The 68,624-nt window shown below is 42.9% G+C and overlaps 11 non-coding genes and 42 pseudogenes across 11 annotated transcripts; all 53 read right to left on the minus strand.

The window, feature by feature from the left end:
- Window positions 1-17,609: 17,609 nt before the first annotated feature.
- LOC136733986 (U5 spliceosomal RNA) lies at window positions 17,610-17,724 on the minus strand. Its single transcript, XR_010810366.1, has one exon. It is a non-coding gene; the product is annotated as a U5 spliceosomal RNA (small nuclear RNA).
- A 7,744-nt stretch (window positions 17,725-25,468) lies between these two features.
- Window positions 25,469-25,587, minus strand: LOC136734234 (uncharacterized; annotated as a pseudogene).
- Window positions 25,588-25,808: 221 nt separating this feature from the next.
- Window positions 25,809-25,927, minus strand: LOC136734428 (uncharacterized; annotated as a pseudogene).
- Window positions 25,928-26,135: 208 nt separating this feature from the next.
- Window positions 26,136-26,254, minus strand: LOC136734281 (uncharacterized; annotated as a pseudogene).
- A 216-nt stretch (window positions 26,255-26,470) lies between these two features.
- Window positions 26,471-26,589, minus strand: LOC136733927 (uncharacterized; annotated as a pseudogene).
- A 205-nt stretch (window positions 26,590-26,794) lies between these two features.
- LOC136734306 (uncharacterized) lies at window positions 26,795-26,913 on the minus strand (annotated as a pseudogene).
- Window positions 26,914-27,129: 216 nt separating this feature from the next.
- LOC136733862 (uncharacterized) lies at window positions 27,130-27,248 on the minus strand (annotated as a pseudogene).
- A 212-nt stretch (window positions 27,249-27,460) lies between these two features.
- On the minus strand, window positions 27,461-27,579 carry LOC136733911 (uncharacterized; annotated as a pseudogene).
- A 215-nt stretch (window positions 27,580-27,794) lies between these two features.
- LOC136734323 (uncharacterized) lies at window positions 27,795-27,913 on the minus strand (annotated as a pseudogene).
- Window positions 27,914-28,131: 218 nt separating this feature from the next.
- Window positions 28,132-28,250, minus strand: LOC136734147 (uncharacterized; annotated as a pseudogene).
- A 219-nt stretch (window positions 28,251-28,469) lies between these two features.
- Window positions 28,470-28,588, minus strand: LOC136734302 (uncharacterized; annotated as a pseudogene).
- A 214-nt stretch (window positions 28,589-28,802) lies between these two features.
- LOC136734240 (uncharacterized) lies at window positions 28,803-28,921 on the minus strand (annotated as a pseudogene).
- A 205-nt stretch (window positions 28,922-29,126) lies between these two features.
- LOC136734084 (5S ribosomal RNA) lies at window positions 29,127-29,245 on the minus strand. The gene has a single exon (XR_010810462.1). It is a non-coding gene; the product is annotated as a 5S ribosomal RNA (ribosomal RNA).
- A 216-nt stretch (window positions 29,246-29,461) lies between these two features.
- LOC136734229 (uncharacterized) lies at window positions 29,462-29,580 on the minus strand (annotated as a pseudogene).
- Window positions 29,581-29,803: 223 nt separating this feature from the next.
- LOC136733930 (uncharacterized) lies at window positions 29,804-29,922 on the minus strand (annotated as a pseudogene).
- A 223-nt stretch (window positions 29,923-30,145) lies between these two features.
- On the minus strand, window positions 30,146-30,264 carry LOC136734301 (uncharacterized; annotated as a pseudogene).
- A 218-nt stretch (window positions 30,265-30,482) lies between these two features.
- LOC136734159 (uncharacterized) lies at window positions 30,483-30,601 on the minus strand (annotated as a pseudogene).
- A 224-nt stretch (window positions 30,602-30,825) lies between these two features.
- On the minus strand, window positions 30,826-30,944 carry LOC136734108 (uncharacterized; annotated as a pseudogene).
- A 210-nt stretch (window positions 30,945-31,154) lies between these two features.
- Window positions 31,155-31,273, minus strand: LOC136734078 (5S ribosomal RNA). The gene has a single exon (XR_010810456.1). It is a non-coding gene; the product is annotated as a 5S ribosomal RNA (ribosomal RNA).
- A 223-nt stretch (window positions 31,274-31,496) lies between these two features.
- On the minus strand, window positions 31,497-31,615 carry LOC136733900 (uncharacterized; annotated as a pseudogene).
- Window positions 31,616-31,838: 223 nt separating this feature from the next.
- On the minus strand, window positions 31,839-31,957 carry LOC136734359 (uncharacterized; annotated as a pseudogene).
- A 208-nt stretch (window positions 31,958-32,165) lies between these two features.
- LOC136734379 (uncharacterized) lies at window positions 32,166-32,284 on the minus strand (annotated as a pseudogene).
- A 217-nt stretch (window positions 32,285-32,501) lies between these two features.
- Window positions 32,502-32,620, minus strand: LOC136734252 (uncharacterized; annotated as a pseudogene).
- Window positions 32,621-32,840: 220 nt separating this feature from the next.
- Window positions 32,841-32,959, minus strand: LOC136734464 (uncharacterized; annotated as a pseudogene).
- A 215-nt stretch (window positions 32,960-33,174) lies between these two features.
- Window positions 33,175-33,293, minus strand: LOC136734186 (uncharacterized; annotated as a pseudogene).
- A 209-nt stretch (window positions 33,294-33,502) lies between these two features.
- LOC136734256 (uncharacterized) lies at window positions 33,503-33,621 on the minus strand (annotated as a pseudogene).
- A 214-nt stretch (window positions 33,622-33,835) lies between these two features.
- Window positions 33,836-33,954, minus strand: LOC136734321 (uncharacterized; annotated as a pseudogene).
- Window positions 33,955-34,170: 216 nt separating this feature from the next.
- On the minus strand, window positions 34,171-34,289 carry LOC136734187 (uncharacterized; annotated as a pseudogene).
- Window positions 34,290-34,499: 210 nt separating this feature from the next.
- On the minus strand, window positions 34,500-34,618 carry LOC136734101 (uncharacterized; annotated as a pseudogene).
- Window positions 34,619-34,838: 220 nt separating this feature from the next.
- LOC136734089 (uncharacterized) lies at window positions 34,839-34,957 on the minus strand (annotated as a pseudogene).
- A 208-nt stretch (window positions 34,958-35,165) lies between these two features.
- LOC136734381 (uncharacterized) lies at window positions 35,166-35,284 on the minus strand (annotated as a pseudogene).
- A 217-nt stretch (window positions 35,285-35,501) lies between these two features.
- LOC136734257 (uncharacterized) lies at window positions 35,502-35,620 on the minus strand (annotated as a pseudogene).
- A 220-nt stretch (window positions 35,621-35,840) lies between these two features.
- On the minus strand, window positions 35,841-35,959 carry LOC136733901 (uncharacterized; annotated as a pseudogene).
- A 219-nt stretch (window positions 35,960-36,178) lies between these two features.
- On the minus strand, window positions 36,179-36,297 carry LOC136734103 (uncharacterized; annotated as a pseudogene).
- A 220-nt stretch (window positions 36,298-36,517) lies between these two features.
- Window positions 36,518-36,636, minus strand: LOC136734091 (uncharacterized; annotated as a pseudogene).
- A 207-nt stretch (window positions 36,637-36,843) lies between these two features.
- On the minus strand, window positions 36,844-36,962 carry LOC136734382 (uncharacterized; annotated as a pseudogene).
- Window positions 36,963-37,179: 217 nt separating this feature from the next.
- LOC136734212 (uncharacterized) lies at window positions 37,180-37,298 on the minus strand (annotated as a pseudogene).
- A 220-nt stretch (window positions 37,299-37,518) lies between these two features.
- On the minus strand, window positions 37,519-37,637 carry LOC136733902 (uncharacterized; annotated as a pseudogene).
- Window positions 37,638-37,855: 218 nt separating this feature from the next.
- Window positions 37,856-37,974, minus strand: LOC136733863 (uncharacterized; annotated as a pseudogene).
- Window positions 37,975-38,189: 215 nt separating this feature from the next.
- On the minus strand, window positions 38,190-38,308 carry LOC136734072 (5S ribosomal RNA). Its single transcript, XR_010810450.1, has one exon. It is a non-coding gene; the product is annotated as a 5S ribosomal RNA (ribosomal RNA).
- A 216-nt stretch (window positions 38,309-38,524) lies between these two features.
- LOC136734124 (uncharacterized) lies at window positions 38,525-38,643 on the minus strand (annotated as a pseudogene).
- Window positions 38,644-38,859: 216 nt separating this feature from the next.
- Window positions 38,860-38,977, minus strand: LOC136734126 (uncharacterized; annotated as a pseudogene).
- A 210-nt stretch (window positions 38,978-39,187) lies between these two features.
- On the minus strand, window positions 39,188-39,306 carry LOC136733918 (5S ribosomal RNA). The gene has a single exon (XR_010810339.1). It is a non-coding gene; the product is annotated as a 5S ribosomal RNA (ribosomal RNA).
- A 224-nt stretch (window positions 39,307-39,530) lies between these two features.
- On the minus strand, window positions 39,531-39,649 carry LOC136733897 (uncharacterized; annotated as a pseudogene).
- A 210-nt stretch (window positions 39,650-39,859) lies between these two features.
- Window positions 39,860-39,978, minus strand: LOC136734115 (uncharacterized; annotated as a pseudogene).
- Window positions 39,979-40,187: 209 nt separating this feature from the next.
- On the minus strand, window positions 40,188-40,306 carry LOC136734073 (5S ribosomal RNA). The gene has a single exon (XR_010810451.1). It is a non-coding gene; the product is annotated as a 5S ribosomal RNA (ribosomal RNA).
- Window positions 40,307-40,861: 555 nt separating this feature from the next.
- Window positions 40,862-40,980, minus strand: LOC136734066 (5S ribosomal RNA). The gene has a single exon (XR_010810445.1). It is a non-coding gene; the product is annotated as a 5S ribosomal RNA (ribosomal RNA).
- A 215-nt stretch (window positions 40,981-41,195) lies between these two features.
- On the minus strand, window positions 41,196-41,314 carry LOC136734482 (uncharacterized; annotated as a pseudogene).
- Window positions 41,315-41,533: 219 nt separating this feature from the next.
- On the minus strand, window positions 41,534-41,652 carry LOC136734231 (5S ribosomal RNA). Its single transcript, XR_010810478.1, has one exon. It is a non-coding gene; the product is annotated as a 5S ribosomal RNA (ribosomal RNA).
- A 207-nt stretch (window positions 41,653-41,859) lies between these two features.
- On the minus strand, window positions 41,860-41,978 carry LOC136734242 (5S ribosomal RNA). The gene has a single exon (XR_010810479.1). It is a non-coding gene; the product is annotated as a 5S ribosomal RNA (ribosomal RNA).
- A 216-nt stretch (window positions 41,979-42,194) lies between these two features.
- Window positions 42,195-42,312, minus strand: LOC136734087 (uncharacterized; annotated as a pseudogene).
- A 210-nt stretch (window positions 42,313-42,522) lies between these two features.
- LOC136734029 (5S ribosomal RNA) lies at window positions 42,523-42,641 on the minus strand. The gene has a single exon (XR_010810408.1). It is a non-coding gene; the product is annotated as a 5S ribosomal RNA (ribosomal RNA).
- Window positions 42,642-42,856: 215 nt separating this feature from the next.
- On the minus strand, window positions 42,857-42,975 carry LOC136734264 (5S ribosomal RNA). The gene has a single exon (XR_010810481.1). It is a non-coding gene; the product is annotated as a 5S ribosomal RNA (ribosomal RNA).
- Window positions 42,976-68,624: the final 25,649 nt, after the last annotated feature.

The following is a 68,624-nucleotide window of genomic DNA, read 5'->3' on the forward strand; positions in this document are numbered from 1 at the left end:
GGTGTATTTGGATAAGAGTATTTGGGCTCTGAGCTGAAGCACGGATCTAAAGAAGACCTCTCCCCCCCAAAGTTATCAGATTTCCTTTGCTCATCAGCTTGGAACTGGTTTGCATCAAAGTGACAGTTTTGGGGAGGATGGCACCGAGAAGAGGCCAAATAGTTTGTTATTCTGCTATGAGATGTCTGGAGAAAGGGGCCTGTGGGTGATAAAAACTCTTTGAAGTGGATGAGAACCGAAATCCCGACATAGAGCTACGAACCCAGGCCAACCGGCATTTCCAAAAGATGGCATGGATTGACATCAGTCATAAATCAAGCCCCCCTCCAATAGGACACTGGGGGCTGAAACCGAAATCCAATCTCAAGAACGCAGGAACCAATCACCTATTGATCTGACAGACTATAAAGGACAAACACGGCCTTTCTTTCTCTCTCTCTCTCACCTGAACCAGTAACTCGCTGCCACAGCTCAACCTGTAGCTCTGTTGCCCGAACCGGAACCAGAAACCAACCAAGTCTTTGCCGGCAACAGAAGAGTTAAACTGGGAGAAGGAGATTGAGCGAAGAATTCTTTTAAAGGACTTTATTAAATAAATAACTTTACAGACCCACCTGATCAGTGGAGTTTTACAGCTGGACAATTGACTAAGTCGACTGAATACGAAAGTGTCAGTCATTTAAATAGCTATTTGAGTTTTAAGAAACTTGACCCTTGGAACGAACAGGGCCCTGCTTTCCTCAAAGACTTTGTCTTCAAGTAACTACGGTGGAACCCTGCTTACAAAGAAGATTTTGTGCACAACCTTGGAGCCTTCAAACCAGTGGAAAATCTGTTTGGAAACGACTCTACTTTCGCGAAACCCCAACTTCCAGGTGCATCGACTGAGTGGAAGTTCTTGGACAAAGCCGAACCGGACTGCCTTTGTTCCAAACCACACGGACCTCGTGCCGTGTGCTGTTATCTGAGCCCGAAGGCAGAGAGGCCTCTCTGCTACGAAGTTCACATAAGTTTAACAGTTTGGAGTTCATGATTCATGACATTTGAGAAATCAATAAGAAATGTTAATCTGTGATTCATAACTCTAGAATGTGTAATATCATTTAGTTTTCTTAAATATAAATGTGTGTTGCATTAAACTGTTTTGTTGATAATTTTAGAAATAAAATCTGTCAACGCCGAGAAATATCTTCTCATTCCTGTTTAACTGTTTAGTCTGAAATTGACACAAGTTAATAGACACCAGATTATAGGTGGCCTGCCTGCCTATCCTTAATCATTGAATAATAATCAGTTAAGGGAAATTGTGGTAACAAGTAATGATAGGATCTTTCTCTCCACCTAAACGTTAATGAGACTGATATATATATAACGAGAAGTTACCTGACATAAATACTAACCTGCGTAGTTATTTAATGTCTGACTAATAATACTAACAAGAGACTCACCTTCATGTTACTAACTGGTATTGTAGTCAATGTGTTTATAACCTCTTTTGTTTAACGATTTGTGTTATCATATGCGATCCCATGGTCTTTGATTTGGTCACGGAAGTGATTTGTCTTTGATTTGTTGATATAGAGTTGAATTTTAATTAGTTTTTCCCTTTTGTATAATTAGTGTAGTGCTACATTTAGTCTTTGTTTTGAATAAATTTGACAATTTATATCTTTGGAATTGGTGTCTGCGTCCAATTATTACAGAAATTGAGTTCTACAAGATTCCAGGATTCGTGATAAGGTGATACTATAAATTCACTTCTTTAATTGAAATTTATAAGAGTACCTTACGCTACAGGTGGAACGGGAGCTTCGTGCCCTGGATGTGCATCCCACAAATCTCCATCAACTGCAAGATGCTATCCTATCAATATGGGCCAACATTTCTAAAGAATGCTTTCAGCACCTTGTTGAATCAATGCCACGTAGAATTAAGGCAGTTCTGAAGGCGAAAGGGGGTCAAACACAGTATTAGTATGGTGTTCCTAATAATCCTTTAGGTGAGTGTATATGGAAAAGGAACAATATGTGTACATCTCTGCATATGGTGCCCTAACAGATGTGCAAGTTACATGACAGACAGACACTCACACACACTTTCAAAGACAGACAGGCAGACAGACACTCACACACACTTTCACACACTCACTTTCACAGACAGACAGACACAGACACAGACACACATACTTTGACAGACAGACAGACAGACAGACACATGCATATTATGGGTCTTTGTTGGGTAGTGAAATGGGTAGCATCAGTCGCAGTGTGGGTAATGTCAGGGAGCCAATCATAGTCCCCGTTATTTGCATATCGTGGCGCAAAGCATTCTGGGAAAAGCAACTAAACACGTTTAGTCATGTATTTGTCCATAGTTTACACATGAGATGAAAGAGACAGTATGACGTATTGAGCACTTGGGATTCCTCATGTGTATGTGAGGGGCAGAGGAACCGGATCCCAAGTGTGCATCCCAGGTGCTATAGGTTTCAAAGCATGCAGGGGAATAGGCACCCCACCCTGACATGTATAGAAGACTGGATAGGGAGATATAAATAGCAATGGGGAGACTCTTGTACTTGGTGTGGCTCTATCCATATAGTGGGGCCAGCAGCCACTTAGCAGGTGCAGCAATAGAAGCTCAGCCTGGGGAGACTGGATTTAGCATTTCCTCTCCATTTTGATAACTATCCATAATCATTTCTGCAAAATACTTCTATGATACCTATGTATGTTTTTTACTTGTACTATATTATACTATCAAGTATCAGTGTACACATACAATGTGACCTGTTACATTAATACAGAGGCCACGGAAGGCCAGATCACTAATAGCCACTGTCCCCTGATATTACACTTTTTTACAATCACTTTGGCACTCATTTCAGAACCTTGATGTCATTTTTCAAAACTCTAGACACTAAACTCACACCCGATGATCAAAATGCACATTTTTCAAAACTCTAACACTTTTTTACAATTGCTTGGATACAATACACATCAACCTCAGATCATTTGTTCATTGAACTAAAATGACACAACTTAACATCAAAGTATTACCATTTCAAAATGCAATTCACACATTACATCTGAGATCACTGTCTATTCATTTCATTACAAAGATCTAACTATCAATTGATACAGCTGCTCAAAATGATAAGTGACTGTTGCATTACTCTTAATGCATAGTTTTATGGAAACTGACAAACAGTATTCCATGTTTCGATCATGAAAGTTTCAGGATAATGAGATCCATTGACACCAATAACCGAGGAGCATGGTTTCTTAGGGTTACCATAGACTTGACTGTGTCTTCTTGTTTGTGAAGGAACAGGACTGTGTTTTCCTGTCTGGGTTCCCGCAGGCTTAAGTGGGTTTGACCTACTATTAGAAAAAAAAAAAAAAAGGAGCGCTAATTAATTGTTCAATATCTGATACGCCGGTGATAATATAAAATAACATGTTTATAGTTTATAGAAGTTTATAGTGTTTATGGTAAATGAAGAAAAGTCATTAAGTTATATACAAGTTCTATAAATGCAAACATTGAAAAGCATGTTTGTTGTTATTCCTATATAGGATTTAGTATTATTTGTGTTTTCTTGTTTTTTGCTATGTTTTCTCCCCTGTCGTTTATTGTTATTTTGCGGGCTTGCACGCCTTGGTTGTTGTGTACAAAACGATACATAGAAAATGGGAAAACGTGTTACTGTGTGGGAACAGCTCTAGTAAGATGGGCGACCCGCCACTTAAAGGTACACATGTAAGGTACATGTATGATAACTATGGAGTGAAGCGGTGCGTTTGACTGGACAATAGGTGACAGAAAATTAAGGTTTCCAGAAGATGGGACTTTTGATTCAGATAGACTTGAGCACCTAAAAACGGTTTTGCAAAATAGGAATACAAAGCATTAAGAAATGAGAAACCAAAGCTAGCTATCTTAAAACATTTGTTAGAGAAAAGAAAGAAAAGACAACAGGCATAATTCAATCTGAATGCCCCGAAGACAAATTAAAAATATATATATATATATGTTTTTCAGTATAAATGACAGTCCTCAAGATACTGAAGGAAAATTACTAGATAAGTAATAAATAAGGGTAGTTTGAGACACTGCAGGTCAATATAACATGCCAACCAAAACCATGGTATCTGAATTTACTATGGATATAAATTAATATGTGTCTCTTTGTATGTTTGTACGTTTTCAGTTTGCGCAAGGTAAATGTCCATATTTTGACTTTTTCATGTACTGTATAGTCCAGAATATGACTAAGAGAGTCATAAGTCACAAATAGTTACAGAATGATAGCTAAAAAACGCCAGTTAAATATGTTGTAATAACAGACCTACAAGAAAGTCAGCATTTAACTGTACACAGAATGCTATTGCAAACAGAAATAATAATACAAAATTAAGTTATTTAAATAGGTCTTACGAATACAGAAGTTAAAAGTAACATGTTAGAAATGGAATTAGAGCCAAATTTAGAAATAGGAATCCGAGGCAACCACAAACATTCGGTGAAGGTTTCTTACATATTGATAAATAGATAACCAGATACTCCAGGAAATTAACGATGTGCTCATTTGGAAGCTATGAGTTCCACAATGAAGAGTTTTTAAATCCCTAGTAATAGATCCCTAAATACAATGTGTAGGTAAGAAATTAACTATTGATCAGTTCAATCTGGATTCGGGAACAGTTCTTCTGAACCTGTACTGGTGTAGATTGGACTTCAATAGGAGGAAGTGACACAATAAAGACATGAGCCGCGCAGGAGGACAGTCTTAGTGCCCACGCAGGTTCTTAGTTGGGGAAATCATTGACTGGACACATTTTTTGAAAATGTGCTTTCCTGAAGTACCTGGACATCATTATTGAGATCAATGAAAAGGCTTATTTTCCAAAGATTAAATACATTCATTAACTACAATAATGTAGTGAAATGTATATAAATAGTAATAATACAAATCGATCAAATATAACTTGCATTTTCTTGTAAGAAATTAGGAATAGGAGAAAGAACAGCTGTTGGGATGCAGTGCGATGTTATCCAAAATTGAAAGCGGTTGAGAAAGGAGAGTTTGTTCTGTGTGAGACAAATGTACTGCCACGAGAGACTCTGATGGTGATTGACTGGAATATGAGGGAAAATAATGAAGTTACTACAGGTATAACTAAAGGTGTAACATAACTAATTTAATGAAACATAGTCATGGCAAGTTATAAAACTGTTTGGAAATAGTCCTTTCACAAACAGAAATACCCTATCAATTAGGAAGAGGGGGGCAGGGGGCAAGGGCCGTATGTGCTCCTCTGCTCCCCCTGTTCGCCTGAGCAGACAAGCAGCCTGAGATGAGAGAGAGAGACAGAGAGAGAGAGAGAGAGAGAGAGAGAGAGAGAGAAGTCAGAGACAAGGCAGAGACTGTAAGTACGTGTAAGGGTTCATAACTTATTACAAACAGAGCAAGAGTGTAATGAATGGTAATTTACACTGCTTGTATTAATAATGATAATAATATTGATGTTGATACAGACGAATACGTCACATACTAGATGACAACCGCATAAAACTAATAATAATGAAAATAGGAATAATAGGAGTATGGAAATAATTTCAAATTATGGTTTATTGGTAAAAAATGAATTGAGAAACAAAGATTAATAACTGCCATCATTTACCCAACTACTATTAACTATGGTGTTGAAGGAGCTGCTGTAATAGTTATTGTAATGGTCTCAGGTATTTAAGTTAGATAAAAGGACAAAGATAAGCACATTGTTTTGAAACTTTGACAACTCCACACAAAAAGAGTATCTACACTAGGAAGTAAAGCTGATTCAATAAACACAGGAGATATGATGCTGCTGACGACAGCTGAGTGCTGTACTGAAATAATTTGATAAATGAGATAAATTGGAATCAAGATTATTATTATTTTGAATTGTCCCTTTACTAGAAACCTTATAGATTGTGCGAATGTCAACTAATGTGATAGAGATGCCTTTTATAAGGACGATCTCTGATGTTGTGTGAACCACACATTGTGTCTTCAGACTGATTTATTCCACATGGCAGATATGCATATTATGAATCGTGTCCTGAAGGAACCGATGTCTGACCCATATGGAGAAGATGCTGGTGTTCTTGTTGAGACACAGTAGGCCAAGGGCGCGGCTTTAAAGACAGCCTCACAGCAACTTGAACAGACCAATGCTGAGGTCCACTACGCTGAAGTGATGCTTGACTCAGTGGAGAAATAAGTTAAAATACTATAATTAAAGGTTTTCCAGATTATAGGAATCTACAATATATTGTGAAACTGCTCAGATGACGTCCGCAGTAGCACATATTCTTCTATTGATAGTTTAATTTATAATGTACTATTAGTGGAGATGTCACATTATTCAAATGAATAGAATGACAGCCATGAAGTCAGAATCAGTCCATTGCCCTTCACTTAAGATTTGTACAATGTATAATGTTTATAAATCAAAACGCAACAAATATATGTACAATACAGTTTACAAACTGAATTTGTAAAAAAGAATGTTTTGCTGACTTTTGTATTCTCTTTGAAGCAACAAAATGTATGTGTTATGTATGTCGTAACTAGGGTTTGACTTTTATGACCTGGGGCTGGATGAAATTTAATTTGAGATGCACTGTAAAAGCTCCAGGAAATTGCAACTGGCCACTGCACCTTCCATAAGAGAGCTCAAACATTTGCTAATGCATTGGTTGCCTCACAGGCACTCTTTCCCTGGTTTGCCCATGTGGCGCATGGTGTTGGCCACACGGGCAAAGGGGGGATGTGTGCATCAGTCTTTTAAATTGGTTTGCCCCAGGTTTTATAGTAACAGCTTAGCAATATTGTAGAACTTGCCACATTTGTCAAGCTCATAATCCTGCAATATGCAAATAGATTGTGTTCAAAAGCTTAAATGTTGTGGATATGAATATATACTTGTAATAATATATAGGTGTTCTAAATGGGTTGAAGCCTATCCCGTAGGAAGGCTGAAGTAGTAAAAGTAGCAAAAATACAGTTAAGGGATGTTATATGTAGATTTCGCATTCCAGGGAAATTTCCAGTGATAGGAACACTCACTTCACTGGGACAATAGTGCAGGAACTATGCAAAGCCCTGCGAGGTAAACAACATTTTCACTGCCCCATCAGGCTCAGTCAGCTGGAGCAGTGGAGAAACAAAATGGGATATTAAAGAATAAGCTGTCTAATATATGCAAACAAACAGGACTCAAACGTCCAGATCCCCTTCCTATAGTCCTAATGACAATGAAATCGTCAGCAAATTGAGAAAAACAGGTCTTTCTCCGTGTGAGATTATTATGGGATGACTTATGAGACTCTCCATCACTCCTCCATTGTCTGTAAGGGAAATGGACATCCACTTGATGGATGATGCTATGTTGTCTTTTTGTATGGGACTAACACGTGCTTTCGAAGCTGTCCATTCACAGATGAAAGCCGCCCAGACTGAACCATCCCAGCAGGTTTACCACCCCTTCCAGCAAGATGACTGTGTATATCAAAGCACACAAGAGAAAGTCCTCCCAACAGCCCAGGTGGACAGGGCCCTACCAGGTGCTCCTGACCACCCACACAGCTGTGAAGTGCCTAGGAACGACGACATGGATCCACTCCTCACACTGCAAACTTGCCAATCGAGGCGATCAGCACAACCCTGGTGGAGAACAGAGGGATAAAGGAATTGTTCTTCCACATCAGATTTGACATTACTGTATGTATGCAGGCCCTTGTAATTGCTTTTCCAATACTGCCAACTGGTTATTGATGATTGATTTCACATTGTGGTACGAGTATCGAGTGAAATGCGTGCTATCCACCTCAACAACACAGCGATAACATGGAGCCGGCAGGTGATCCAGGTCACAATAGAGGTCAAGCAGTGGGAGGAGGAAGACGTGGTGGTCAAAGGTGTAGCGTAAGGTACACTTATAAAATTCAATTAAAGAAGTGAATTTATAGTATCACCTTATCACGAATCCTGGAATCTTGTAGAACTCATTTTCTGTAATAATTGGATGCAGACACCAATTCCAAAGATATAAATTGTCAAATTTATTCAAAAACAAAGACTAAATGTAGCACTACACTAATTATACAAAAGGGAAAAACTAATTAAAATTCAACTCTAGATCAACAAATCAAAGACAAATCACTTCCGTGACCAAATCAAAGACCATGGGATCGCATATGATAACACACAAATCATTAAACAAAAAAGGTTATAAACACATTGACTACAATACCGGTTAGTAAGACGAAGGTGAGTCTCTCATTAGTATTGTTAGTCAGACATTCAATAACTATGCAGGTTAGTATTTATGTCAGGTAACTTCTCGTTATATATATATCAGTCTCATTAACGTTTAGGTGGAGAGAAAGATCCTATCATTACTTGTTACCACAATTTCCCTTAACTGATTATTATTCAATGATTAAGGATAGGCAGGGCCACCTATAATCTGGTGTCTATTAACTTGTGTCAATTTCAGACTAAACAGTTAAACAGGAATGAGAAGATATTTCTCGGCGTTGACAGATTTTATTTCTAAAATTATCAACAAAACAGTTGAATGCAACACACATTTATATTTAAGAAAACTAAATGATATTACACATTCTAGAGTTATGAATCACAGATTAACATTTCTAATTGATTTCTCAAATGTCATGAATCACAAACTCCAAACTGTTAAACTTATGTGAACTTCGTCGCAGAGAGGCCTCTCTGGCTTCGGGCTCAGATAACAGCACACGGCACGAGGTCCGTGTGGTTTGGAACAAAGGCAGTCCGGTTCGGCTTTGTCCAAGAACTTCCACTCAGTCGATGCACCTGGAAGTTGGGGTTTCGCGAATGTAGAGTCTTTTCCAAACAGATTTTCCACTGGTTTGAAGGCTCCAAGGTTGTGCACAAAATCTTCTTTGTAAGCAGGGTTCCACCGTAGTTACTTGAAGACAAAGTCTTTGAGGAAAGCAGGGCCCTGTTCGTTCCAAGGGTCAAGTTTCTTAAGACTCAAATAGCTATTTAAATGACTTTCGTATTCAGTCGACTTAGTCAATTGTCCAGCTGGATGGCTGGGCACAGGCGGGCAGCGCAGTCTGTAAAGTTCTTTATTTAATAAAGTCCTTTAAAAGAATTCTTCGTACGGCTCAATCTCCTTCTCCCAGTTTAACCCTTCTGTTGCTGGTAAAGACTTAGTTGGTTTCTGGTTCCGGTTCTGGCAACAGAGATACAAGTTGAGCTGTGGCAGCGAGTTACTGGTTTAGGTGAGAGAGAGAGAGAGATGCCGTGCGTTACCCTTTATACGCCTGTCAGATCAATAGGTGATTGGTTCTTTAGTTTGTGAGATTGGATTTCGGCTTCAGCCCCCAGTGTCCTATTGGAGGGGGGCTTGATTTATGACTGATGTCAATCCATGCCATCTTTTGGAAATGCCGGTTGGCACGGGTTCGTAGCTCTGTGTTGGGATTTCGGCTCTCGTCCATTTCAAAGAGTTTTTATTTCCTACAGGCCCCCTTCCCCAGACATCTCACAGCAGGGATTCCAAGCTATTTGGCCCATTCTCGGTGCCATCCTCCCAAGACTGTCACTTTGATGTAAACCAGTTCACATGCTGATGAGTTAAGGAAATCTGATAAATTTGGGGGGGAGAGGTCTTCTTTAGATCAGTGCTTCAGCTCAGAGCTAAAATGCTCTTATCAGAATACACCCAACATAACGCTACACTGGTTAATTCTGTTCTGGGAAAACCACAATCCTGCAGGTTTAATAAGTCTCTCTACACATCAGTCCCTGAGTACCTTCAACCAATGGTCATTTTGACCAATTAAGCCCAAGAATTGAGTCAATTAAGTTGTCATGGACTACCCAGTGAAGACGTGAACTCACGACTAGGTCACACTGTGAGCTCACCAGAGCAGACATTACACTGAGCTCACTGTGAGCTCACTTAGCGCTTTTCCAGCGACATGGTGCCGGTGCTGGAGCCGGAGCTGCTGCTCGGCCTGGGATCCAGCTGATCTTTTTTGAACCGGCCCGCTTTTCCACCGGTTTTGACGTCACTGGATGTGGGCGTTCCCAAGCATGGAGTAGAAGTGGAGAAACACAGCAATAGTAATCAGCACCGAGGCGACTGCGTCTTTAAACCCCATTTAACATCACAATCAAACTCATTCCGCGTCTATGGCAAATCGTAACCCTAATGTTACAAATGTTCCCTAAACACTTATTTTGCAGGATCAATAAAAAATTATTAGGATTTTTTAAACTTTTACTGACACACATAGTTAATAGCAATGTGTTATAACTTTACCGAAAATAATAATCTGTATATCTTTAATTGTTTAGACGTTATTAAGATATAATGCATCTTTCACATAGGGAACATTTGTAACATGTTAGGAAAAACAAACAAATGATTTGAAAATATTCATAATCATACAATTTGTCAGGCTTCATAAGAATGGTATTTATAACATACTCTGTAAAAATCAAGCAAATAGCATTTGTGGTTCACGAGAAAATATATATATATAATCAAAGCTATCAGACTATAGCAGCCGGTGTATGAAGACACATACGATTATACAGCATTATTTGGCAGCTTCGCAAGACCTAATTTGAAACGTTGTTGGTAAGTTAGATAATTAGTGGGGACCCGCTATCTGCAGTTCTTCCCCTCCATAATTGCTAAAATAAAGTTTTACTGACATTTTATTGACCCTACCACTGCATAGGGCACATCTGTAACATGAACGCTACTGAATGGCACATACATTGAAAACTACGGAGAACTGAGACAAATCCACTTTACACTTCATAAATAATCTTAAAACGTTTCCAACCAAGGCAACACCCACTTGAAATACGTTCATTCTCATTTTTGGTAAACAAAAAGAGAGATTGTTACATATGTTCCCTATGATGCATCTACAGAGAGAGAGAGACAGACAGACACTAACTCTCTCTCTCTCTCTCTCTCTCTCTCTCTCTCAGCTGGGAGTGTGTGGGAGGGGTCTGCAGTGAGCGGGAGTGCTGCTGAGAGCTCTGTCCTTTGGCTGCGTTTTTTTGTTGCTTTACTTTTTTCAGTTTGTTTATTTTGTCTTCTGTTTCCAGTGCTTTTCTTATTGTGGGGGAACAGGGGAGGGGAGGGGGGAGTACCGGTAGTTCTTCCCGGGTCGGGGGGTCGGACCCCCTGAATGCGTCTTTTGAAAAACTGACCCGACGCCATGGAGTCAAGATCGCTCCGGTGCAGTTCTGCCCCCTAGAGCAGTGTGTGTTAGCGGTTGGGGAGGTAGCAGGGTGTGAAAATATCAAGTCTGCTGCCATTGTTATCTTCTTAAAAACCACTGATCTGCTCAATCAGCTAGTGGCTAATGGCACAGTGTTAGACGACACTTTCACCCCGGTGTTGCCGCTCGCTGCTCCTGCCCGGAAGGTAACGCTGTCTAACGTCCCTCCGTTCATCCGCACCGGCTCGGGCAGCTGATGTCCGGCATTAAGAGGGTCCCGCTGGGCTGCAAAGCCCCGCAACTGAAACACGTCGTGTCCTTCCGAAGGCAGCTGTATATGATCCTCAATAACATCAATGAGGATCTTAATGTCTCCGAAGTTGGATCTCTCTTGCTGCCACCACCACGAAGATTGCTCTTTAGTAATGTTGGAAAGTCAAAGACAGCAACCGTCAGGGTTCTTGCATATGACGTATTCGTGCTGCACCTCTCTGCAAGGATCCAGGACAGTTTGTCAATGTAAACTCCAGTGCCTGGGAATATTTCCACCTAAAAGACAATGGTAAATAAAAAACAAGTTTATCCCCAAACTATTCTTATATTATGTTAAGTGGAATACATTATCAGTAAGGCTGTGATTTTGTTACAGAAATGTGTTATTAAAGACCACAGTATGTCTCAATTCTAAGTTTATTAATTTACAGACATAATAAAGTCAGTGAATCTGTGACACCCATAATTCAATTACATTCTTATTATCAACTATAACTATGAATATAACTGATAATGTAGCATCATTAGATTGTTTACAACCAATATTTGTTTTCAATATATATATTTTTACCTTGTCTTTGTAATATTGTAGACCAAGAGTGTTATACCTGTTTTGGTGATTCTTTGTCAGATTCAGAACAATTTGCTGTGGGGCTGTCAGAACCACTTGATGGTGACACACTTTTGTCTTCATTGCTGATAAATGTGGCTTTTGTTACAATTTTTTTCAGATTGTCCAAAAGGTCTGGAATCTCTGGAGAAAAAAACCTTAGTATTAAATGATAATCATTTCTAGTAATATATTTAATACAAAGTGAAAACAAAACCATCAATGCCTGCAATTATACTTGAGAGACTTGCTCTATGTTATTGGCAAACTGACCTTTTTGTGGGTCATTAACATTAGCTACGAAAAAAATAAAAGAGATAAAATACAAGAATTACCAGGTCTAATGTAATGCATATAGTCATTAATGTAGGATTATGAAGTTATGTTGAAAAACTTTATTTAATAATCAGTATTATTAAACTATTAGACAGTGCACATTAAGAGTCTGTATTGTGGTTCTAGATTACTTCAGTATGATCAACTATAATACATTACTCTGGAATCTAAATTACTGAAGAATAACATTTATCAAGGTAAGGAATTATTTGCTATAAATAAAAAAACTTACCATCAACCATACGGTTTCGAAGACATTGGTTTTCAATTTTAAGTCTTGTGTTTTCCTTTTCGAGCTGCTTAACGTTTTGCTGTAGCTCAACTTCACTGGACTCTTTAAATGTCTGTAGAATATGACGGGATCTAATTCTTGAAGCTCCATCGGTTTTCTTTCTTATTTTGTGCTGTATTCAGAGAGGAAAAGAGTTTAAAATGAATATATATATATATATATATATATATATATATATATATATATATGAAAATGATTTAAAAAACACAATCCTGCAATACATTTATTTAATATTTGCAGTAATTATCTCACCGGTAACTGTGGTTCATCAAGGTCACTATCATCTGAAATTTGAAGTTTTTTGTTTGGTTTAGGTACTGTCTTCATTTTAGGACAGGGCATTTTTGTTAGGTCATTAAGTTTTCTTCTTAGTTCGCCTTCTTTTCCTAAAATAAAAATAAAATAAATAAAACCCTGCATTATGTCCACAGATATTTGATGATTATATTTATTTGTCATAAAAATACTGTGCTTTGACCATACAAATTAAGATGAACAGCCAACACTGAATCAAAACTGAAGTTAAATTATATCTGGTTTAATTTATTTTGTGATTTGGGGGATTTTATTGTAAAGCACAACACACAATAAATCGTTCTTACAAATGCCAGTCATGTATGACGAGTTTTTAGTGCCCTCACCACCACCTACCATGTTATAAGAGTATGTTAGAAGTACAACACATTAATAACTTAAACATTCATTTCAAATATACTGTGATTGTATACACTCACCTAAAGGATTATTAGGAACACCATACTAATACTGTGTTTGAGCCCCTTTCGCCTTCAGAACTGCCTTAATTCTACGTGGCATTGATTCAACAAGGTGCTGAAAGCATTCTTTAGAAATGTTGGCCCATATTGATAGGATAGCATCTTGCAGTTGATGGAGATTTGTGGGATGCACATCCAGGGCACGAAGCTCCCGTTCCACCACATCCCAAAGATGCTCTATTGGGTTGAGATCTGGTGACTGTGGGGGCCAGTTTAGTACAGTGAACTCATTGTCATGTTCAAGAAACCAATTTGAAATGATTGGACCTTTGTGACATGGTGCATTATCCTGCTGGAAGTAGCCATCAGAGGATGGGTACATGGTGGTCATAAAGAGATGGACATGGTCAGAAACAATGCTCAGGTAGGCCGTGGCATTTAAACGATGCCCAATTGGCACTAAGGGGCCTAAAGTGTGCCAAGAAAACATCCCCCACACCATTACACCACCACCACCAGCCTGCACAGTGGTAACAAGGCATGATGGATCCATGTTCTCATTCTGTTTACGCCAAATTCTGACTCTACCATCTGAATGTCTCAACAGAAATCGAGACTCATCAGACCAGGCAACATTTTTCCAGTCTTCAACTGTCCAATTTTGGTGAGCTTGTGCAAATTGTAGCCTCTTTTTCCTATTTGTAGTGGAGATGAGTGGTACCCGCTGGGGTCTTCTGCTGTTGTAGCCCATCCGCCTCAAGGTTGTACGTGTTGTGGCTTCACAAATGCTTTGCTGCATTCCTCGGTTGTAACGAGTGGTTATTTCAGTCAAAGTTGCTCTTCTATCAGCTTGAATCAGTCGGCCCATTCTCCTCTGACCTCTAGCATCAACAAGGCATTTTCGCCCACAGGACTGCCGCATACTGGATGTTTTTCCCTTTTCACACCATTCTTTGTAAACCCTAGAAATGGTTGTGCGTGAAAATCCCAGTAACTGAGCAGATTGTGAAATACTCAGACCGGCCCGTCTGGCACCAACAACCATGCCACGCTCAAAATTGCTTAAATCACCTTTCTTTCCCATTCAGACATTCAGTTTGGAGTTCAGGAGATTGTCTTGACCAGGACCACAGCCCTAAATGCATTGAAGCAACTGCCATGTGATTGGTTGGTTAGATAATTGCATTAATGAGAAATTGAACAGGTGTTCCTAATAATCCTTTAGGTGAGTGTATATCAAATAGCATGTAAAGACTTTAATGTTTTTTTTTTTTAAATAAACATTGTTACCAGTCATAATGATCTGCGCTTCATGGACAGGCCATCCACCTTTTGGAGGTTTGTTCGTGTCTCTCCACTCTGCTCTGAAGTTTCGAGTCGTCTCTTCGTCATCATCAGCAATGCTGAATAAATCAAAATTGCGAAAGCAAGCAGTGGGAATCACGCTGTAAGAGTCTTTGTCGACCCCGCTTTCCCACTTCACCAACGCGTGCATCACCGCCATACTACCTTCACCTTCTCGTCCGTTTTTTCTGCGCGTTTTTCCCCCGACAAGTCACGGCACAAAAAACAGTCCCGCTCTGCATTCTGGTACTTGGCGTTCTTAATAACACCAACAGGGTGTAATCGCATAGACCACTCGAGTATAAAGTACTACATATCCCATCTGTTACAGTTTTTTTTCTTCTTCTGAAACTGCAAGCGCACTACATAAAGTTTGGCAAATGAAGAAATTTGGATGATGAGTTTACAATCTTATAAACAGTATTTAAGTAAACCTAGATATGCAATTCCAAAAAGAACAGCATCGAGATGGAGAAACAGGATACAAAAATAATAATACAATGTTTATACTTTTTGTATTTTAATTACAGTATGTAATTATTGCCTTTTGATTTACATTTACAGAAAAAGAACGGCGGCAAACGTGGACTACCCAACAAGAAGCAACAAAGTTACTAAAATATCAGATTCTCAGGTAAGCTTCATGCAGCCATACATGTATAATTATAAAATCAATCCAAAAAATAGACCTTGTTTACCCTACAACTGATTTGAGTGTTAATTCTATTTAAGATATAAAAAAATATTTTGTTTTCTGAACTAATAATCTGTGAACATTCTATTATCTCTATAATTTTAATTAATACATTTATTTTATTATTGGTGGAACATTATATTTTTCAGCTCAGATGATTTCACGTACCATCAATTTTTCTGTTAATAAATGTGCAAAAACAAATCAGATGGATAGGCCCCTACATATGAACATTAAGTTAAAGGCCTAGAGTGAGTGTTCTTCACTTCCAGTCATGGCGGGCCACAATCCAGCTCTTTGTAACTCATCAACAACCAAAGACCTGGGAAAAGGGTTAAATGGCTTCAGTTAAGCCAATTAGGTAATTAAGAGCTCAACTGGAAAAAAAACAGCAGGCATAGGGGTACTTTAGGACCACAGTCACTGATATAACCTACAATGTTGTTGTAATGAAAATCAGCAGACAGTGGGCCTCCTCCAGGACTAAGGTTGAGAAGCACTGGTCTTGAAGACCACAATAACAATCGACCTCAAGGGCTAGGGATATTCGAGGTGATGCTAAACCAGTCCTGAATGTTTAAATATAATGTTATTTTCTTGTAGTGTGCCGTTGCTGTTAATGCAACCAGTTATATTGAGCCATCAAATACAGAAGCTGACGAAAGACATCAACATGTAAATTTAGTTGTAAATTTAAAGTGTGTGTGAAAAGTATTTTGTATATGGAGATTAACCCATAGTTTCACAGATAAATTGTGGACCAGTGATATTCAGGATCTTCAAAACAAGTCCTGAATGCTCAAACTTAACACTTCTTTTTTTAGAGTGTCGTTGCTGTCAATCCAGCCAGTGATGTGGAGCCATCAGATACAGAAGCTGATGAAAAACAACATGTAAATTTCCTAAATTAATATGGTGCATCAAAATACTTATTTAGCACTTTCAACTGTTTCTTTGTGATTCCTAAAATTACTTTACAGGCTGGGGCTGGGGGAAGACACTGCGCCCGCCTGGAGAAGCCTGTACAAGCCCCCCTCAATAAGAGAGCTGGCAATCTGCAGTGGAGGGTGTTACACACCATTATTGCTGTCAATTCTTTTATTACTGTTCTTAACCCTGCTGTGTCCGACGCCTGCCCATTCTGTGCTCAGAGAGAGACCGTGTTTCACTGTTTCAGCACTTGCTCTCGGTTGTCACCCATTTTTAGTCTTTTAACTCGTCTTTTTACTGATCTTAACCTGATTTTTAACACAAAGGTTTTTATTTTAGGGGCGCGATACACCAGAAGGACCAAACATGTGGACCAGCTGGTAAACTTCTTGCTGGGCCAGGCTAAAATGGCCGTCTATAAGACTAGGAAGAACAGAGTGTGTGGGGAGGGCAGTGAGGATGCAGTGAGAGTGTTTGCCATGCTGGTCAAGTGCAGAGTCAGACTAGAGTTTAACTATTACAGGCTGATGAATGATTTGGAGAGTTTTGAACAGGTCTGGTGTATTAATGATGCCCTTTGTGAATTGTATGACGGGGAGTTGGTTTTTATTATGTAATTCATTTATAGGGTTTAGTATTTGATGGTTGTTTTGTTGTGTGTATTGGGTTGCTTTCTTTAAAAGTGTACAGATCAGTGGCGGAGTTAATGCTTGTTGGGGGGAGACAAACAAAGGGGAACACTATTTTTTATTTATTTATTTATTTTCTTTTGTATGAATTATTGCGTGTTGCAAACAGGCAATGAAGTCTGATAAAAGTCAAAAAGTCTCTCTCTCTCTCACACACACACACACAGCCAGCAAGACACACAGAGCCAGCCAGCTCAGCGATGACATCACAAACATCTCTCTCAGGTGACTCCTATGACATCACAGAGCACGTACATTCCGTTGCTTGCCGTCTGTCAACCACTCAGTCACTGCCAGCCAGACTGGCTGGCTGACTGGATGGTGGGGCTGCTTGCTGCTGCTGCGTACCTTAGCAAGCTTATTTGCTTGACCGGCCTTCCTCCTCCGCCCACATGCCCACCTATGTCCGATCTGCTGTTCACCTGGATCACAGCTCCGCCCCAACAAGGCAGAGCCTCCCAAGAATGGTACAAACTCACCCACGATCCCCTCCACGGAAAGCTATAGCAAAAGGCAAAAGCATTATACGTAATGAAGAGGAACCCGAGTCCAAGACGCATCCGACCAGCCATACATATTTGTGTGTATTAAAGATCACATTTTATTACATTTAGATTTTCTGTACTTTATTACATCTTTTTGTGATTTTTAAATGTATTGTTTCTTTTCCTTATATATGTATGTATGTATGTATGTATGTATGTATGTGTGTGTGTGTCTGTGTGAAAGTGTATGTGTTTGTGTGTCTCTGTGTGAAAGTGAGTGTGTGTGTGTCTGTCTCTGTGTTTGTGTGTCTGTCTCTGTGTGAAAGTGAGTGTGTGTGCGTGTGTCTGTCTGTGAAAGTGTGTGTGTGTGTGTGTGGGTGTGACAGTGTGTATGAGTGTCTGTCTGTCATGTAACTCGCACATCTGTGAGGGCACCATTTTTGCAGAAAGAGATGTACACATTTTGGAGCAACATATGCTGCCATCCAGACATCGTCTTTTCCAGGGACGTCCCTGCATTTTTCAGCAGGATAACGCCAAACCACATTCTGCCCAGATTACAAGCGCATGGTTGCGTAGGCAGAGAGTGCGGGTGCTAGCATGGCCTGCCTGCAGTCCTGACCTGTCTCCGGATTGAGAATGTGTGGCGCACTATGAAGTGCAAATTAAGACAACGAAGGCCCTGTGCAGTTGCGCAGCTGAGGAAATGCATAATGGATGAATGGGGGGAAATCCCACTTGCTAAACTTAACCAAGTGGTGTCTTCAGTGCCCAAGTGCTTAATAAGTGTTATTAAAAGAAAAGGTGATGTTACATAGTGGTAAACAGTCGACTGTCCCAACTTTCTTGGTTTCTTTTCACTGCTAATGAGATGCTGTAGAGTGAGTTAGTTATATTGCTTTCAGGAGCTCTAATCGTATTGATGAGTTCATGCAGCATTTGTAATTGAATTTCAAAAAGAAATCCTTGCTGTCTGGCCTGTGTGTATGAGATGTACTCTGTCAATCTTTGGCTAACAACTGAAACATTGGTAGAACAGAAATGGCAACATAAAAAAGAAAAGTACATTTTAAAAGAGCACATTAAATAGGATGAATATACAGTTTTTTACAATCACTTTGTCACTAATTTCAGAACCTTGATGTCATTTTTCAAAACTCTAGACACAAAACTCAAAACGGTCATCACTTGTAACACAGGCTGTCCAATGTTCAAAACATTGCATTGTGCATTCATATCTTTAAAGAAACCTTGCACTTGCAGACTTGTTGGTTCAAATAATTCATTTATCATGAAATACCATAGTAACATTTATTTAGATCACCCACACAGAAGATACCGATAGTTTCACTGTGTAGTTGTTCGTACAATCATTAAATATTGTAGTACAAAATATGTGATACATGTTTCATTATGGTACTACACATAAATACATCACTGTAAAAGGACTAGTAGAGAGAATACTACAGACACAGTGGAATCATTGAACAAAATCTGAAATGTATTGATGCAATACAATCAAATCACACCATAGGTTTCTTTGAAGCCATGCAACAATAATTAGCTACAAAAAAGAACAAAACTACAGTAAAATGTCAACTGCAGTGTTCCTCACCTGGCTTAGTGTAAAACAAAGGATTGATTACTGTACTTCTGAATTTCCATCAGCCCTGTGTTCAGGTTCAGGTTCTCACAACCATTTTTCACAAGAGGCATCTTGAAACTGAACATACCTGAACATACTCAGTCATCAGCTGCTTCACTCTGTCTGCATTTCTTTCAAAAGGCACACTATACTCTGTGCTACACATTGGTATGCAGTATACAGTCATTTGACAATTGAGAGTAGCCTAATGTTTAGTGCATGCTGAAGACTTGCCGCTTCTCAGTACGGAAATTTCTGATGATTGAGGCCACAGTTGATCCTGAGTTGATTCTGAGGTTTGATTGAATCATTGTAGCTGCCTCAGTCATGGTCATGCCATGATTTACAACATGCTCTACAACTATTTCTCGGATTTCACTGGACACTATTTGCTGTTGCTGCCGCTGTCTGGTCCGTGGCCTTGTCCTCTACCACGTTCCCCCAACACCTCTCAAATGAGGCCCATGGCTGCCTCTCTGGTGAGGCCTAAGCCCTCCTCTATGACGAGGCCCACGACCACCTCTCAGAAGGGGTGCATGTCCCCTTCCATTCCTTTGACCACCACGTCTTCCTCCTCCCACTGCTTGACCTCTATTGTGACCTGGATGACTTGCCGGCTCCATGTTATCACTGTGTTGCTGGGGTGGATAGCACTCATTTCACTCGATACTCGTACCACAATGTGAAATCAATCATCAATAACCAGTTGGCAGTATTGGAAAAGCAATTACAAGGGCCTGCATACATACAGTAATGTCAAATCTGATGTGGAAGAACAATCATCTTCAACCAGGTTGGAGCGTTAGTTGCAATGCCTTTAATACACGCAGCGTGGAGAGGAACAGTGACTCAAGTAGATCCCAAAGTCGCTCTGCCTTCATTTTAACAGTCAGAGCTTTTATACACAAAAATCAAAGAGCTGGTTATAATCAGAAAGTCATTACTATGTTATCTTAAAAGTTAGCTAAGCAGAATTTATATCATTATAGGACAGAGTTCATAGATCAACACATGGATTAGGGAGCAGGCACTTCAATCATACTGTTTGACATTGTCTCCAAGATTCTCATCGTAAATAACAAACAGAAATCAAACTACCTTCTGGCCTGACCTTCTAGCTTGACCTTATCTTTCTTAAGTATACAAGAGAGAAAAACAGGTATTAGAGAAAAAATTTCTAACTTTCCTTCCACACTGCAAACATGGTGTGGAAAAGTGCTACATGATGATGAATGATGATGAAATATTACATCCATAGATAATGTAGTCCAACTGGTTCATGCTCCTCGTTTATTGATGTCAATGGATCTCATTATCCTGAAACTTTCATGATCGAAACATGGAATATTGTTTGTCAGTTTCCATAAAATTATGCATTAAGAGTAATGCAACAGTCACTTATCATTTTGAGCAGCTGTATCAATTGATAGTTAGATCTTTGTAATGAAATGAATAGACAGTGATCTCAGATGTAATGTGTGAATTGCATTTTGAAATGGTAATACTTTGATGTTAAGTTGTGTCATTTTAGTTCAATGAACAAATGATCTGAGGTTGATGTGTATTGTATCCAAGCAATTGTAAAAAAGTGTTAGAGTTTTGAAAAATGTGCATTTTGATCATCGGGTGTGAGTTTAGTGTCTAGAGTTTTGAAAAATGACATCAAGGTTCTGAAATGAGTGCCAAAGTGATTGTAAAAAAGTGTAATATCAGGGGACAGTGGCTATTAGTGATCTGGCCTTCCGTGGCCTCTGTATTAATGTAACAGGTCACATTGTATGTGTACACTGATACTTGATAGTATAATATAGTACAAGTAAAAAACATACATAGGTATCATAGAAGTATTTTGCAGAAATGATTATGGATAGTTATCAAAATGGAGAGGAAATGCTAAATCCAGTCTCCCCAGGCTGAGCTTCTATTGCTGCACCTGCTGGCCCCACTATATGGATAGAGCCACACCAAGTACAAGAGTCTCCCCATTGCTATTTATATCTCCCTATCCAGTCTTCTTTAAGTCAGGGTGGGGTGCCTATTCCCCTGCATGCTTTGAAACCTATAGCACCTGGGACGCACACTTGGGATCCGGTTCCTCTGCCCCTCACATACACATGAGGAATCCTAGGTGCTCAACACGTCATACTGTCTCTTTCATCTCATGTGTAAACTATGGACAAATACATGACTAAACGTGTTTAGTTGCGTTTCCCAGAATGCTTTGCGCCACGATATGCAAATAACGGGGACTATGATTGGCTCCCTGACATTACCCACACTGCGACTGATGCTACCCATTTCACTACCCAACAAAGACCCATAATATGCGTGTGTCTGTCTGTCTGTCTGTCAAAGTATGTGTGTGTGTGTCTGTGTGTGTCTGTGTCTGTCTGTCTGTGTGTGAAAGTGTGTGTGTGTCTGTCTGTCTGTCTGTCATGTAACTTGCACATCTGTGAGGGCACCACTAATGCAGAAAGAGATGTACACATATTGTTTATTTTCCATATATATGTATGTATGTATGTATGCATGTCCAATTGCTTTGACAATACAAATGAATTGAATTGAGAGGGAGAGAGAGAGAGTAAGAGAGAGAGAGACAGACAGACAGACAGACAGACAGAGAGACACACACACACACACACACACACACACACAGAGAGCCAGCCAGCCAGCTCAGCGATGACATGACGAGCCTCTCTCAGCTTACTGCTATGACATCACAGAGCACGTACATTCCGTTTAACAAATCGTTAAACAAAAAAGGTTATAAACACATTGACTACAATACCGGTTAGTAAGACGAAGGTGAGTCTCTCGTTAGTATTATTAGTCAGACATTAAATAACTACGCAGGTTAGTATTTATGTCAGGTAACTTCTCGTTATATATATATCAGTCTCATTTACGTTTAGGTGCCGAGAAAGATCCTATTTGTTACCACAATTTCCCTTAACTGATTATTATTCAATGATTAAGGATAGGCAGGGCCACCAATAATCTAATGTCTATTAACTTGTGTCAATTTCAGACTAAACAGTTAAACAGGAATGAGAAGATATTTCTCGGCGTTGACAGATTTTATTTCTAAAATTATCAACAAAACAGTTGAATGCAACTCACATTTATATTTAAGAAAACTAAATGATATTACACATTCTAGAGTTATGAATCACAGATTAACATTTCTAATTGATTTCTCAAATGTCATGAATCACAAACTCCAAACTGTTAAACTTATGTGAACTTCGTCGCAGAGAGGCCTCTCTGGCTTCGGGCTCAGATAACAGCACACGGCACGAGGTCCGTGTGGTTTGGAACAAAGGCAGTCCGGTTCGGCTTTGTCCAAGAACTTCCACTCAGTCGATGCACCTGGAAGTTGGGGTTTCGCGAATGTAGAGTCTTTTCCAAACAGATTTTCCATTGGTTTGAAGGCTCCAAGGTTGTGCACAAAATCTTCTTTGTAAGCAGGGTTCCACCGTAGTTACTTGAAGACAAAGTCTTTGAGGAAAGCAGGGCCCTGTTTGTTCCAAGGGTCAAGTTTCTTAAGACTCAAATAGCTATTTAAGTGACTGACACTTTCGTATTCAGTCGACTTAGTCAATTGTCCAGCTGTAAAACTCCACTGATCAGGTGGGTCTGTGAAGTTATTTATTTAATAAAGTCCTTTAAAATAATTCTTCGCTCAATCTCCTTCTCCCAGTTTAACTCTTCTGTTGCCGGCAAAGACTTGGTTGGTTTCTGATTCCGGTTCTGGCAACAGAGCTACAGGTTGAGCTGTGGCAGCGAGTTTCTGGTTCAGGTGAGAGAGAGAGAGAGAGAAAGACTGTCCGCTGTTCCTTATAGTCTGTCAGATCAGTAGGTGATTGGTCCCTGAGTTCTTGAGATTGGATTTCGGTTTCAGCCCCCAGTGTCCTATTGGAGGGAGGCTTTATTTATGACTGATGTCAATCCATGCCATCTTTTGGAAATGCCGGTTGGCCTGGGTTCGTAGCTCTATGTCGGGATTTCGGCTCTCATCCACTTCAAAGAGTTTTTATCACCTACAGGCCCCTTTTTCCAGACATCTCATAGCAGAATTCCAAACTATTTGGCCTCTTCTCGGTGCCATCCTCCCCAAAACTGTCACTTTGATGCAAACCAGTTCCAAGCTGATGAGCTAAGGAAAATGTGATAACTTTGGGGGGGGAGAGGTCTTCTTTAGATCAGTGCTTCAGCTCAGAGCCCAAATGCTCTTATCCAAATACACCCAACATAACGCTACATATGTATGTATGTATGTATATATGTGTAGAAGGAAAATTAGAAATTATTTTCTTACACCTGTTTTTCTCTCTTGTATACTTAAGAAAGATACGGTCAAGCTAGAAGGTCAGCCCAGAAGATAGTTTGATTTCTGTTTGTTATTTACGATGAGAACCTTGGAGACATTGTCAAACGGTATGACCTACGTGCCTGTTCCCTAAAACCATGTGTTGACCTATGAACTCTGTTCTATAATGATATATGTTCTGCTTAGTTAGCCTTTAAGATAACATTGTAATGACTTTCTAGCATGTATGGATGTATGTATGTATGTATATATATATATATATATATATATACACTCACCTAAAGGATTATTAGGAACACCATACTAATATTGTGTTTGACCCCCTTTTGCCTTCAGAACTGCCTTAATTCTACGTGGCATTGATTCAACAAGGTGCTGAAAGCATTCTTTAGAAATGTTGGCCCATATTGATAGGATAGCATCTTGCAGTTGATGGAGATTTGTGGGATGCACATCCAGGGCACGAAGCTCCCGTTCCACCACATCCCAAAGATGCTCTATTGGGTTGAGATCTGGTGACTGTGGGGGCCAGTTTAGTACAGTGAACTCATTGTCATGTTCAAGAAACCAATTTGAAATGATTGGACCTTTGTGACATGGTGCATTATCCTGCTGGAAGTAGCCGTCAGAGGATGGGTACATGGTGGTCATAAAGGGATGGACATGGTCAGAAACAATGCTCAGGTAGGCCGTGGCATTTAAACGATGCCCAATTGGCACTAAGGGGCCTAAAGTGTGCCAAGAAAACATCCCCCACACCATTACACCACCACCACCAGCCTGCACAGTGGTAACAAGGCATGATGGATCCATGTTCTCATTCTGTTTACGCCAAATTCTGACTCTACCATCTGAATGTCTCAACAGAAATCGAGACTCATCAGACCAGGCAACATTTTTCTAGTCTTCAACTGTCCGATTTTGGTGAGCTTGTGCAAATTGTAGCCTCTTTTTCCTATTTGTAGTGGAGATGAGTGGTACCCGGTGGGGTCTTCTGCTGTTGTAGCCCATCCGCCTCAAGGTTGTACGTGTTGTGGCTTCACAAATGCTTTGCTGCATACCTCGGTTGTAACGAGTGGTTATTTCAGTCAAAGTTGCTCTTCTATCAGCTTGAATCAGTCGGCCCATTCTCCTCTGACCTCGAGCATCAACAAGGCATTTTCGCCCACAGGACTGCCGCATACTGGATGTTTTTCCCTTTTCACACCATTCTTTGTAAACCCTAGAAATAGTTGTGCGTGAAAATCCCAGTAACTGAGCAGATTGTGAAATACTCAGACCGGCCCGTCTGGCACCAACAACCATGCCACGCTCAAAATTGCTTAAATCACCTTTCTTTCCCATTCAGACATTCAGTTTGGAGTTCAGGAGATTGTCTTGACCAGGACCACACCCCTAAATGCATTGAAGCAACTGCCATGTGATTGGTTGGTTAGATAATTGCATTAATGAGAAATTGAACAGGTGTTCCTAATAATCCTTTAGGTGAGTGTATATATGTATGTATGTATGTCCAATTGCTTTGACAATACAAATGAATTGAATTGAGAGGAAGAGAGAGAGAGAGAGAGAGAGAGAGAAAGAGAGAGAGAGAGACAGACAGACAGACAGACAGACAGACAGACAGCTCAGCGATGACATCACGAGCCTCTCTCAGCTGACTGCTATGACATCACAGAGCACGTACATTCTGTTGCTTGTCGTCTGTCAACCACTCAGTCACTGCTAGCCAGACTGTCCCTAAGACAAAGTGTACAATACTTCAATTATATCTCCTCCAGACAGATAAAGAGTATTAAGAGCTACGATGAAGTTACCCAGGAGATGTAAAAAGCTTGCATCACCTGGTATTTCCTGGAGGTCACCCATCCAAGTACTAACCAGGCCCTGGCCCGTTTAGTTTCCAAGGTCTGACGAGATCGGGCACGTTCAGGACGGTGTGGCCGCAAGCCGAGATGCCTGGCTGCATGATGTCTCTTAAAGGCTGGCGGGTATTGACGGAATTTCCAGCAAAAAATAAAAAATAAAAAAATAAAAAAATGGAGGGAAAAATAACAGTGCAGGAAAGGGTGTTGAAAGTAGCCGGGAACGTGTACAATTCTTCAATTATATCTCCTCCAGACAGAAAGAGAGTATTAAGAGCTACGATGAAGTTACCCTGGAGACGTAAAAAGCTTGCAGCACCTGGTATTTCTAGGAGATCTCCCATCCAAGTACTGACCAGGCCATGCCCCGTTTAGCTTCCGAGATCTGACGAGACGGGGTGCGTCCAGGACGGTGTAGCCGCAAGCCGAGAGGCCTGGCTGCATGATGTCTCTTAAAGGCTGACGGGTGTTGACGGAACTTCCAGCAAATAAAAAAAGAAAAATGGAGGGAAAAATATCAGTTCAGCAAAGGGTGTTGAAAGTAGCCGGGTACGTGTACATTTCTTCAATTATATCTCCTCCAGACAGAAAGAGAGTATTAAGAGCTACGATGAAGTTACCCAGGAGACGTAAAAGCTTGCAGCACCAGGTATTTCCAGGAGGTCTCACATTCAAGTACTGACCAGGTCCTGCCCTGTTTAGCTTCCGAGATCTGATGAGATCGGTCGCGTTCAGGACGGCGTGGCCGCAAGCCGAGAGGCCTGGCAGCATGATGTCTCTTAAAGGCGGGCGGGTTTTGACGGACCTTCCAGCAAAAAAAAAAAGAAAAAAGAAAAATGGAGGGAAAAATATCAGTGCAGCAAAGGGTGTTGAAAGTTGCCGGGTACGTGTACATTTCTTCAATTGTATCTTCTCCTGACAGAAAGAGAGTATTAAGAGCTACGATGAAGTTACCCAGGAGACGTAAAAAGCTTGCAGTACCTAGTTTTTCCAGGAGGTCACCAATCCAAATACTGACCAGGTCCTGCCACGTTTTGCTTCCTAGATCTGACAAGATCGGGCGCGTTCAGGACGGTGTGGCCGCAAGCCAAAAAGCCTGGCTGCATGATGTCTCTTAAAGGCTGGCGGGTATTGACGGAACTTCCAGCAAAAAAAAGAAAAATGGAGGGAAAAATACCAGTGCAGCAAATGGTGTTGAAAGTAGCCGGGTACGTGTACAAATCCTCAATTATAACACCTCCAGACAGAAAGAGAGTATTAACAGCTACAATGAAGTTACTCAGGAGACTAAAAAGCTTGCAGCACCAGGTATTTCCAGGAGGTCTCCCATCCAAGTATTGACCAGGCCCTGCCCCGTTTAGCTTCCGAGATCTGACAAGATCGGGCACGTTCAGGTCAGTGTGGCCGCAAGCCTAGAGAGCTGGCTGCATGATGTCTCTTAAAGGCTGGAGGGTATTGACGGAACTTCCGGCAAAAAAAAAAAGAAAAAAGAAAAATGGAGGGAAAAATATCAGTGCAGCAAAGAGTGTTGAAAGTAGCCGGGTACGTGTACAATTCTTCAATTATATCTCCTCCAGACTGAAAGAGAGTATTACGAGCTACGATGAAGTTACCCAAGAGACGTATAAAGCTTGCAGCACCTGGTATTTCCAGGAGGTCACCCATCCAAGTACTGACCAGGACCTGCCCCGTTCAGCTTACGCGATCTGACGAGATCGAGCGCGTTCAGGACGGTGTGGACACAAGCCGAGAGGCCTGGCTGCATGATGTCTCTTAATGGTTGGCGGGTATTGACGGAACTTCCAGCAAAAAAAAAAAAAAAGAAAACGGAGGGAAAAATATCAGTGCAGCAAAGGATGTTGAAAGTAGCCAGGTACGTATACAATACTTCAAATATATCTCCTCCTGACTGAAAGAGAGTATCAAGAGCTACGATAAAGTTACCCAGCAGACGTAAAAAGCTGGCAGCACCTGGTATTTCCAGGAGATCTCCCATCCAAGTACTGACCAGGTCCTGCCCCGTTTCGTTTCCGAGATCTGACGAGATCGGGCGCGTTCAGGTCTGTGTGTCCGCAAGCCGAGATGCCTGGTTGCATGATGTCTCTTAAAGGCTGGCGGATATTGATGGAACTTCCAGAAAAAATAAAAAATAAAAATAAAAATGGCGGGAAAAATATCAGTGCAGCAAAGGGTGTTGAAAGTAGCCGGGTACGTGTACAATTCTTCAATTATATCTCCTCCAGACAGAAATAGAGTATTAAGAGCTACGATGAAGTTACCCAGGAGACGAAAAAGCTTGCAGCACCTGGTATTTCCAGGAGGTCACCCATCCAAGTACTGACGAGGCCCTGCACCGTTTAGCTTCCGAGATCTGATGAGATCGACCGCGTTCAGGACGGTGTGGCCGCAAGCCAAGCAGCCTGGCTGCATGATGTCTCTTAAAGGCTGGAGGGTATTGATGGAACTTCCAGCAAAAAAAAAAAAAGAAAAAAGAAAAATGGAGGGAAAAATATCTGTGCAGTAAAGGGTGTTGAAAGTAGCCGGGTACGTGTACAATTCTTCAATTAAATCTCCTCCAGACAGAAAGAGAGTATTAAAAGCTACGACGAAGTTCCCCAGGTGACGTAAATAGCTTGCAGCACCTGGTACTTCCAGGAGGTCTCCCATCCAAGTACTGACCAGGTCCTGCCCCGTTTAGTTTCCGAGATCTGACGAGATCGGGCGCGTTCAGGACGGTGTGGCCACAAGCCGAGACGCCTGGCTGCATGATGTCTCTTAAAGGCTGGCGGGTATTGACGGAATTTCCAGCATAAAAAAAAAATAAAAAAATAGAAAAATGGAGGGAAAAATATCAGTGCAGGAAAGGGTGTTGAAAGTAGCCGGGTACGTGTACAATTCTTCAATTATATCTCCTCCAGACTGAAAGAGAGTATTAAGAGCTACGATAAAGTTACCCAGGAGACGTAAAAGCTTGCAGCACCAGGTATTTCCAGGAGGTCTCACATTCAAGTACTGACCAGGTCCTGCCCCGTTTAGCTTCCGAGATCTGACGAGATCGGGCGCGTTCAAGATGGTGTGGCAGCAAGCCGAGATGCCTGGCTGCATGATGTCTCTTAAAGGCTGGCGGGTATTGACGGAATTTCCAGCAAAAAAAAAAAAAAAAGAAAAACGGAGGCAAAAATATCAGTGCAGCAAAGGGTGTTGAAAGTTGCCGGTTACGTGTACAATACTTCAATTATATCTCCTCCAGACAGAAAGAGAGTATTACGAGCTACGATAAAGTTACCCAGGAGAAGTAAAAAGCTTGCAGCACCTGGTATTTCCAGGAGGTCACCCATCCAAGTACAGACCAGGCACTGCCCCGTTTAGCTTCCGAGATCTGACGAGATCGGTCGCATTCAGGACGGTGTGGCCACAAGCCGAGACGCCTGGCTGCATGATGTCTCTTAAAGGTTGGCGGGTATTGACGGAACTTCCAGCAGAAAAAAAAAAAGAAAAAGAAAAATGGAGGCAAAAATATCAGTGCAGCAAAGGGTGTTGAAAGTTGCCGGGTACTCAATTATATCTCCTCCAGACAGAAAGAGAGTATTAAGAGCTACGATAAAGTTTCCCAGGAGAAGTAAAAAGCTTGCAGCACCTGGTATTTCCAGGAGGTCTCCCATCTAAATACTGACCAGGCCCTGCCCCGTTTAGCTTCCGAGATCTGACGAGATCGGGCGCATTCAGGACGGTGTGGCCACAAGCCGAGACGCCTGGCTGCATGATGTCTCTTAAAGGCTGGAGGGTATTGACGGAACTTCCAGCAAAAAAAAAAAGAAAAAAGAAAAATGGAGGGAAAAATATTTGTGCAGTAAAGGGTGTTGAAAGTAGCCGGGTACGTGTACAATTCTTCAATTAAATCTCCTCCCGACTGAAAGAGAGTATTAAGAGCTACGATGAAGTTACCCAGGAGACGTAAAAAGCTTGCAGCACCTGGTATTTCCAGGAGGTCAACCATCCAAGTACTGACCAGGCCCTGCCCCGTTTAGCTTCCGAGATCTGACGAGATTGGGGGCGTTTAGGACGGTGTGGCCGCAAGCCAAGAGGCCTGGCTGCATGATGTCTCTTAAAGGCTGGCGGGTATTGACGGAACTTCCAGCAAAAAAAAAAAAAAAAAGAAAAAAAGAAAAACGGAGGGAAAAAAATCAGTGCCGCAAAGGGTGTTGAAAGTAGCCAGGTACGTGTACAATTCTTCAATTAAATCTCCTCCAGACAGAAAGAGAGTATTAAAAGCTACGACGAAGTTCCCCAGGTGACGATAAAAGCTTGCAGCGCCTGGAATTTCCAGAAGGTCTCACATTCAAGTAATGACCAGGTCCTGCCCAGTTTAGCTTCCAAGAGCTGACGAGATGGGGCGCGTTCAGGACGGTGTGGCCGCAAGCCAAGACGCCTGGCTGCATGATGTCTCTTAAAGGTTGGCGGGTATTGACGGAACTTCCAGCAGAAAAAATAAATAATAATAAAAATAAAAAAATTGATGGAAAAATATCAGTGCAGCAAAGGGTGTTGACAGTAGCTGGGTACGTGTACAATACTTCAATTATATCTCCTCCAGACAGAAAGAGAGTATTAAGAGCTTCGATAAAGTTACCCAGGAGACGTAAAAGCTTGCAGCACCAGGTATTTCCAGGAGGTCTCACATTCAAGTACTGACCAGGTCTTGCCCCGTTTAGCTTCCGAGATCTGATGAGATCGGGCGCGTTCAGGACGGTGTGGCCGCAAACCTAAAGGCCTGGCTGCATGATGTCTCTAAAAGGCTGGCGGGTATTGACGGAACATCAAAGAAAAAAAAAAAAAAAAAAATAGAAAAATGGAGGGAAAAATATCAGTGCAGCAATGGGTGTTGAAAGTAGCCGGGTACGTGTACAATACTTCAATTATATCTCCTCCAGACAGAAAGAGAGTATTAAGAGCTACGATGAAGTTACCCAGGAGACGTAAAAGCTTGCAGCACCAGGTATTTCCAGGAGGTCTCACATTCAAGTACTGACCAGGTCCTGCCCCGTTTAGCTTCCGAGATCTGACGAGATCGGGCGCGTTCAGGACGGTGTGGCCGCAAGCCGAGATGCCTGGCTGCATGATGTCTCTTAATGGCTGGCGGGTATTGACGGAACTTCCAGCAAAAAAAAAAAAAAAAAAAAGAAATAGAAAAATGGAGGGAAAAATATCAGTGCAGTAATGGGTTTTGAAAGTAGCCGGGTACGTGTACAATTCTTCAATTATATCTCCTCCAGACAGAAAGACAGTATTAAGAGCTACGATGAAGTTACCCAGGAGACGTAAAAAGCTTGCAGCACCTGGCATTTCCAGGAGGTCACCCATCCAAGTACTGACCAGGCCCTGCCCCGTTTAAATTCCAAGATCTGATGAGATCGGGGGCGTTCAGGACGGTGTGGCTGCAAGCCAAGAGGCCGGGCTGCATGATGTCTCTTAATGGTTGGCGGGTTTTGACGGAACATCCAGCAAAAAAAAAAAAGAGAAATGGAGGGAGAAATACCAGTGCAGCAAAGGGTGTTGAAAGTAGCCGGGTACGTGTACAATTCTTCAATTATATCTCCTGCAGACAGAAAGAGAGTATTAAGAGCTACGATGAAGTTACCCAGGAGACGTAAAAAGCTTGCAGCACCTGGTATTTCTAGGAGGTCTCCCATCCAAGTACTGACCAGGCCCTGCCCCGTTTAGCTTCCGAGATCTGACGAGATCGGGCGCATTCAGGATGGTGTGGCCGCAAGCCGAGAGACCTGGCTGCATGATGTCTCTTAAAGGCTGGCGGGTATTGACGGAACTTCCAGCAAATAAAAAAAAAAAAAGAAAAAAAGAAAAATGGAGGGAAAAAAATTAGTGCCGCAAAGGGTGTTGAAAGTAGCCAGGTACGTGTGCAATTCTTCAATTAAATCTCCTCCAGACAGAAAGAGAGTATTAAAAGCTACGACGAAGTTCCCCAGGTGACGAAAAAAGCTTGCAGCACCTGGAATTTCCAGAAGGTCTCACATTCAAGTAATGACCAGGCCCTGCCCAGTTTAGCTTCCGAGAGCTGACGAGATGGGGCGCGTTCAGGACGGTGTGGCCGCAAGCCAAGATGCCTGGCTGCATGATGTCTCTTAAAGGTTGGCGGGTATTGACGGAACTTCCAGCAGAAAAAATAAATAATAATAAAAATAAAAAAATTGATGGAAAAATATCAGTGCAGCAAAGGGTGTTGACAGTAGCTGGGTACGTGTACAATACTTCAATTATATCTCCTCCAGACAGAAAGAGAGTATTAAGAGCTACGATAAAGTTACCCAGGAGACGTAAAAGCTTGCAGCACCAGGTATTTCCAGGAGGTCTCACATTCAAGTACTGACCAGGTCTTGCCCCATTTAGCTTCCGAGATCTGATGAGATCGGGCGCGTTCAGGACGGTGTGGCCGCAAACCTAGAGGCCTGGCTGCATGATGTCTCTTAAAGGTTGGCGGATATTGACGAACTTCCAGCAAAAAAAAAAAAGAAAAATGGAGGGAAAAATATCAGTGCAGCAAAGGCTGTTGAAAGTAGCCGTGTACGTGTACAATACTTCAATTATATCTCCTCCAGACAGAAAGAGAGTACAAAGAGCTACGATGAAGTTACCCAGGAGACAAAAAAGCTTGCAGCACCAGGTATTTCCAGGAGGTCACCCATCCAAGTACTGACCAGGCCCTGCCCCTTTTACCTTCCGAGATCTGACGATATCGGGCGCGTTCAGGACGGTGTGGCCGAAAGCCAAGAGGCCCTGCTGCATGATGTCTCTTTAGGCTGGTGGGTATTGACGGAACTTCCAGCAAAAAAAAAAAAAAAAAAAAGAAAAATGGAGGGAGAAATATCAGAGCAGCAAAGGCTGTTGAAAGTAGCCGGGTACGTGTACAATTCTTCAATAATATCTCCTCCAGACTGAAAGAGAGTATTAAGAGCTACGATGAAGTTAACCAGGAGACGTAAAAAGCTTGCAGCACCTGGTATTTCCAGGAGGTCACCCAACCAAGTACTGGCCAGACCCTGCCCCGTTTAGCTTCCGAGATATGATGAGATCAGGCGCGTTCAGGATGGTGTGGCCGCAAGCCAAGAGACCTGGCTGCATGATGTCTCTTAAAGGCTGGCAAGTATTGACGGAACTTCCAGCAAAAAAAAAAAAAAAAAAAAATAGAAAAAGGGAGGGAAAAATATCAGTGCAGCACAGGGTGTTGAAAGTAGCCGGGTACATGTACAATTCTTCAATTATATCTCCTCCAGACAGATAGAGAGTATTAAGAGCTACGATAAAGTTACCCAGGAGACGTAAAAGCTTGCAGCACGAGGTATTTCCAGGAGGTCACACATCCAAGTACTGACCAGGCCCTGCCCCGTTTAGCTTCCGAAATCTGATATGATCGGGCGCGTTCAGGACGGTGTGACTACAAGCCAAGAGGCCTGGCTGCATGATGTCTCTTAAAGGCTGGCGGATATTGACGGAACTTCCAGCAAAAAAATAAAATAAAAAGAAAAATGGAGGGAAAAATATCAGTGCAGCAAAGGGTGTTGACAGTAGCTGGGTACGTGTACAATACTTCAATTATGTCTCCTCCAGACAGAAAGAGAGTATTAAGAGCTACGATGAAGTTACCCAGGAGACAAAAAAGCTTGCAGCACCAGGCATTTCCAGGAGGTCACCCATCCAAGTACTGACCAGGCCCTGCCCCTTTTACCTTCCGAGATCTTACGAGATCGGGCGCATTCAGGACGGTGTGGCCACAAGCCGAGAGGCCTGGCTGCATGATGTCTCTTAAAGGTTGGCGGATATTGACGAACTTCCAGCAAAAAAAAAAAAGAAAAATGGAGGGAAAAATATCAGTGCAGCAAAGGCTGTTGAAAGTAGCCGTGTACGTGTACAATTCTTCAATAATATCTCCTCCAGACTGAAAGAGAGTATTAAGAGCTACGATGAAGTTACCCAGGAGACGTAAAAAGCTTGCAGCACCTGGTATTTCCAGGAGGTCACCCAACCAAGTACTGGCCAGACCCTGCCCCGTTTAGCTTCCGAGATATGATGAGATCAGGCGCGTTCAGGACGGTGTGGCCGCAAGCCAAGAGACCAGGCTGCATGATGTCTCTTAAAGGATGGCGGGTAATGACGGAATTTCCAGAAAAAAAAAAAAAAAAAGAAAAATGGATGGAAAAATATCAGTGCAGCAAAGGATGTTGACAGTAGCTGGGTACGTGTACAGTACTTCAATTATATCTCCTGGAGACAGAAAGAGAGTTTTAAGAGCTACGATGAAGTTACCCAGGAGACGTAAAAAGCTTGCAGCACCTGGTATTTCCAGGAGGTCACACATCCAAGTACTGACCAGGCCCTGCCCCGTTTAGCTTCCGAAATCTGATATGATCGGGCGCGTTCAGGACGGTGTGACTACAAGCCAGGAGGCCTGGCTGCATGATGTCTCTTAAAGGCTGGCGGATATTGACGGAACTTCCAGAAAAAAAATAAAATAAAAAGAAAAATGGAGGGAAAAATATCAGTGCAGCAAAGGGTGTTGAAAGTAGCCTAGTACGTGTACAATTCTTCAATTATATCTCCTGGAGACAGAAAGAGAGTATTAAGAGCTACGATGAAGTTACCCAGGAGACGTAAAAAGCTTGCAGCACCTGGCATTTCCAGGAGGTCACCCATCCAAGTACTGACCAGGCCCTGCCCCGTTTAAATTCCAAGATCTGATGAGATCGGGGGCGCTCAGGACGGTGTGGCTGCAAGCCAAGAGGCCGGGCTGCATGATGTCTCTTAATGGTTGGCGGGTTTTGACGGAACATCCAGCAAAAAAAAAAAAGAGAAATGGAGGGAGAAATACCAGTGCAGCAAAGGGTGTTGAAAGTAGCCGGGTACGTGTACAATTCTTCAATTAAATCTCCTGCAGACAGAAAGAGAGTATTAAGAGCTACGATGAAGTTACCCAGGAGACGTAAAAAGCTTGCAGCACCTGGTATTTCTAGGAGGTCAGCCATCCAAGTACTGACCAGGCCCTGCCCCGTTTAGCTTCCGAGATCTTACGAGATCGGGCGCATTCAGGACGGTGTGGCCACAAGCCGAGAGGCCTGGCTGCATGATGTCTCTTAAAGGTTGGCGGGTATTGACGGAACTTCCAGCAAAAAAAAAAAAAAAAAAAAAAAGAAAAATGGATGGAAAAATATCAGTGCAGCAAAGGGTGTTGACAGTAGCTGGGTACGTGTACAATACTTCAATTATGTCTCCTCCAGACAGAAAGAGAGTATTAAGAGCTACAATGAAGTTACCCAGGAGACAAAAAAGCTTGCAGCACCAGGTATTTCCAGGAGGTCACCCATCCAAGTACTTACCAGGCCCTGCCCCTTTTACCTTCCGAGATCTTACGAGATCGGGCGCATTCAGGACGGTGTGGCCACAAGCCGAGAGGCCTGGCTGCATGATGTCTCTTAAAGGTTGGCGGATATTGACGAACTTCCAGCAAAAAAAAAAAAGAAAAATGGAGGGAAAAATATCAGTGCAGCAAAGGCTGTTGAAAGTAGCCGTGTACGTGTACAATACTTCAATTATATCTCCTCCAGACAGAAAGAGAGTACTAAGAGCTACGATGAAGTTACCTAGGAGACAAAAAAGCTTGCAGCACCAGGTATTTCCAGGAGGTCACCCATCCAAGTACTGACCAGGCCCTGCCCCTTTTACCTTCCGAGATCTGACGATATCGGGCGCGTTCAGGACGGTGTGGCCGAAAGCCAAGAGGCCCGGCTGCATGATGTCTCTTAAAGGTTGGCGGGTATTGATGGAACTTCCAGCAAAAAAAAAAAAAAAAAAAGAAAAATGGAGGGAGAAATATCAGTGCAGCAAATGCTGTTGAAAGTAGCCGGGTACGTGTACATTTCTTCAATAATATTTCCTCCAGACTGAAAGAGAGTATTAAGAGCTACGATGAAGTTACCCAGGAGACGTAAAAAGCTTGCAGCACCTGGTATTTCCAGGAGGTCACCCAACCAAGTACTGGCCAGACCCTGCCCCGTTTAGCTTCCGAGATATGATGAGATCAGGCGCGTTCAGGACGGTGTGGCCGCAAGCCAAGAGACCTGGCTGCATGCTGTCTCTTAAAGGCTGGCAAGTATTGACGGAACTTCCAGCAAAAAAAAAAAAAAAAAAAAATAGAAAAAGGGAGGGAAAAATATCAGTGCAGCAAAGGGTGTTGAAAGTAGCCGGGTACATGTACAATTCTTCAATTATATCTCCTCCAGACAGATAGAGAGTATTAAGAGCTATGATAAAGTTACCCAGGAGACGTAAAAGCTTGCAGCACTATGAATTTCCAGGCGGTCTCACATTCATGTACTAACCAGGTCCTGCCCCGTTTAGCTTCCGAGATCTGACGAGATCGGGCGCGTTCAGTATGGTGTGGCCGCAAGCCGAGATGCCTGGCTGCATGATGTCTCTTAAAGGATGGCGGGTATTGATGGAATTTCCTGCAAAAAAAAAAAAAAAAAAATAGAAAAATGGAGGGAAAAATATCAGTGCAGCAAAGGGTGTTGAAAGTAGCCGGGTACGTGTACAATTCTTCAATTAAATCTCCTGCAGACAGAAAGAGAGTATTAAGAGCTACGATGAAGTTACCCAGGAGACGTAAAAAGCTTGCAGCACCTGGTATTTCTAGGAGGTCAGCCATCCAAGTACTGACCAGGCCCTGCCCCGTTTAGCTTCCGAGATCTTACGAGATCGGGCGCATTCAGGACGGTGTGGCCACAAGCCGAGAGGCCTGGCTGCATGATGTCTCTTAAAGGTTGGCGGGTATTGACGGAACTTCCAGCAAAAAAAAAAAAAAAAAAAAAAAGAAAAATGGATGGAAAAATATCAGTGCAGCAAAGGGTGTTGACAGTAGCTGGGTACGTGTACAATACTTCAATTATGTCTCCTCCAGACAGAAAGAGAGTATTAAGAGCTACAATGAAGTTACCCAGGAGACAAAAAAGCTTGCAGCACCAGGTATTTCCAGGAGGTCACCCATCCAAGTACTTACCAGGCCCTGCCCCTTTTACCTTCCGAGATCTTACGAGATCGGGCGCATTCAGGACGGTGTGGCCACAAGCCGAGAGGCCTGGCTGCATGATGTCTCTTAAAGGTTGGCGGATATTGACGAACTTCCAGCAAAAAAAAAAAGAAAAATGGAGGGAAAAATATCAGTGCAGCAAAGGCTGTTGAAAGTAGCCGTGTACGTGTACAATACTTCAATTATATCTCCTCCAGACAGAAAGAGAGTACTAAGAGCTACGATGAAGTTACCCAGGAGACAAAAAAGCTTGCAGCACCAGGTATTTCCAGGAGGTCACCCATCCAAGTACTGACCAGGCCCTGCCCCTTTTACCTTCCGAGATCTGACGATATCGGGCGCGTTCAGGACGGTGTGGCCGAAAGCCAAGAGGCCCGGCTGCATGATGTCTCTTAAAGGTTGGCGGGTATTGATGGAACTTCCAGCAAAAAAAAAAAAAAAAAAAGAAAAATGGAGGGAGAAATATCAGTGCAGCAAATGCTGTTGAAAGTAGCCGGGTACGTGTACATTTCTTCAATAATATTTCCTCCAGACTGAAAGAGAGTATTAAGAGCTACGATGAAGTTACCCAGGAGACGTAAAAAGCTTGCAGCACCTGGTATTTCCAGGAGGTCACCCAACCAAGTACTGGCCAGACCCTGCCCCGTTTAGCTTCTGAGATATGATGAGATCAGGCGCGTTCAGGACGGTGTGGCCGCAAGCCAAGAGACCTGGCTGCATGCTGTCTCTTAAAGGCTGGCAAGTATTGACGGAACTTCCAGCAAAAAAAAAAAAAAAAAAAAATAGAAAAAGGGAGGGAAAAATATCAGTGCAGCAAAGGGTGTTGAAAGTAGCCGGGTACATGTACAATTCTTCAATTATATCTCCTCCAGACAGATAGAGAGTATTAAGAGCTATGATAAAGTTACCCAGGAGACGTAAAAGCTTGCAGCACTATGAATTTCCAGGCGGTCTCACATTCATGTACTAACCAGGTCCTGCCCCGTTTAGCTTCCGAGATCTGACGAGATCGGGCGCGTTCAGTATGGTGTGGCCGCAAGCCGAGATGCCTGGCTGCATGATGTCTCTTAAAGGATGGCGGGTATTGATGGAATTTCCTGCAAAAAAAAAAAAAAAAAAATAGAAAAATGGAGGGAAAAATATCAGTGCAGCAAAGGGTGTTGAAAGTAGCCGGGTACGTGTACAATTCTTCAATTATATCTCCTCCAGACAGATAGAGAGTATTAAGAGCTACGATAAAGTTACCCAGGAGACGTAAAAGCTTGCAGCACGAGGTATTTCAAGGAGGTCTCACATTGATGTACTGACCAGGTCCTGCCCCGTTTAGCTTCCGAGATCTGACGAGATCGGGCGCGTTCAGGACGGTGTGGCCGCAAGCCGAGAGGCCTGGCTGCATGATGTCTCTTAAAGGTTGGCGGGTATTGACGGAACTTCCAGCAAAAAATAAAATAAAAAGAAAAATGGAGGGAAAAATATCAGTGCAGCAAAGGGTGTTGAAAGTAGCTGGGTACGTGTACAATACTTCAATTATATCTCCTCCAGACAGATAGAGAGTATTAAGAGCTACCATGAAGTTACCCAGGAGACGTAAAAAGCTTGCAGCACCTGGTATTTCTAGGAGGTCTCCCATCCAAGTACTGACCAGGCCCTGCCCCGTTTAGCTTCTGAGATCTGACGAGATCGGGCGCATTCAGGACGGTGTGGCCACAAGCCGAAAGGCCTGGCTGCATGATGTCTCCTAAAGGTTGGCGGGTATTGACGGAACTTCCAGCAAAAAAAAAAAGAAAAAAGAAAAATGTAGGGAAAAATATCAGTGCAGCAAAGGGTTTTGAAAGTAGCCTAGTACGTGTACAATTCTTCAATTATATCTCCTCCAGACAAAAAGAGAGTATTAAGAGCTACGATGAAGTTACCCAGGAGACGTAAAAGGCTTGCAGCACCTGGTATTTCTAGGAGGACTCCCATCCAACTACTGACCAGGCCCTGCCCCGTTTAGCTTCCGAGATCTGACAAGATCGGGCGCATTCAGGACGGTGTGGCCGCAAGCCGAGAGGCCCAGCTGCATGATGTCTCTTTAAGGCTGGCGGGTATTGACGGAACTTCCAGCAAAAAAAAAAAGAAAAAAGAAAAATGTAGGGAAAAATATCAGTGCAGCAAAGGGTTTTGAAAGTAGCCGGGTACGTGTACAATTCTTCAATAATATCTCCTACAGACTGAAAGAGAGTATTAAGAGCTATGATGAAGTTACCCAGGAGACGTAAAAAGCTTGCAGCACCTGGTATTTCTAGGAGGTCTCCCATCCAAGTACTGACCAGGCCCTGACCCGTTAGCTTCCGAGATCTGACGAGATCGGGCGCGTTCAGGATGGTGTGGCCGCAAGCCAAGATGCCTGGCTGCATGACGTCTCTTAAAGGCTGGCGGGTATTGACGGAACTGCCAGCAAAAAAAAAAAAGAAAAATAGAGGGAAATATACCAGTGCAGCAAAGGGTGTTGAAAGTAGCCGGGTACGTGTACAATTCTTCAATTATATCTCCTGGAGAAAAAAAGAGAGTATTAAGAGCTACGATGAAGTTTCCCAGGAGACGTAAAAAGCTTGCAGCACCTGGTATTTCTAGGAGGTCTCCCATCCAAGTACTGACCAGGCCCTGCCCCGTTTAGCTTCCGAGATCTGACGAGATCGGGCGCATTCAGGACGGTGTGGCCACAAGCCGAAAGGCCTGGCTGCATGATGTCTCTTAAAGGTTGGCGGGTATTGACGGAACTTCCAGCAAAAATAAAAAATAAAAAAAGAAAAAAGAAAAATGGATGGAAAAATATCAGTGCAGCAAAGGGTGCTGACAGTAGCTGGATACGTGTACAATACTTCAATTATATCTCCTCCAGACAGAGAGAGAGTATTAAGAGCTACGATAAAGTTACCCAGGAGACGTAAAAGCTTGCAGAACTAGGTATTTCCAGGAGGTCTCACTTTCATGTACTGACCAGGTCCTGCCCCGTTTAGCTTCCGAGATCTGACGAGATCGGGCGCGTTCAGGATGGTGTGGCCGCAAGCCGAGATGCCTGGCTGCATGATGTCTCTTAAAGGCTGGCGGGTATTGACGGAACTGCCAGCAAAAAAAAAAAATAAAAATAGAGGGAAATATACCAGTGCAGCAAAGGGTGTTGAAAGTAGCCGGGTACGTGTACAATTCTTCAATTATATCTCCTGGAGACAGAAAGAGAGTATTAAGAGCTACGATGAAGTTACCCAGGAGACGTAAAAAGCTTGCAGCACCTGGTATTTCTAGGAGGTCTCCCATCCAAGTACTGACCAGGCCCTGTCCCGTTTAGCTTCCGAGATCTGACGAGATCGGGCGCGTTCAGGATGGTGTGGGCCCAAGCCAAGATGCCTGGCTGAATGATGTCTCTTAAAGGCTGGCGGGTATTGACGGAACTGCCAGCAAAAAAAAAAAGAAAAATAGAGGGAAATATACCAGTGCAGCAAAGGGTGTTGAAAGTAGCCGGGTACATGTACAATTCTTCAAATATATCTCCTGGAGACAGAAAGAGAGTATTAAAAGCTACCATGAAGTTACCCAGGAGACGTAAAAAGCTTGCAGCACCTGGTATTTCTAGGAGGTCTCCCATCCAAGTACTGACCAGGCCCTGCCCCGTTTAGCTTCTGAGATCTGACGAGATCGGGCGCATTCAGGACGGTGTGGCCACAAGCCGAAAGGCCTGGCTGCATGATGTCTCTTAAAGGTTGGCGGGTATTGACGGAACTTCCAGCAAAAAAAAAAAAAAAAAAAAATAGAAAGATGGAGGGAAAAATATCAGTGCAGGAAAGGGTGTTGAAAGTAGCCGGGTACGTGTACAATTCTTCAATTATATCTCCTGCAGACTGAAAGAGAGTATTAAGAGCAACGATAAAGTTACCCAGGAGACGTAAAAGCTTGCAGCACCTGGTATTTCCAGGAGGTCTCACATTCAAGTACTGACCAGGTCCTGCCCCGTTAAGCTTCCGAGATCTGACGATATCATGCGCGTTCAGGACGGTGTGGCTGGAAGCCGAGAGGCCCGGCTGCATGATGTCTCTTTAAGGCTGGCGGGTATTGACGGAACTTCCAGCAAAAAAATAAAATAAAAAGAAAAATGGAGGGAAAAATATCAGTGCAGCAAAGGGTGTTGAAAGTAGCCTAGTACGTGTACAATTCTTCAATTATATCTCCTGGAGACAGAAAGAGAGTATTAAGAGCTACGATGAAGTTACCCAGGAGACGTAAAAGGCTTGCAGCACCTGGTATTTCTAGGAGGTCTCCCATCCAAGTACTGACCAGGCCCTGCCCCGTTTAGCTTCCGAGATCTGACGAGATCGGGCGCATTCAGGACGGTGTGGCCGCAAGCCGAGAGGCCTGGCTGCATGATGTCTCTTAAAGGTTGGCGGGTATTGACGGAACTTCCAGCAAAAAAAAAAAAAAAAAAGAAAAATGGATGGAAAAATATCAGTGCAGCAAAGGGTGTTGACAGTAGCTGGGTACGTGTACAATACTTCAATTATATCTCCTCCAGACAGATAGAGAGTATTAAGAGCTACGATAAAGTTACCCAGGAGACGTAAAAGCTTGCAGCACCAGGTATTTCCAGGAGGTCTCACATTCATGTACCGACCAGGTCCTGCCCCGTTTAGCTTCCAAGATCTGACGAGATCGGGCGAGTTCAGGATGGTGTGGCCGCAAGCCGAGATGCCTGGCTGCATGATGTCTCTTAAAGGCTGGCGGGTATTGACGGACTTTCCAGCAAAAAAAAAAAAAAAAAAAACGAAAAATGGAGGGAAAAATATCAGTGCAGCAAAGGGTGTTGAAAGTAGCCTAGTACGTGTACAATTCTTCAATTATATCTCCTGGAGACAGAAAGAGAGTATTAAGAGCTACGATGAAGTTACCCAGGAGACGTAAAAAGCTTGCAGCACCTGGTATTTCTAGGAGGTCACCCATCCAAGTACTGACCAGGCCCTGCCCCGTTTAGCTTCCGAGATCTGACGAGATCGGGCGCATTCAGGACGGTGTGGCCACAAGCCGAAAGTCCTGGCTGCGTGATGTCTCCTAAAGGTTGGCGGGTATTTACGGAACTTCCAGCAAAAAAAAAAAAAAATGGATGGAAAAATATCAGTGCAGCAAAGGGTGTTGACAGTAGCTGGGTACGTGTACAATACTTCAATTATATCTCCTCCAGACAGAAAGAGAGTATTAAGAGCTACGATGAAGTTACCCAGGAGACGTAAAAGGCTTGCAGCACCTGGTATTTCTAGGAGGTCTCCCATCCAACTACTGACCAGGCCCTGCCCCGTTTAGCTTCCGAGATCAGACGAGATCGGGCGCATTCAGGACGGTGTGGCCGCAAGCCGAGAGGCCCAGCTGCATGATGTCTCTTTAAGGCTGGCGGGTATTGACGGAACTTCCAGCAAAAAAAAAAAGAAAAAAGAAAAATGTAGGGAAAAATATCAGTGCAGCAAAGGGTTTTGAAAGTAGCCGGGTACGTGTACAATTCTTCAATAATATCTCCTACAGACTGAAAGAGAGTATTAAGAGCTATGATGAAGTTACCCAGGAGATGTAAAAAGCTTGCAGCACCTGGTATTTCTAGGAGGTCTCCCATCCAAGTACTGACCAGGCCCTGCCCCGTTAGCTTCCGAGATCTGACGAGATCGGGCGCGTTCAGGATGGTGTGGCCGCAAGCCGAGATGCCTGGCTGCATGACGTCTCTTAAAGGCTGGCGGGTATTGACGGAACTGCCAGCAAAAAAAAAAAAGAAAAATAGAGGGAAATATACCAGTGCAGCAAAGGGTGTTGAAAGTAGCCGGGTACGTGTACAATTCTTCAATTATATCTCCTGGAGAAAAAAAGAGAGTATTAAGAGCTACGATGAAGTTACCCAGGAGACGTAAAAAGCTTGCAGCACCTGGTATTTCTAGGAGGTCTCCCATCCAAGTACTGACCAGGCCCTGCCCCGTTTAGCTTCCGAGATCTGACGAGATCGGGCGCATTCAGGACAGTGTGGCCACAAGCCGAGAGGCCTGGCTGCATGATGTCTCTTAAAGGCTGGAGGGTATTGATGGAACTTCCAGCAAAATAAAAAAGAAAAAAGAAAAATGGAGGGAAAAATATCAGTGCAGCAAAAGGTGTTGAAAGTAGCCGGGTACGTGTAGAATTCTTCAATAATATCTCCTCCATACTGAAAGAGAGTACTAAGAGCTACGATGAAGTTACCCAGGAGACGAAAGAGCTTGCTGCACCTGGTATTTCCAGGAGGTCACCCATCCAAGTACTGACCAGGCCCTGCCCCGTTTAGCTTCCGAGATCTGACGAGATCGGGCGCATTCAGGACGGTGTGGCTGCAAGCCAAAAAGCCTGGCTGCATGATGTCTCTTAAAGGCTGGTGGGTATTGACGGAACTTCCAGCAAAAAAAAAAAAAAAAAAAAAAAAAATGGAGGGAAAAATATCAGTGCAGCAAAGGGTGTTGAAAGTAGCCGGGTACGTGTACAATACTTCAATTATATCTCCTCCAGACAGAAAGAGAGTATTAAGAGCTACGATGAACTCACCTAAAGGATTATTAGGAACACCATACTAATACTGTGTTTGACCCCCTTTCGCCTTCAGAACTGCTTTAATTCTACGTGGCATTGATTCAACAAGGTGCTGAAAGCATTCTTTAGAAATGTTGGCCCATATTGATAGGATAGCATCTTGCAGTTGATGGAGATTTGTGGGATGCACATCCAGGGCACGAAGCTCCCGTTCCACCACATCCCAAAGATGCTCTATTGGGTTGAGATCTGGTGACTGTGGGGGCCAGTTTAGTACAGTGAACTCATTGTCATGTTCAAGAAACCAATTTGAAATGATTCGACCTTTGTGACATGGTGCATTATCCTGCTGGAAGTAGCCATCAGAGGATGGGTACATGGTGGTCAAAAAGGGATGGACATGGTCAGAAACAATGCTCAGGTAGGCCGTTGCATTTAAACGATGCCCAATTGGCACTAAGGGGCCTAAAGTGTGCCAAGAAGACATCCCCCACACCATTACACCACCATCACCAGCCTGCACAGTGGTAACAAGACATGATGGATCCATGTTCTCATTCTGTTTACGCCAAATTCTGACTCTACCATCTGAATGTCTCACCTCTTTTTCCTATTTGTAGTGGAGATGAGTGGTACCCAGTGGGGTCTTCTGCTGTTGTAGCCCATCCGCCTCAAGGTTGTACGTGTTGTGGCATCACAAATGCTTTGCTGCATACCTCGGTTGTAGCGAGTGGTTATTTCAGTCAAAGTTGCTCTTCTATCAGCTTGAATCGAGTCGGCCCATTCTCCTCTGAGCTCTAGCATCAACAAGGCATTGTCGCCCACAGGACTGCCGCATACTGGATGTTTTTCCCTTTTCACACCATTCTTTGTAAACCCTAGAAATGGTTGTGCGTGAAAATCCCAGTAACTGAGCAGATTGTGAAATACTCAGACCGGCCCGTCTGGCACCAACAACCATGCCACGCTCAAAATTGCTTAAATCACCTTTCATTCCCATTCAGACATTCAGTTTGGAGTTCAGGAGATTGTCTTGACCAGGACCACACCCCTAAATGCATTGAAGCAACTGCCATGTGATTGGTTGATTAGATAATTGCATTAATGAGAAATTGAACAGGTGTTCCTAATAATCCTTTAGGTGAGTGTATATGTATGTATGTGTATGTATGTCCAATTGCTTTGACAATACAAATGAAATGAATTGAGAGAGAGAGAGAGAGAGAGAGAGAGAGAGAGAGAGAGAGGGAGGAATATGAGCTCCTAAAAAACATTTGTTTTTATACATAAGCGGATTTAATTTGTGATTTACAAATGAATATATAGCACTATAAACATACACAGAAGACATGGAATAGAAATTCAGAAGAAAAAGTATTCAAAAAATAATAATTTTAAGAGAAACACAAAAATAAGAAAGCAGAGAGACAGTTCAGGAAGAAAAGTCAGAAAAGAAAAGCTGAAGACAAGAATTGGAGGTAAGAGACAAATAATTAAACAAAAAAATATGTATTAATAAAATAAATAAGCATTCTCAGTAGTTGACTCAGCCAATGAAAATGCAGAGCTCCGATTTGAATAGAGTGACAGTAGGAGAGAGCCCAACTGCCACTGAGACTGATAGAAATCTATCGAACAGCAGTCTGACTGCAGAGCTGCCTTTTGAAATCCGATACCCTGAAGACATTCGCTCTGCACAGGCTAAGAAGGACTACAAACAAGCTGTGATGAGAGCATCTCCTGAGACCCTCATCCTAGACTACACCGGTAAAGGAGAAAACAGGGTCAAGAACAATCTACTGTTCTACACCGCCTTTCACAAAACCCTGTGCCAGACATACCCCAATAACAACAAGAGGGGCATTAGCAGAGGCAGGCAGATCTCAGTGCTGGTAGAGAAAGACACAGACAGTGTGATGCTCACTTTTAATGTATACCACAACGGGACCATCATGGTGCAGGGCAGCGAGAGCAGCCTGGACCAATTAGCTCTCGGCTTCCACACCTCAAAGCAGCAGACTGAGGTAGAGAAACAAGAGCCAGAGCCGGCCACCCTGCAGTCTGCCCCCAGCCACACGGAGCCAGACAGTGCCCCATCTCCCACAGACTGCCCCCCTGTCTCCCCAAAACTCTCCAGCAACATTAAAACACTAAAGGAATGCCTATCAGTGCTGGAGCTGGAGTTTGCGGAGTTCAGGGAGCAGACCTTGAGCACCCTGGCCCAGACCTCCTTGTGCGATCAGCTCCGGGATGAGATGCACAGACTAAAGATGCAGCACAAGGCTGAAATCCATGAGCTGAGAGCAGCAGTGAGAGACCTGGAGGAGCAGAGCCAAACCCTGAGGACGGAGCTGCGCAGAGCGAGGGAGGAGCTGACCAGGACACCCCAGCACAGCCAGCTAAGGAGCCTGCAGAGCCAGCTGGAGGAGCTAAGAGAGGAGCTACACATCACTGGAGCACAGAGACTGCACTGCACTGACCCCACAACACCTCCAACCCCTGACGCACCCACTGATCCACCCACACTCCCCACCACTCCTGACACACCCACTATCACCAGACCTGCCACTAATACACAACCCCCTGAAACGCCACTCCCCCAAAACACACCCGCTGCCCCCACCACTCCCGACGCAAACCCGGAGTGGCAGGTCAACGCAGAGGTGGTCATTCTGAGCGAATCCAATGGGAAGTTCCTGGTTGAGAGGCGCCTCTTCCCTGGGCGAAAAGTGAAAAAGCTTTGGTGCTCCACAGCACAGAGAGCCCTGGAGCTGCTCTCCAAGAGGAGGCTTTGCCAAGTCAAACACATCCTCATCCACACCGGCACTAACGACCTGAGTGCCCGCAGGGGCGATGTGGCCTCAGCCCTGAGACAGGTAGCAACGAAAGCCACAGAGGAATTCCCAACTGCCAAAATTTCCATCTCCACACTGCTGCCCCGCACAGACGTGCCCCTGCACATCATCCAGGCCATCAACGCAGAAGTGTCCCGAAGATGTGCCCTCCTCCCCAACGTCCACCTGGCACACCACTGAGACATCCAGCCACATCACCTGTATGACCACGTCCACCTCAACAAGACGGGTGTGAGGATCATCTCAAAGGTCCTCAAGGACACAACCCTGGGCCGAAACCCCACACACCCCCACCTCGAGACCAGGAGCAACCCCCCCAGCCCCCGGCCACATCCCCAGCCACCGGCTCCACCCCAGCCCCAGCCCCTGAGGGCCCGTCCAGCACAGCAGAGCGGACAGCCGGGGACCAGCACAGCCACACAGCCACGCAGCAGCGGCTTCCAGAGCCTGGAGGCCCGATGCTGCCCAGCTGGCCCAGATAAGGCAACTCCTCAGTGTCATCTGTACCACACTGCTGAGTTAACTGAGCCTCAACACACATATATATGGTTGTGGAGATGGAGAGTAAGAAAAAATGTGATTTAATTATTCTGATATTTTGATGCAAAGATAAAATCTTTGAGTGATTATTATGTATATCCATATATAATTATTAATAGTAATATAATATCAGTTGTAGACCACAAATTAAACTTTCTTATGTAGAAGAGACAAGTATAATAAAATATATTAACATGTCCTTTAAAATAAGCAGTTGGAATATGCAGGGTTTACGCTCCTCAACTTTTGGAATGAAGAGCACAGGCCCTGAACTGATCAACACTGTAAATAGTTCAGATGTTTTCATTCTTGTAGAGACTTGGTGCTGTGCAGATATGTCTATACACTGGATGGATACAATGGATACAGGGAGCTGATTGTGCCCTCCTATAAAAAACCCAAAGTCAGGTGTGGCAGGGCCTCGTGGGGGATTATCGTGTGGTACAGGGAGGAGCTCCGAGCAGCCCTATGCCCAGTACAGAGAGGAGACACACACCTGTGGATGAAAATCAGAAAAGACACCCTACAAAATAACACAGATATATACCTATGTGCAATTTATATGCCACCCGCAGACTCCCCCTACTATAATGAGGAAGGCTTTCATGAGCTTCAAAACGAAATCTGCCACTTCCAGACCCTGGGCTCTGTACTGCTGTGTGGCGATCTCAATGCCAGGACTGGCAGAGAGATGGACTACATCAATACAGAGGGGAACACACACCTGTTCGGAGACTCCCCGCTGTGCCACACACACACCTCCACACTGACACAGCCACGACAGCGTGGTAAACAAGAGCAGGAAGCAGGTAGTGCGCCTATGTAAAAGCCTGGGTCTATATATCATCAATGGCAGGACCAGGGGGTACTCTCTGGGGAGATTCACATACTGCTCGGCTCTGGGCAGCAGTGTGGTGGACTACGCCATAACTGACCTGGACCCACAAGCCAACAATGCGTTTATAGTCAGACAACAATCTCCACTATCAGACCACAGCCAAATAACACTTTACCTAAAAAGATCAGCGCAGCCACAAGTCAGAGCCAAACTTCCCACAAAACTGGTCTCCCTGCCACCCAGTTAGAGATGGTCAGAGCCCAGCACAGAGAACTACACAAGAGCCCTGAATAGTGATGAGATTGAAAACATGTTAGACAGATATCAATCCTCACACTATCAAATAAACCAAAACGGAATAAACTCAGCCACCAAAACACTGAATGAAATATTTGAGAGACTGGCTTTAAAATCAAACATTAAAACAATTAAAAACCAAAATATGAAATCGTCTAAAAGAAAAAAAGAACAGTGGTGTGACCAGGAGTGTGAAACTTCTAGGAAACACCTGAGACATCTCTCCAACACTAAACACAGAGAGCCCGACAACCAGGAGGCTCGCCTCAGCTACTGCCAGGCCCTGCGGCACTACAAGCAACTCCTCAGTAAGAAAAAAGACCACTATATGGGCAGAATAAATACCCCAAAAACAAAAAATGAAATACCAATTCAAAATGGAGAAATCTGGAAAACACACTTTGAAAAACTTTACCAAAATGTTGAAAACAATCCAAAGCCAGAACAGGTTAAAATATTAAAAAACCTAAATAAATTGGAAGAAATCATTAAGAATAACCAAAATCCCTTAGATAACCCATTTACAATACAGGAACTAAAACATCAACTCAAAATCCTCAAACCCAGGAAAGCCAGCGGCCCCGACAGCATCAGCCCTGAGATGCTGAAGCACAGCAGCCCGCAGCTGCAGGAGGCTCTGCTCAAACTCTTTAACCTGGTGCTGAGAGCCGGGTGTTTCCCTGAGGTCGGGAATCAAGGATTGATCACCCCGATTTTTAAAAGTGGAGACAAATTAGACCCCAATAACTACTGGGGCAGCTGTGTGAGCAGTAACCTGGGGAAGGTGTTCTGCAGTATCATCAACGCCCAGATACTGGCCTTCCTTACCAAGCACAGTGTCCTGAATAAGAGTCAGATTGGCTTCCTACCAAAACACCGCACAACCGATCATATTTACACTCTACACACCCTCATAAATAAATATACCCAAAACAATAAAGGAAAAATATTTGCCTGTTTTGTAGACTTTAGAAAGGCATTTGACTCAATCTGGCACAAGGGATTATTTTATAAACTTCTACAGAGTGGTGTAGGGGGTAAAGTTTATGACATCATTAAATCAATGTATTCTGAAAACAAATGCGGAGTTCAAATTGGCAACTCAAGAACAGAGTTCTTCACTCAGGGGCGGGGAGTGAGACAGGGCTGCAGTCTGAGTCCAACACTGTTCAACATCTACATCATCGAGTTGGCCACAGTGTTGGAGCAGTCTGACGCCCGCAGCCTAACTCTCCATGACACAGAGATCAAGTTCCTGCTCTACGCAGACGACCTGGTGCTGCTGTCGCCCACAGAGCAGGGGCTTCAGCAGAACCTGGCGCTGCTAGAGCAGTACTGTCAGAAATGGGCCCTGGCAGTCAATCTGGACAAGACCAGAGTTATGGTTTTCCAGAAAAAAGCCCCATCTCAGGGAAACAGGTACCGCTTCACTCTGGGCAGCACTGGATTAGAGCACTGCACCAGATACAACTACCTTGGCCTGACCATCAGTGCGTCAGGGAGCTTCAGCCTGGCTATAAACGCATTAAAAGACAAGGCACGCCGGGCATTTTATGCCATAAAGACACAATTTGGGAAAACAACAATACCAATAACTATTTGGATTAAAATATTAAACTCCATCATCCAACCAATCCTGCTATATGGGAGCAAAGTGTGGGGTCCCCTCATGAACCTCAATAACAACAATTGGGACAAAAGCCCCATGGAAATATTCCACCTAGAATTTAATAAAAACATCTTACACGTACACAGAAACGCCCCCACGGCTCTGAGGCTCACAGAGCCCGAACACACAATGACCAAAACAACAACAATTGGGAAAATTGACATGTACCTGAAAAGCAAATACACAAAAGATTAGAGACACGAATTAGAATTACAAAACAAATTGGAATGCTACCGGGCCCTGAATAGAAACATTACATTGGCTGAATACTTAAAAATCCAAAATATAAAAGAGAGACAAAATCTAACTAAATACAGGCTCAGTGACCACAGCCTCGCCATTGAAAAAGGCCGCTACAGAAAATTCTGGGTTGCCAGAGAAGAGCGGCTGTGCAGCCAGTGTGACCTAGGGGAGGTCGAAACACAGGCGCATTTCCTGCTGTCCTGCCCTAAATACACAAAAATCAGGGAGACATACTTTAAAATATTAAAAATGCATATCCCTGAGTTCAGCATGATCCCCGATTGCTGCAAACTCCCCGTCCTGCTGGGAGAGGAGGAGCGCACTGCCTTCTTAGCAGCGCAATATGTATCCACCTGCCACAGCCTGCGAGACAGTGTGTAGACACCAGCCTGTGGCACTCCATTTGCAAAACAAAATAAAAACAGTGATTTTTCTGATGTCATGACACAAATTTTGATACAAACAACAAATATGGTTTATATCCTACTTAATTTTATTTCAATGTGTACTATATTTGTTCCACTGAATCTTGTATTGCAATGTTTTGTCTTGATTGATAGAACATTTGTATCTGCTTTGGCAATATTGTGATAGATCATGCCAATAAAGCACCTTTGAATTGAATTGAAATGAATTGACAGACAGACAGACACACGCACACACACACACACACACACACACACACACAGAGCCAGCCAGCCAGACAGCCAGCCAGCTCAGCCATGACATCACGAGCCTCTCTCAGCTGACTGCTATGACATCACAGAGCACGTACATTCCGTTGCTTGCCGTCTGTCAACCACTCAGTCACTGCCAGCCAGACTGGCTGGCTGGCTGGATGGGGGGGCTGCTTGCTGCTGCTGCGTACCTTAGCAAGCTTATTTGCTTGACCGGCCTTCCTACTCCTCTGCCCACATGCCCACCTATGCCCGATCTGCTGTTCACCTGGATCACAGCTCCGCCCCAACAAGGCAGAGCCCCCCAAGAATGGTACAAACTCACCCACGTTCCCCTCCACAGAAAGCTTTAGCCCAAAATAAGGGACACATTCTGCCCAATATGTCAGCGCCAACCACAGCCTGAGGGACACAGTGACACACGAGCACCGGCTGTAAATATAATGTAAATACTCGTTTGTAATGCATGTCATTGTATTTCAAAAAAGGAATCTGGAAATGGTATACCTATTTTCTTTATTTGTATGTATTAAAGATCACATTTTATTACATTTTCTTTTTCTGTACTTCATTACATCTTATTGTGATTCATAATTCTATTATTTATTTTCCGTGTATATGTATGTATGTATGTATTGTGACAAACCAAGGGGCAGGGTCATACATGGCAGATATGTCAGGCCAGGTCTGCTGCAAGGTGTGTACTCTAGGGTAGAATACCGACCCTAGGCAACTACACTCCCCAGAAACCCTCAGGCAGCCATTCTAGCACCTAATGTGGTCACTTGGTGTTACTTCCTCAATTATTCACCAGGTATATAAGGCGGGCCTGAGAGAGAGAGAAGTGAGAGACAATAGGGTGAGTTATCTGGAAAACAGAGGTAGCTCATAAGGAGAAAGCCAAGACTTATTTATTCCAGACTTTGTTTAAAATAGAATGATTATGTAAGATTAGTTTCAACTCCAGTGTGAGTTAGGTTTTGTTTTCAGATTTGTTTTGTTTGAAGTAAACATACAGGCACAGCCCTGTATTTGCAACCTCCTCCCTGGGTCATGACTGGTTTTTACTCCTAAGAAGATCACAGAGAAGACCCGCACATGTGTACAGCCAAGGCGTTTTGTCACATTTGGTGTAGAATGCGGGCAGCACCTCATGAAACCCAGACTGGCTGAGTGAATTTTTTTATCCAAAAAAAAAAAAACTACAGGCTGTAATAGCCCAACAGGAAGCGACCAGGGTGCAGCAGGTGGCTCACCAGGATGCTATGCGGATGCATCAGGAAGCACTGCAGGTCCAGCATGATACAAATAAAATGTTTAGAGAAGAGCAGGAAAAGGTGACTAAAGAGCTGAAAGAGAGTGTTGAAGCACTTGCAACCAGGATTTGGCCACAGGGGGCTGCAACCCATTCCAGTCCCCGCACCAATCACTTTCTGCAGAAAATGACAAAACAGGACGATGTTGAGGCCTTCCTTATGACCTTTGAGAGGACAGCAGGGAGAGGGATGGCCAAAAGATTCCTGGGCAGGGCTTGTGGCACCTTATCTGGCAGGGGATGCACAGAAAGCGTACTTTGATCTGGAGCTGAAGGACGCCCAGGTCTATGATAAATTGAAAGCGGAGATAATGACCCGATTGGGCGTGACCACCGCAGTGAGGGCACATCGGTTTCAGCAGTGGGCCTACCAACCAGGACAACCAATCCGAACGCAGATGTTTGATCTGATCCATCTGGCCAGGAAATGGCTACAGCCAGAGGTCCATTCATCAGCCGAGGTGGTGGAGGCCATAGTCCTTGACAACTACCAACGCTGTTTGCCCAAGGACGTTCGACGCTGGGTTGGCCAGAATGAGGTGCTGTCCGCTGACACCTTGGTGGCCATTGTAGAGCGGTTCTATACAGCCGGAGCAGCAGAGCATGTACCGGAGGTTAAAAACTCGTTCCCCAGGCCATGACGAACCAGCGGACCGGGTAAGATGGTTCCAAAGTACTCTGGGAAACATGACGCGCTGGATTGGAAGAAAAGAGCAAGACTGGGGGGGGCAAAGGTGGGGCCTAAAGCCGAGACTAAGGGTTATAGGGGGTCACCATCACAACCAATTGTCTGCTACAATTGTGACAAAGTAGGACATATTGCGGCCCACTGCCCAGGTAGAGAGGAACCAATGCAATGTAATGTGTGTGATATGGGGAAAGAGAAACCGGTATTTTATGCCTGCCCTGTTGGGACGGATGTTTTCATAGGCGGAGTACCTAATCCAAAACACATGTGTACAGTGATAGTCGATGAGAAAGAAGTGGCTGCTCTACTCGACTCTGGCAGTATGGTTACACTGGTCACAGAAAAATTAGTAGCGACCAACAAGCTGGATAGACATCAGGAGCTCAGTATCACATGCACACATGGTGACACACGCCCCTATCCCACAGCCCTTGTAAACATACAGACAGAGGCCGGGAAACTAGATTACGAAGTCGGTGTGGTACCCAACATGCCATATGATGTGATACTGGGACGATATTTTCCTAATTTTGGAAAACTAGATAGAAAACATAGTAAATTGGAAATGCACACTGAAAACTGTAAGCCAGAAGTTGCCTCGATCCCACAACTAGAGCTAAAAGTAGACCTGGTTCCAGTTGAGTCGACAGTGAAGGTTTTGGTTGGGGAAAATTAAACTGAAAACATAGGGGTGGAATGTAGTGACGTAGATGACCCTATGGAGGGTGAGGAACCCAGCACTAGCAGGGTGGGTGAGAATCCATTCATAGAGACCCCTGAAGCTGACAATGTAGAAGTGTCAGTGTTAGAGGGACTCCCCACTGATTTTGGCAGCGCACAGGTGCGAGATCTCACTCTACACTATGCTAAAGAAAATGTGAAGGTAGTAAATGGGACCCCTATGACTACTGCAGACCCGCCAACAGCTTATCCTTATTTTATGGTAAAAAATGACCTATTGTACCGTGTAAATAAGATAGGGGTGGACATTGTGGAGCAATTGCTAGTTCCCACCCCATTCAGACGAACAGTTCTCAATCTGGCACATGGGCATATCCTGGGGGGACATCTGGGGATGGACAAAACCAAGGATAGACTCCTGAGGAGGTTTTACTGGCCAGGCGTACATGCAGACGTGACAGAACATTGTAGCTCATGTCCTGAATGTCAACTACATGCTCCTAAACCAGCCTTCAGAAGCCCACTGGTCCCTTTGCCCATCATAGAGACCCCCTTTGCTAGGATAGCTATGGATGTGGTGGGACCTCTCCCGAAATCAGCCAGAGGGCATCAGTATATACTGGTTATTTTGGATTATGCCACCAGGTACCCAGAAGCCATTCCACTGCGGACCATGGCTTCAAAAGGTATTGCAAAAGAGCTAATGTTGATGTGTAGTAGGGTGGGGATACCGAGGGAGATATTAACAGATCAGGGCACACCCTTTATGTCTAAGGTTATGACCGATCTGTGTAAATTGTTGCAGGTTAAGCAGTTGAGAACATCAGTCTACCACCCACAAACAGATGGGTTGGTTGAGAGATTTAATAGGACCCTGAAGTCCATGCTAAGAAAGGTAATCGATAAGGATGGGAAAAATTGGGAATTCATGCTGCCCTACTTGATGTCTGCCATTAGGGAAGTCCCACAGGCTTCCCTGGGCTTTTCGCCTTTTGAACTGTTATATGGGAGGCACCCCAGGGGGATATTAGACATAGCCCGTGAAACGTGGGAACACGAGTCCACTCCTTTCCGGAGTGTAGTCGAGCACATCAATGCTATGCAAGAGAGAATAGCCACAGTCACTCCCATTGTGAGAGAGCACCTAAGGCAGGCACAGGAACACCAACAATTCGCCTATAATCGTCAGGCTACACTGAGGGTGTTCCAGCCTGGTGATAGGGTGTTGGTGTTGGTTCCCACTGTAGAATGTAAATTTCTGGCTACGTGGATGGGACCTTATGAGATTATAGAGCGAATACGGGAAGTGAACTATAAGGTTCAGCAACCCGGCCGCCGACCCCCAGAACAAATATATCATGTCAACTTAATAAAAGCCTGGAAGGACAGGGAAGTGTTGATGTTGACTTACCCCCCTCAGCCACTAGGGACACCGAAGGTGAATATTGCAGCTGCCTTGTCACCTGACCAGTTGAAGGAGGTGAACGACTTGATAATACGTAATAGGGAAGTTTTCTCAGGCATACCGGGGCGTACCCATTTAGTCTCTCACAACATTGTGTCTCTCCCAGGAAAGAAGGTAAATATGAGGCCTTACAGGGTACCAGAAGCTCGCAGGAACACTATTAGAAATGAGGTTAAGGAAATGCTGGAGGCAGGGGTTATTGAAGAATCCCACAGTGAGTGGTCCAGCCCTATAGTCATGGTTTCCAAACCTGATGGCTCCTGGAGATTCTGTAATGATTTTAGAAAGGTTAATGAAATTTCAAAGTTTGATGCATACCCAATGCCCCGAGTAGATGAATTGTTAGAGAATATTGGGAATGCTCGCTATATTTCAACTATTGACTTAGCCAAGGGCTACTGGCAGATTCCCTTGACCCCGGGTGCCAAAGAAAAAACAGCCTTTGCAACCCCAAATGGTCTGTTTCACTACACAGTGATGCCCTTTGGCCTGCATGGTGCTCCTGCCACCTTTCAAAGGTTGATGGACCACATACTTAGACCACACAGGACGTATGCGGCAGCATATTTAGATGATGTGGTCATTCACAGTCCAGATTGGGAATCACATTTGTCTCAGCTCCAAGCGGTATTGGATTCAATACATGCAGCAGGCCTGATGGCTAATCCAACCAAATGCAATTTGGGGTTGGAAGAGGCCAAATACTTGGGCTATACAGTAGGGAGGGGTATGGTGAAACCCCAAATATCCAAGGTTGAAGCCATAAACTCTTGGCCTAGGCCTGTCAATAAAAAGCAGGTTAGGGCATTTTTAGGGTTAACTGGGTATTACCGGAGGTTTATTCCCAACTATGCTACCTTAGCGGCCCCTCTGACTGATATGACTAAGGCTACAGAACCCAATATGGTTAGATGGGGTGATACAGCAAACCGGGCTTTCCGGAGCCTACAGGAGGCGCTCTGCCGCAACCCCGTTTTAATGGTACCAGACTTTCAGAAAGAATTTATAGTCCAGACGGACGCCTCTGAGGTGGGGATCGGAGTGGTTTTGTCCCAAAGAATGGGTGATCACGAACACCCGGTGTTGTTCCTTAGCAGAAAGTTGGAATCCAATGAAATAAATTATTTGGTAGTTGAAGAAGAATGTTTGGCAGTGAAGTGGGCTTTGGACAGTCTTCGATACTATTTGTTGGGCAGGCACTTCACCCTGATCACTGACCATGCCCCCCTCACTTGGATGCATCGTTCGAAAGACAGGAATGCCCGTGTGATGAGGTGGTTTTTGAGTCTCCAACATTTTCATTTCACACTGCAGCACAGGCCAGGGAAGGCCATGGGGAATGTTGATGGGCTGTCCCGGGTGCATGCTTTTTTGCGGCTGTCGCTCGACCTATGGGGTCGCAGCTGGGGGGGAGGATGTGGGACAAACCAAGGGGCAGGGTCATACATGGCAGACATGTCAGGCCAGGTCTGCTGCAAGGTCTGCACTCTAGGGAAGAAAACCGACCCTAGACAACTACACTCCCCAGAAACACTCAGGCAGCCTAATGTGGTCACTTGGTGCTACTTCCTCAATTATTCACCAAGTATATAAGGCGGAAAGATAGAGTCAAGCTAGAAGGTCAGGCCAGAAGCTAGTTTGATTTCTGTTTGTTATTTACGATGAGAACCTTGGAAACAATGTCAAACGGTATGACCTACGTGCCTGTTCCCTAAAACCATGTGTAGACCTATGGACTCTGTTCTATAATGATATATGTTCTGCTTAGTTAGCCTTTAAGATAACATAGTAATGACTTTCTAGCATGTATGCATGTATGTATGTATATATATATATATATATATATATATATATGTATGTATGAATGTATGTATGTCCAATTGCTTTGACAATACAAATGAATTGATTTGAGAGGGAGAGAGAGAGAGAGAGAGAGAGAGAGAGACAGACAGACTGAAAAACAGACAAAAAGACACACACACACACACACAGACATACACACACACACACAGAGCCAGCCAGCCAGCCAGCTCAGCGATGACATCACGAGCCTCTCTCAGCTGACTGCTATGACATCACAGAGCACGTACATTCCGTTGCTTGCCGTCTGACAACCACTCAGTCACCGCCAGCCAGACTGGCTGGCTGGCTGGATGTGGGGGATGCTTGCTGCTGCTGCGTACCTTAGCAAGCTTATTTGCTTGACCGGCCTTCCAACTCCTCTGCCCACATGCCCACCTATGCCCGATCTGCTGTTCACCTGGTCACAGCTCCGCCCCAACAAGGCAGATTCTCCCAAAAATGGTACAAACTGATCCACGTTCCCCTCCACGGAAAGCTTTAGCCCAAAATAAGGGACAAATTCTGTAACAACATAATGGATGCCCACCCAACCTGTGACAAAACTGAGAAAAAAGAAAAACGCCAGTCCTCCTGGGGGAGGGACACACAGCCACCCTGGCTGCCCAATATGTCAGCGCCTACCACAGCCTGAGGGACACAGTGACACACGAGCACCAGCTGTAAATATAATGTAAATACTTGTTTGTTATGCATGTCATTGTATTTCAAAAAAGGAATCTGGAAATAGTAAACCTATTTTCTTTATTTGTATGTATTAAAGATCACATTTTTTTACATTTTCATTTTCTGTACTTCATTACATCTTATTGTGATTCATAATTCTATTATTTATTTTCCGTGTAGATGTATGTATGTATGTATGTATGTATGTATGTATGTATATGTATGTATGTCCAATTGCTTTGACAATACAAATGAATTGAATTGAGAGGGAGAGAGAGAAAGAGAGAGAGAGAGAGAGAGAGAGAGAGGAATATGAGCTCCTAAAAAACATTTGTTTTTATACATAAGCGGATTTAATTTGTCATTTACAAATGAATATATAGCACTATAAACATACACAGAAGACATGGAATAGAAATTCAGAAGAAAAAGTATTCAAAAAATAATAATTTTAAGAGAAACACAAAAAGAAGAAAGCAGAGAGACAGTTCAGGAAGAAAAGTCAGAAAAGAAAAGCTGAAGACAAGAATTGGAGGTAAGACCTTTCACCTATAGAGACAAATAATTAAACAAAAAAATATGTATTAATAAAATAAATAAGCATTCTCAGTAGTTGACTCAGCCAATGAAAATGCAGAGCTCCAATTTGAATAGAGTGACAGTAGGAGAGAGCCCAACTGCCACTGAGACTGATAGAAATCTATCGAACAGCAGTCTGACTGCAGAGCTGCCTTTTGAAATCCGATACCCTGAAGACATTCGCTCTGCACAGGCTAAGAAGGACTACAAACAAGCTGTGATGAGAGCATCTCCTGAGACCCTCATCCTAGACTACACCGGTAAAGGAGAAAACAGGGTCAAGAACAATCTACTGTTCTACACCGCCTTTCACAAAACCCTGTGCCAGACATACCCCAATAACAACAAGAGGGGCATTAGCAGAGGCAGGCAGATCTCAGTGCTGGTAGAGAAAGACACAGACAGTGTGATGCTCACTTTTAATGTATACCACAACGGGACCATCATGGTGCAGGACAGCGAGAGCAGCCTGGACCAATTATCTCTCGGCTTCCACACCTCAAAGCAGCAGACTGAGGTAGAGAAACAAGAGCCAGAGCCGGCCACCCTGCAGTCTGCCCCCAGCCACACGGAGCCAGACAGTGCCCCATCTCCCACAGACTGCCCCCCTGTCTCCCCAAAACTCTCCAGCAACATTAAAACACTAAAGGAATGCCTATCAGTGCTGGAGCTGAAGTTTGCGGAGTTCAGGGACTAAAGATGCACCACAAGGCTGAGATCCATAAGCTGAGAGCAGCAGTAAGAGACCAGGAGGAGCAGAGCCAAACCCTGAGGACGGAGCTGCACAGAGCGAGGGAGGAGCTGACCAGGACACCCCAGCACAGCCAGCTGAGGAGCCTGCAGAGCCAGCTGGAGAAGCTAAGAGAGGAGCACAGAGACTGCACTGCACTGACCCCACAACACCTACAACCCCTGACGCACCCACTGATCCACCCACACTCCCCACCACTCCTGACACCCCCACTATCACCAGACCTGCCACTAATACACAAACCCCTGAAACGCCACTCCCCTAAAACACACCCGCTGCCCCCACCACTCCCGACGCAAAACCCGGAGTGGCAGGTCAACACAGAGGTGGTCATTCTGAGCGACTCCAATGGGAAGTTCCTGGATGAGAGGCGCCTCTTCCCTGGGCGAAAAGTGAAAAAGCTTTGGTGCCCGACAGCACAGAGAGCCCTGGAGCTGCTCTCCAAGAGGAGGCTGTGCCAGGTCAAACACATCCTCATCCACACCGGCACTAACGACCTGAGTGCCCGCAGGGGCGATGTGGCCTCAGCCCTGAGACAGGTGGCAAAGAAAGCCACAGAGGAATTCCAAACTGCCAAAATCACCATCTCCACACTGCTGCCCCGCACAGACGTGCCCCTGCACATCATCCAGGCCATCAACGCAGAAGTATCCCGAAGATGTGCCCTCCTCCCCAACGTCCACCTGGCACACCACTGAGACATCCAGCCACATCACCTGTATGACCACGTCCACCTCAACAAGACGGGTGTGAGGAAGGTCCGTTTTTAGTGTTTCTCTGAACACATCCAAGCTTACCTAGGCGCTACATATTATTTTCAATTACCCGTAATTCTGATCTGTATTTTGGCTTGTTAATAGAAGTTATTGAAGTTGGACTCCTAATTCAAAATAACCAATATGTATCTCAACGTAATTTACTGACAGACATCACTCTTTATCACTTTCACTTTTGAAGGAACTGCTTTGTATTCTGTGTATTGTTTTATTGTAGTGCTGCTTCCTTTCTTGGCCAGGTTTTACTTGCAAAAGTGATTTTATTCTCAATGTAAGCTCAAAGTCAAATAGTTTAAATAAGAAAACAATGTATTGAAATGAGAACATCATGAACCTGTGTAATTGTGCTGAAGGACAAGCACTGAAAGCAGAGAGAATTTTGTGTTTGGCATTGAATAGCCTTAAAGAAAACTATGCCGTTTTTGGAAACTTTCATATTTAAGTTGAATGTAGGCAAAAACATTCCAGTCACTCTGAAGAGAGAATACAGTTTACTGTTCGAATAAGTAGCCCCTGAATTGAAGATAAAAATCAAAAGTGCTGTTCGTAATTAGTTTACACTTTTACATCAGATGTCTTGTTTTTGCGTTCCAAATTGAGGAGTTGTGGCATATAATGTAAATGAAGTTACTTCACTAGTAGTGCGATTTTTACGTTGTGTATGTGTGTTTGTATATATGAACTCATACATTTTTTAAAGATTGTATTTGGAAAACAAATTCAGGTATAGCACGTGTCCCCCTTTTGAATGGGTTCTATATATAACATTTTAAAACGAATGGTTCTGTGTAGAACGCTATGTTTGGGGGTTCTTCATGTAACCCCTTTGAAGGGGTTCTACATAGAACCATAAAGGGATCCACCAGAGCGATTACTCGAGGAACCCTTTATGGTTCTGTGCAGAACAATTTCTTCTAAGAGTGTGGAGTGTCGCCACACAATTTCTCTCAGAGGGCTTTTGACCAATGGCAATCCAATCCTGAATGACGTCACCACTATCCTGTTGTACTTTATGGGAGAGATGTATTAAGTAGTTTATAATGAGAAGAATAACAATAATCACCTGTTTTTCATAGGTTTTGTATCCATGGTCTCCTTCATATTAGGAAAGGAAGTTGATCCATAGCCTACTCAGAGACAACTGAGAGTTGGTCTCTGAGCAGCAGCACAAAGGGGTCGAGTCTCTCAATGTCCGTGTGTTGGAGATATTCCACCATATTGGTCCCAGCCTTTAAAACAATGTTAAAGAAGATGTTAAAGATATTGTAGAAATATATTGCAGAAGAGCAGAACTACAATCACACTTTTTCAATGCTATTGCTGTTTTCTACCTCCCTGGTGAGGTACCAATGCGGGAAGTTTGAGAGAGTATTTCTAAAATGTGTATGATCCAATACACACAGTTATTTAAAAAGCTGACGTCTTGTACATGCTCACCAGAACCAAGCCTAATTAAATAACACATTTAATATTAAATAAGTACATGTGCAGTAGCCACTTGGACAATTACAGATCCCCAGGTCAAAACACAACAGAAAGACATGGAAGATCGTATTTTCAAATCACATCTGTGGCCCCCATAACTGTAATTTGGTATTAGTGGGTCAAAGGATTTATTTGGTTCAAGTGATAATAAGATCATATTTTGAAATGAAACACTACAGGATGTCATATTTAAAATGACTGTGAGTACCTTTCTTTAGTGACGGTTCTGAGGGGGGCAGGGATTAGTTGAGTGTGCTAATTGGAGCTGTGAAGTGTGCAGAGAAAATACAAATGTTTTCTTTTAATATGAAAACAAAGAACTTTTTTTTAACACCGACCTGGGATTGTGTTTCTTTCCAAGTTTCCTTATTGTTTCTGAGAAGAGACTGTTCACTTGCAAAGTGAATTGGACCCGTGTGACTCGCAGGTAAGGAGAGCCCGTGTTGAACTAAGATGGCTACAGTGAGTTTTCCTGGACAAAGCTCGGGCAAAGGATAGCGCAGAGTGCACCTGCACCTGAGATTGTGTTGAGAAGCTTTGTGATAAGAGCAGGTAAAGAGGGAAAAGAAACACAAGTATTTTCTTTGTTTGAAGAACACATTTTGTTTTAACTGAAACGGGACTACAACTTTTGAAAGGGAAATAGTTGCTAGTGCACTGTATTTTTATTGAGTTTATTAGAAGAAAAAAGCTTATATTTTGGACAGAACGAACTCGTTTGGCATGCAACTAGCAGCAAACGATGTGAAGCAAACAAAACAGTTAGCAAGTTAGCAAGTTACAGGCTGTCCTAGGTCCGGGGGTGCTTATGGTTGTTTATGGGTTCCCTTACCTTAGCCAGTGTCATGTACGGGTGTCCGTACCTTACTGGAGTGTTTGTTTTTATTATAATATATATACATAAAATAATATATAATAATGTAATATTTCAGATAAATCGTCACAGTGAGTGACACCAGCATTATTGGTTTTTTGAGAAATAAAAAAACAGAATGTAGAGAAGAAAATGTTGGAAGGAAGTTGGGAGAAAGACTGGTCTCCGAAGGAGCACCGGGACTGGTGGAAGCAACAACAACCAGATAAGACAGAGAAAGGAATTGTGATATTGTGTCAGGTTTAACAGAAATGGAAGATCATCATAAACAGTAATGTGAATTGAGAGAAGAAGTTGTGAAAAATACGATAGAATTAATAGAACTACAAGGCAAATTAGAAGGGCAAGAAAAGTGGTCAGAAAAGGTGAAGGTGTAGGTGCGCGATGTGCTGCCGTGTTAGGAGCGCGTCGCGACACAGATCACTCCGAGGACGACAGGCCCGATTGGGATGATTTAGATGGCAAAGCATGGGAATATGAAAAAGGAGGTTTTGCTAGCGCTCCTCCCCCATATAATCCGGAATATAAATCAATCACTGATTTTGGTTATAATAATACATTGTATCCAGATCTGACCGCTCTGAAAACGGTCCCAGCTGCACCCATGCAAGTCAAAACTAGACAGAGTAAAGAGGAAGGTCAATCAATAGTCTATACGACTAAAACCCATGTCCCCTTCTCCCCAGGAGAAAAAGAAATGATATGGGCGTCCCTCCCAAAATTAAAACCAAACCAGGGTAACACAACTTTTTGGGATATTCTAGATGAAAAGATGGTTATTCACCTCCTTCACCCGCACGATGTACACATCATCGTGAAGGCTAAATGTCCGCCCAACATTTGGATACAGTTACTACGAGAATATCAGACCGGGGAGTGGGCTAATGTAGCCTCTACAGATGAGGAGGAAATAACAGAACTTTTTCACAATGGATCAAGAAAACTGAGATCGTGAAATAATGAAATAATCGAGTGGGATTATTTGACATTTTATTCTAAATAATCATAAGCTTAAATAATAAGTTATAAGGGCTGTTTGAGACACTGCAGGGTCAATAAAACATGCCACAGATCGGATATCTGAATTATCTTTAGATATCAATGTGTATGTGCTTTGTGTGTTTATGAATATGTATAGTTTGAAGGTGATATAAGGTAAATGTCTATGTTTTGGCAATCATTTTAGAATTATATTTAAAAATGTAACAACAGATTTATCATATTCATGAGGATCTTTGGCTCTATACAGAGTGCCTCAAGCATCAGAAATCAGAAAGAAAGACTATTATAAGAAAAGTAATCCAAAATATACATTGAATAAACAGATGGATAATAATAGTAATACATAAATAGTCATGGTGTCTCCACAAGAAGAACCAGAATTTGTTTGTTAAACATCATGTTATGGACAAGCTCTGTCAAAAGTCAAATTCAAGGAAACGAAAGGCTAGAAGAGAGCCTGGTGCAGCCCTGACAGCCTGTGAAAGCAGGAGAATGTAAACAGTCTGGTGACATGTTACAGTCTTTCAGAAAATGTTTGGTTATTGGTGCCTAGCATATAATACCTGAAATGAAAGTCAAAGTAGACCATGGTTTTAAGATGAGTGATGTAGGAAAAGGGTAAGATACCGCAGAAGTATAAGATTACAACTATAGAATAAGTAAGCTCAAGTAATATAAAATGCTTTACAGGAGAAAAGTAAGAATGGAAAGGAAGAGTAAAAGAGAAGGTGTCCTAGGATTATGGGAATCATTATTGAGATCAATGGCCTATTGGCTAATATTTTGTTAGGTACATATATGACTTCAATAAACGAATAATGGAGTGACATCTGTATAAATATAAATAAAACATATTGATAAAAAAACCTGAATACATTTCTTGTAAGAAATTAAGAATAGGAGAAAGAATAGCTGTTAGAATGCAGAGCAATGTTAACCAAAGTTGAAGAGGGTTTGAGTAAGTTGACGAGGGTCTGAGTAAGTTGATAAGGCTTGGGAAGCAGGAAAAGGTGAGTTTGATGTGTGTGAGACAAATGTGCTGCCACTTTTAGCACAGAGAGCTTCTGATGGTGATTGAATGAAACGTGGGAAAATAAATAAACTTGATGTAGGATAAATGAATAAATAATTGAATGAGATATGAGCCGCAGAGACCTCCCACATTGGAAAGTGGACTACAGCAGATAATCCTCTCCTCTCCCAGGGCAGGGTGATTAAGTGGGGACGCGTGTGAAGAGTGCAGGTGGACCCAGGTGAGTTGTGAAAGAAAGAAGAAACAAAAATAATAAGGCACGCGTGCAAACAATCAAAATAATACTAAGTGAATAACAAATTAAACAATAAAGTGAAAGATAATCAACACACAAAATAATGGCAATATAGAACCAAACAAAATACACAAGCCATATTGCATAAAGTGAAGTGAAATATAAATATAATAAGTAATGGTGATTAAGGAGCTAATTAACACCGTCCGTGACATTTACATTGGTTGGGTGTGTGGATACCAGTAATAATTTTTGTTTTATTGAAATACAAAATAATTCTATTTTTCCGAAGTGCTGAACTTTAATACAGTCTAGAAAGATTAATATTTTTTGTCTTGGGCTATATTATTATTACCATAGTTTTTCTATTGTATAAGTATCTTGGAGTAGAGGCATAGGTGGGCATGTGGGCAGAGGAGTAGGAAGGCCGGTCAAGCAAATAAGCTTGCTAAGGTACGCAGCAGCAGCAAGCAGCCCCCACATCCAGCCAGCCAGCCAGTCTGGCTGGCAGTGACTGAGTGGTTGACAGACGGCAAGCAACGGAATGTACGTGCTCTGTGATGTCATAGCAGTCAGCTGAGAGAGACTCGTGATGTCATCGCTGAGCTGGCTGGCTGGCTGGCTGGCTGGCGGGCTGGCTGGCTCTGTGTGTGTGTGTGTTTGTGTGTGTGTCTGTTTTTCTGTTTGTCAGTCTGTCTGTCTGTCTGTCTGTCTCTCTCTCTCTCCCTCTCAATTCATTTGTATTGTCAAAAGCAATTGGACATACATACATTCATACATATATATATATATATATATATATATATATATATATATATACATACATACATACATGCTAGAAAGTCATTACTATGTTATCTTAAAGGCTAACTAAGCAGAACATATATCATTATCGAACAGAGTTCATAGGTCTATACATGGTATTAGGGAACAGGCACGTAGGTCATTCTGTTTGACATTGTCTCCAAGGTTCTCATTGTAAATAACAAAGAGAAATCAAACTACCTTATGGCCTCCTGACCTTCTAGCTTGACCTTATCTTTCTTAAGTATACAAGAGAGAAAAACAGTTGTGAGAAAAGAATTTCTAACTTTCCTTCCACACATACATACATACATACATACATACATACATACAAACCAGAGGCATGCAAAAAAATATAAAGAGGAAGAAAATGTTGTATAGCACATACAAAAGGGATGGTGATGAAACAAAATACATAGAATATGTTGAGCTGCAAAGAGATCTTAAGAAAGGGATCAGGAAAGCAAAGAGGGAAATAGAAAGAAACATAGCTCTTGGAGCTACAACCAATGCAATGAGCTTTTTTCAAAATTACAACAGCAAGCGGTCAATTAAGGAGGAGGTGAAACAGATAAAGGGCAAAAATGGAGGTATCTTGGAAAATGAACAAGATGTGGCAAATATTCTAAATGAGTATTTCACAGAGGTTTTTACAAAAGAAAAAACAGATGACATGCCACAGGTTGACAATCAATCCAGTCAAACCCTAAGAGAGATCAGGATAAATGAGGAGGAGGTACTAAAGGGACTAGCAGAATTAAAATCAAACAAATCACCTGGGCCAGATGGGATATTTCCAACAGTACTTAAAGAAATGAGGGAAATTATGTATAGGCCGTTAACTCGATTATTTCAAATGACACTTAGAACAGGGGATGTTCCCACTGACTGGAAGACAGCAAATTTCATACCAATCCACAAGAAAGGGGACAAAACTGAGCCAGGAAATTACAGACCAATCAGTCTCACCTGCATCACCTGTAAAATGTTGGAAAAAATGATTAGACAGAAAATAGAGGAGCATCTCAATGAAAACCATATTCTTGGAGATAGTCAACATGGGTTTAGACGAGGCAGATCATGTCTTACTAACTTAATACATTTTTTTGAACATGCAACTGCAGCTGTAGATCACGTGAAAGCATATGACATGATATACTTAGATTTCCAAAAAGCTTTTGATAAGGTTCCACACCAAAGACTGATCCTCAAATTGGAAGCTGTAGGCATTCAGGGTCATGTAAGTAGATGGATTATGAACTGGTTGATGTATAGGAAACAGATTAGAGGAGTCACTTCTAACTGGAGTGAGGTTGTTAGTGGAGTTCCACAGGGATCAGTACTAGGGCCTTTGCTTTTTCTAATCTATATTAATGATCTGGACTCTGGGATACTTAGCAACCTTGTCAAATTTGCAGATGATACTAAAATAGGTGGCTTAGCAGATACAATCTTGGCAGCACATGCTATTCAGAGGAACTTAGATAAATTCAGTTGTGGGCTGACACCTGGCAAATGAAATTCAATGTGGACAAGTGCAAGGTAATACATGCAGTAAAACAAAAATGTCCACTATAATTACACTATGGGAGGTACAGATCTAGATGAAGTAATGCATGAGAAAGACCTAGGAATCTATGTGGATTCACTTTCTCCATCCAAACAATGTGGGGAAGCAATACAAAAGGCATACAGAATGCTAGGGTATATCGTCAAAAGTGTAGAATGTAAAACAAGGGAAGTAATGTTAAGACTGTACAATGCGCTAGACCTCATCTGGAATACTGTGTACAGTTCTGGGCACCACACTTCAAGAAGGATATTGCTGCTTTAGAGACAGTTCAGAGGAGAGCAACCAGACTTATTCCAGGTCTGAAGGGAAAGTCCTACTCGGAGAGACTGAGGGAACTGAACCTTTTCACCCTGGAACAGAGGAGATTACGTGGGGACTTGATCCAAGTCTTCAAAATCATGAACGGTTCCTCAAACCAGAGGAGCTTTTCCAGATCAGCAGGGACACACGCACCAGGGGACAACAAATGGAAATTGGGCTTCAAGGCATTCAAGATGGAAAGTGGTAGAAGCTGAAAGTTTGGGAACATTTAAAAATAGACTGGATAGGATCCATGGATCACTTAGATATTAATGGACACCAAACGAGCATGATGGGTCGAATGGCCTCCTCTCGTTTGTAAACTTTCTTATGTTCTTATGTTCTTATGAATGTTCCCTAAGCATGTTTCAAATGTTCCCTAATTTATGTTACAAATGTGCCTTAGCACCTCTCTCTCTCTCTCTCTCTCTCTCTCTCTCTGTCTCAATTCAGTGCATTTGTATTGTCAAAGCAATTGGACATGCATACATACATACATACATATATATGGAAAATAAACAATATGTGTACATTTCTGCATTAATGGTGCCCTAACAGATGTGCAAGTTACATGACAGACAGACAGACAGACACTCACACACACTTTCACACACACACACACACACACTTTCACAGACAGACAGACAGACAGACACACACACACACACACACACACACTTGTATACCTGACACGTATAGAAGACTGGATAGGGAGATATAAATAGCAATGTGGAGACTCTTGTACTTGGTGTGGCTCTATCCATATAGTGGGGCCAGCAGCCACTTAGCAGGTGTAGCAATAGAAGCTCAGCCTGGGGAGACTGGATTTAGCATTTCCTCTCCATTTTGATAACTATCCTTAATCATTTCTGCAAAATACTTCTATGATACCTATGTATGTTTTTTACTTGTACTATATTATACTATCAAGTATCAGTGTACACATACAATGTGACCTGTTACATTAATACAGAGGCCACGGAAGGCCAGATCAGTAATAGCCACTGTCCCCTGATATTACACTTTTTTACAATCACTTTGGCACTCATTTCAGAACCTTGATGTCATTTTTCAAAACTCTAGACACAAAACTCACACCCGATGATCAAAATGCACATTTTTCAATTGCTTGGATACAATACACATCAACCTCAGATCATTTGTTCATTGAACTAAAATGATACAACTTAACGTCAAAGTATTACCATTTCAAAATGCAATTCACACATTACATCTGAGATCACTGTCTATTCATTTCATTACAAAGATCTAACTATCAATTGATACAGCTGCTCAAAATGATAAGTGACTGTTGCATTACTCTTAATTCATAGTTTTATGGAAACTGACGAACAGTATTCCATGTTTCGATCATGAAAGTTTCAGGATAATGAGATCCATTGACACCAATAACCGAGGAGCATGAACCAGTTGGACTGCATTATCTATGGATGTAATATTTCATCATCATTCATCATCATGTAGCACTTTTCCACACCATGTTTTCAGTGTGGAAGGAAAGTTAGAAATTCTTTCTCTAATACCTGTTTTTCTCTCTTGTATACTTAAGAAAGATAAGGTCAAGCTAGAAGGTCAGGCCAGAAGGTAGTTTGATTTCTGCTTGTTATTTACGATGAGAATCTTGGAGACAATGTCAAACAGTATGATTGAAGTGCCTGCTCCCTAATCCATGTGTTGATCTATGAACTCTGTCCTATAATGATATAAATTCTGCTTAGCTAACTTTTAAGATAACATAGTAATGACTTTCTGATTATAACCAGCTCTTTGATTTTTGTGTATAAAAGCTCTGACTGTTAAAATGAAGGCAGAGCGACTTTGGGATCTTCTTGAGTCACTGTTCCTCTCCACGCTGCGTGTATTAAAGGCATTGCAACTAACGCTCCAACCTGGTTGAAGATGATTGTTCTTCCACATCAGATTTGACATTACTGTATGTATGCAGGCCCTTGTAATTGCTTTTCCAATACTGCCAACTGGTTATTGATGATTGATTTCACATTGTGGTACGAGTATCGAGTGAAATGAGTGCTATCCACCCGAGCAACACAGTGATAACATGGAGCCGGCAGGTCATCCAGGTCACAATAGAGGTCAAGCAGTGGGAGGAGGAAGACGTGGTGGTCAAAGGAATGGAAGGGGACATGCACCCCTTCTGAGAGGTGGTCGTGGGCCTCGTCATAGAGGAGGGCTTAGGCCTCACCAGAGAGGCAGCCATGGGCCTCATTTGAGAG

Source organism: Amia ocellicauda, unplaced genomic scaffold (assembly GCF_036373705.1).
Source record: "Amia ocellicauda isolate fAmiCal2 unplaced genomic scaffold, fAmiCal2.hap1 HAP1_SCAFFOLD_38, whole genome shotgun sequence".
Classification (NCBI taxonomy): Eukaryota; Metazoa; Chordata; class Actinopteri; order Amiiformes; family Amiidae; genus Amia; species Amia ocellicauda.